The sequence below is a fragment of the Seriola dumerili genome, unplaced genomic scaffold (genome assembly GCF_002260705.1).
Source record: "Seriola dumerili isolate Sdu_G_001 unplaced genomic scaffold, Sdu_1.0 BDQW01000853.1, whole genome shotgun sequence".
Lineage (NCBI taxonomy): Eukaryota > Metazoa > Chordata > Actinopteri > Carangiformes > Carangidae > Seriola > Seriola dumerili.
The window spans coordinates 1-72089 of NW_019175108.1; the positions used below are offsets into that span (position 1 = coordinate 1).

Below are 72089 nucleotides of genomic sequence, written 5' to 3' on the forward strand. Positions count from 1 at the left end.
GTCGTTTAAACCCTTACCATACTATGAAGTTTTTATCGCAAATTATGACATAATATACCATGACGTTTTTTTGACATTTTTATGCCATACTATACTATGACAGTTTTTGAAATGTTTATGCCATAATATACTATGACGTTTTTTGACATTTTTATGCCATACTATACTATGAGATTTTTGACATTTTTATGCCTTACTATACTATGTAGTGTAAACCCTTACCATACATGACGTTTTTGTCACCTTTTATGCCATAATATACCATGATGTTTTTTTGACATTTTTATGCCATACTATACTATGACGTTTTTTGACATTTTTATGCCTTTCTATATTATGTTGTTTTATTCCTTACCATACTATGACATTTTTATCGCCTTTTATGCCTTAATATACCATGATGTTTTTTTGATGTTTTATGCTATACTATACTATGACGTTTTTTGACATTTTTATGCCTTACTATACTATGTCGTTTAAACTCTTACCATACTACGAAGTTTCTATCGCCTTTTATGCCATAATATACCATGATGTTTTTTTGACATTTTTATGCCATACTATACTATGACGTTTTTTGACATTTTTATGCCTTTCTATATTATGTCATTTTATCCCTTACCATACTATTACGTTTAATGAACTTTTATGACTCAATATTTTTTTTGACATTTTCATCCTTTACCATACAATGACGTTTACTACCACTACTATAACCGTTTTTTTTTTTTTTTAACTTTTTATGCCATACCATACTATGAATTTTCTTGGCAAATTTATGTCTTACTATCCTATTACGTTTTTTGACTTTTTTTATGACATAGTAAAATATGATGTTTTTTTACATCTATAATCTGACGGTTTTTTGAAACTTACTATACTATGACTTTGTTTGACACTTTCATGCCTTACTCTATTATGATGTATGTTCACATTTCCATGCCTCCCTATACTATGACATTTTAATGTCTTACAACACTACGATGTTGTGGTACATTTTTATGCCTGACATTTTTAAACATTTTTATGATGATGAAGACGAAATACTCATAGTGAAATGCAACTTTATTAAAGGAACATCCTTATCAAACGTTTGTATATGATTTTCTTAAAAGTTCCTTATTAAATTCAAACATACAATGTTTTACTTTTGCATATATAATATGAACAAATACTGACAGGCTTTGGGATATATATAAATTACATATTAAGTAACAAATGTTTACAACATAAAAAGACGTACTAAAATGCATATTTCTATTAGCTAGACATTTATGTCAATACATGATATTGTTCCAAAATTCTGAAACAGGTTTCATATGTAATTTTCACACATTTAGGCTATACCTTAAAAACATATATGATTTTACTTCAAATGAACATATATTTCATATATAGAAATTCAACACATTATTACATTTGCGTATGGGTATTCCTTAATGTTAATTCAGATCTCATATGTTCATGAACCGGTTGGTGGATGGCAGTAAAAAGGTAATCTCTTAGTTTTGGAGGGGTGGCTTGGTTGTTGAGTTGTTGAGACCAAACTTACGCCCTTGATATGTAGTGATTTATCCTATTTTTCCTCACGAAACGGTCCTGTGTTGATACCATGGTTGATACTTCCGATTGAGACAACGTTCGGTCTCGCGAGAACAGCGCGTTGTTATTGCTAACAGATAGCATAGCTAGCATTAATCGAAGCTATCTATATTTCTGCTGTCTTTCGTTCCTGTTGGACTCCAATGGATGCTCTCGTGTCCCTGGACGACGCAGAGAGGCCACGGCATCGTCCTTTCTTAATCGGCGTCAGCGGAGGAACTGCAAGCGGCAAGGTCAGTCATTTTGAGCCGGAGGATCTCTGCGACAACGAAAATTAGCATCACGAGTAGCTTAGCTTAGTTTGCTAGTCAAACCAACCGTCAAACCAACTGGCACGCCCCTTTGCTTCGTGAATATTTTCTTTATATTATTTCATGAAAATTCTAGAACAGTCATTCTTTGACCGCTCTAATCTTACTGCCTCTTCCATCCCTTCTTTGCGACAGCAAAAGCCTCTAGCTAACTAGCCGCTGTAATAAGTGTGTCAGTTACTTGGCAGTGATAAACACTACAATAAAAAAGGTCACTGGGGCCACACTACAGTTCAAACTTCAGGACTTCTGGTTCCCAGGACACTTCCACAAATTGCAGTTTAATTCATCCGTGCTAGTTTAACCTAACAAAACATTGTACGTGATCATAAATAATGGAGAGTTTTCTGCCACAGTCAACAGTTTGCGCCAAGATCATGGAGCTCCTGGGCCAGAACAAAGTGGACCACCGCCAGAGGAAGGTAGCAATTATAAGCCAGGACAGCTTTTACAGAGTCCTGACTCCAGAGCAGAAGGCAAAGGCGCTGAAGGGCCAGTACAACTTTGATCACCCAGGTAGGCCCACGCTACAGACCGGTGTTTTTACAGTCAACTTTGTTTACAACAGCACACATGCCCAGCTGTGTTTATTCTAGAGTTGCAACGATTATTCGTTTTATTTATTCAATTTCCTCATCATCTGAAATAAGCCTGTATTGCATTATATTGACCCTCTTATTTTTATTACATGCTGCTTTCACTGCTGTATCTATTTTTCATGTCTTGCAGAGGCATTCGACAACGAGTTAATGTACAAAACCTTGAAGGACATTGTGGAGGGAAAGGTGGTTGAAGTGCCAACATATGACTTTGTCACCCATTCCAGGTTGGTAGGAGGCATAGTGATTGAGCCCTGATGAGAAATCCTCAGACCTCCTTTCTCAATATCTTTGTGTGTGTGTGTGTGTGTGTGTTTATAGGTTGGAAGACAGGATCACAGTTTACCCAGCAGATGTGGTCCTCTTTGAGGGGATCCTGGTTTTCTACCCCCAGAAAGTGCGAGATATGTTTCACATGAAGCTCTTTGTGGACACAGATTCAGACGTCAGACTGTCTCGCAGAGGTATGAAGGTCTCTGTCAAACACACAATATTCCAGTTGTTGTCACAGTTGATCAATGGTTTGACCTAATTTCTCTGTAGTTCTGCGAGACATGAACAGAGGGAGAGACCTGGAGCAGATTCTCACACAGTACACAACGTTTGTTAAACCTGCTTTTGAGGAATTTTGTTTGCCTGTAAGTATGACAACTTATTATCAGCCATTTTCTAGTGTCATTCAGTCAACAAACCTCTCTTTGAGCACTGTGTGACTATTTTGTTCTCTCCCAGACTAAGAAGTATGCAGATGTCATCATTCCAAGGGGAGTTGACAATATGGGTACGTTTTTTTTCCTGATAATAATTTCTCAAACATCATGAATGCTAGACAAATTCTTCATCTGTCTCTCATCAGTGGCCATCAACCTCATTGTGCAGCACATCCAGGACATTCTGAATGGAGACATCTGCAAATGGCAGCGTGGGTCCATCAACGGTCAGGGGCCAGGCTTCAAACGGGCCATTTCTGAGCCGGGTGACCTGCAGAGCGGAGCCACCAATCCTCCAGGAAAGAGGGTCCTGCTGGAGCCCAGTAGTCGGNTGCCATACTATACTATGACGTTTTTTGACATTTTTATGCCATACTATACTATGACGTTTTTTGACATTTTTATGCCTTACTATACTATGTCGTTTAAACTCTTACCATACTACGAAGTTTCTATCGCCTTTTATGCCATAATATACCATGATGTTTTTTTGACATTTTTATGCCATACTATACTATGACGTTTTTTGACATTTTTATGCCTTACTATACTATGTCGTTTAAACTCTTACCATACTACGAAGTTTCTATCGCCTTTTATGCCATAATATACCATGATGTTTTTTTGACATTTTTATGCCATACTATACTATGATGTTTTTTTACATCTATAATCTGACGGTTTTTTGAAACTTACTATACTATGACTTTGTTTGACACTTTCATGCCTTACTCTATTATGATGTATGTTCACATTTCCATGCCTCCCTATACTATGACATTTTAATGTCTTACAACACTACGATGTTGTGGTACATTTTTATGCCTGACATTTTTAAACATTTTTGTGATGATGAAGACGAAATACTCATAGTGAAATGCAACTTTATTAAAGGAACATCCTTATCAAACGTTTGTATATGATTTTCTTAAAAGTTCCTTATTAAATTCAAACATACAATGTTTTACTTTTGCATATATAATATGAACAAATACTGACAGGCTTTGGGATATATATAAATTACATATTAAGTAACAAATGTTTACAACATAAAAAGACGTACTAAAATGCATATTTCTATTAGCTAGACATTTATGTCAATACATGATATTGTTCCAAAATTCTGAAACAGGTTTCATATGTAATTTTCACACATTTAGGCTATACCTTAAAAACATATATGATTTTACTTCAAATGAACATATATTTCATATATAGAAATTCAACACATTATTACATTTGCGTATGGGTATTCCTTAATGTTAATTCAGATCTCATATGTTCATGAACCGGTTGGTGGATGGCAGTAAAAAGGTAATCTCTTAGTTTTGGAGGGGTGGCTTGGTTGTTGAGTTGTTGAGACCAAACTTACGCCCTTGATATGTAGTGATTTATCCTATTTTTCCTCACGAAACGGTCCTGTGTTGATACCATGGTTGATACTTCCGATTGAGACAACGTTCGGTCTCGCGAGAACAGCGCGTTGTTATTGCTAACAGATAGCATAGCTAGCATTAATCGAAGCTATCTATATTTCTGCTGTCTTTCGTTCCTGTTGGACTCCAATGGATGCTCTCGTGTCCCTGGACGACGCAGAGAGGCCACGGCATCGTCCTTTCTTAATCGGCGTCAGCGGAGGAACTGCAAGCGGCAAGGTCAGTCATTTTGAGCCGGAGGATCTCTGCGACAACGAAAATTAGCATCACGAGTAGCTTAGCTTAGTTTGCTAGTCAAACCAACCGTCAAACCAACTGGCACGCCCCTTTGCTTCGTGAATATTTTCTTTATATTATTTCATGAAAATTCTAGAACAGTCATTCTTTGACCGCTCTAATCTTACTGCCTCTTCCATCCCTTCTTTGCGACAGCAAAAGCCTCTAGCTAACTAGCCGCTGTAATAAGTGTGTCAGTTACTTGGCAGTGATAAACACTACAATAAAAAAGGTCACTGGGGCCACACTACAGTTCAAACTTCAGGACTTCTGGTTCCCAGGACACTTCCACAAATTGCAGTTTAATTCATCCGTGCTAGTTTAACCTAACAAAACATTGTACGTGATCATAAATAATGGAGAGTTTTCTGCCACAGTCAACAGTTTGCGCCAAGATCATGGAGCTCCTGGGCCAGAACAAAGTGGACCACCGCCAGAGGAAGGTAGCAATTATAAGCCAGGACAGCTTTTACAGAGTCCTGACTCCAGAGCAGAAGGCAAAGGCGCTGAAGGGCCAGTACAACTTTGATCACCCAGGTAGGCCCACGCTACAGACCGGTGTTTTTACAGTCAACTTTGTTTACAACAGCACACATGCCCAGCTGTGTTTATTCTAGAGTTGCAACGATTATTCGTTTTATTTATTCAATTTCCTCATCATCTGAAATAAGCCTGTATTGCATTATATTGACCCTCTTATTTTTATTACATGCTGCTTTCACTGCTGTATCTATTTTTCATGTCTTGCAGAGGCATTCGACAACGAGTTAATGTACAAAACCTTGAAGGACATTGTGGAGGGAAAGGTGGTTGAAGTGCCAACATATGACTTTGTCACCCATTCCAGGTTGGTAGGAGGCATAGTGATTGAGCCCTGATGAGAAATCCTCAGACCTCCTTTCTCAATATCTTTGTGTGTGTGTGTGTGTGTGTGTTTATAGGTTGGAAGACAGGATCACAGTTTACCCAGCAGATGTGGTCCTCTTTGAGGGGATCCTGGTTTTCTACCCCCAGAAAGTGCGAGATATGTTTCACATGAAGCTCTTTGTGGACACAGATTCAGACGTCAGACTGTCTCGCAGAGGTATGAAGGTCTCTGTCAAACACACAATATTCCAGTTGTTGTCACAGTTGATCAATGGTTTGACCTAATTTCTCTGTAGTTCTGCGAGACATGAACAGAGGGAGAGACCTGGAGCAGATTCTCACACAGTACACAACGTTTGTTAAACCTGCTTTTGAGGAATTTTGTTTGCCTGTAAGTATGACAACTTATTATCAGCCATTTTCTAGTGTCATTCAGTCAACAAACCTCTCTTTGAGCACTGTGTGACTATTTTGTTCTCTCCCAGACTAAGAAGTATGCAGATGTCATCATTCCAAGGGGAGTTGACAATATGGGTACGTTTTTTTTCCTGATAATAATTTCTCAAACATCATGAATGCTAGACAAATTCTTCATCTGTCTCTCATCAGTGGCCATCAACCTCATTGTGCAGCACATCCAGGACATTCTGAATGGAGACATCTGCAAATGGCAGCGTGGGTCCATCAACGGTCAGGGGCCAGGCTTCAAACGGGCCATTTCTGAGCCGGGTGACCTGCAGAGCGGAGCCACCAATCCTCCAGGAAAGAGGGTCCTGCTGGAGCCCAGTAGTCGGCCTCACTGAGACTGTGTGGATGCATGGACGTGGCTGTGAAGATGAGTGTGCTGCTACTGATTTGTGCAGCGGGGGTCAGCAACTGTGATGCCAGTCTCACTCTCTGCATCCTTTTTTAAATTGATATCCAAAATAACAATGTTGCAAGGATTTAGTGCTGCAACCTCTTTGTAACTCTACTGTAATTATTGGTACATAACAAACATGCTAATAGTTTGCTTTTCACATGTGAAAGTCTTCCATGATACTGTTTGATTTTTTTCAGTGTTTCACCTTGGTCAGACAAGCTGTTACTGAAATGGAAGGTCATGTGGTCGAAGGTAGGAGGCGTTATTTAATTGTTTAAATCCAGTCACGCTTTTGCACTTTGAATTTGACCTCATAATTACACAGTTTCGCTTTTTTGATGTTTTAGTGGAGATTAATATATTCAAATTATATTAACAATAATGTGATGTGGTTACCTCATTACTTTTCCTGTTTTTAATAACTTATTAAAATTAGGTCCATATGTTTCTGTAGCGTCTTGATACTGAGTGCTTCCTTTTGATTATTTAATGCTGATTACATGCCTTAACTTTTTTAAGTTAATTTTCCATGCACTATTATTCAACAATAAATGGAAGTTCCGTTATTAAGGTTTAAAAGGTCAGTCTGTTTTTTTTTTTTTTTGTCCAAAAAAAGAAATTTATGACTGACAAAGTGTGTATAGAAACAGAGCTGTTTGTTTTATTGGAGTTTGAGAACACAGTGTGATGTGTTGTTTTTGACCATTATCCCAAAAAGGAATCAAAATGATTTTACTACAGCACATTTTGGAATGACACACACACGTCACTGAGGACTTCAGTCACACACAAACACTTTCACACAGCGACATGACTGGGACATGATTGTGATTGCCTTATGGTTCTCTACACTTGAACACGGCACACAATGATTCAGTATGACATACATAGATCACAGCATCTTGAGTAATTTATCTTTTTGTGTTTTTGCTTTGCTTTTTTTAGTGCACATATGTATGGCACTTGGGAGAAGCTAAGCTCTTCTCATAAGCATAAACATCCTTTTTAAGAACAAAAGGAGCACTGTATATAATACATTTCATAACCATACATGATTCTTACACAAAATGTTTCAAAACAAACTCATAGGTTCCAGTCTCTAATGGTCATCCTCTCTTCAAGTTCAAATCCCCTCACATCCCCCTCCAGTGGACTCTCGGTCTGCAGCCTGCATGTTGACGTCACAGTTCACGGCAGGTCGCTCTCGAGGTTCTGCTGTTTGAGGGGAACTCATGAGTCGGGGAGAGGGTCGCAGGAAGATGACCAACAAATGGCACATACATAAAGGAAGAGGAAGGAGCAACTTGGAGAGTAATGGATCATTCAGCTCAATCTCACACACGCAACAGCTCCACTCTAAAACAGAGAGCCCAGGGAGCAGACTTTGGTTATTTCCTTAGCGTCTCCCTGCCCGCTCTGTGTGATTCTTCTCTCCTTCTTGGCACCAGGCTTCCTCCTGTTTCACCATAGTCACAATCTCTCCCCGTCTCTACGCCACAGCCACAGTAATCCCAATTATAATCTCCCAGAGCAGCAGAGCTCTTTGTAAACCTCAGCCACGCTTCAGTCTGTAGTTTGTTCTGCATTCCACACAATGAGTCTCCCATTTGCTCCAGCGGCTAGCTTCCATTCGTCCTTCTCTCAGTCTGTAGTAAAGTGGAGTTAGTGTCATGAAGCACAGTTGGAGGTCAGTCTCAGAAGGCCCATGGGCCCTAGGTCTTCTCCTCGCGGTCCGTCTTGCGCCTGGCGATGTTCCTGGGTTTGATCTTGAGCGACAGCTCCCACAGGGCCTCCTCTGCGAGGTGGTCACTGAAGTCGTTGAAGAAAGAGACGATGTCTTCGTTGCGCTTCAGCTCATAATGCCTGACATGAGAAGAGGTCGATGTTTGAATGCAGTAATTCATTAGCGAGAAAACAAACAGCCCATGTGGAGTTGACAGAAATGTTTTATGATATTAGAATTTAATTATAAACAAAGCAGGCGCATTATATTTCCTGCCAGTTGCAAACAAATGATGACATTTATTACTGTGTTTGATGTTTACCAAGCTTTTACATTAATATATCTTTTCATCATAAATTTATCCCCGTGGACTTACACTTGCTGGAAGCGTCGCATGCTGTCCAGGATGTTGAACTGCTGCCAGCGTTTGGAGAAATTGACCTTTCCGTCAATGAGGTCAGGGTTCCCCAGGTGGACGAAAGTCAAGTCCTGGAGGATTAGACCCCTGGAGGATGGACAAGTCATGTCAAATTGTGGCCCTCAGCAAAAATATGTACGAGTTCAAACACGCATGTAAACATTCATTCACTTACAGGTACGGGATACATGGAGGCTCCACTTCAGCCAGAGCAGCTCTGTATGCTCTGAAGGAGGAAGAGCTGTCGATCAACGTGCAATATTCCTCCAATCCCTGAGAGAATAAGGGGGAAGTGGCATATGAGGGAAAAGTGATAATCAAGATACTTAACAATGAGAAAAGATGCGAAGATTCAAGGAGATCTTGACAATACACCATCAAATGACATGACACATTGCTTTTATATGCTGACTTGCAACTCCTCCCTCACCTCTGAGGTCTGTTTCTGCCACTCCAATCTCCTGATGGGGGCAGAGTCCAGGGCGGACAGTATTGCCAGGTAGGAGTTGAAATTATTCAACTTTCTTAAGTGCTGTAATAATAAATGTGCATAGATGTTATTGCATTAAACAAAAAGAAAATGACACAAACATTAAGATATTTTAAAGTTGACTAACCTTCATTATCTTGATGAACTTGAGGAGCAGTTTCTCTCTGTCTTGGGCTTTCTCCTGCTGAATAATCAAAGAGCGGACCCTATAGGATAAAGAGAAATAAACACAATGGTGTCAACATTTATGCAGACAAGCTGGTATAAAAGAGAGGCCAAAAACAGCAATGACAGACAGTGAGATGTTTGAAGTTTTGTGGTTTTGGTCTTACCAATAGCTCATGTTGTTAAAGTGCTCTGTGAACTGAGTCAGGTTCGGACTCTTCTCCTCATTCTGCTCCTTGGCCCAAAGCAGCACCTCGGGAATCTGAAGGAAAACGAGAGGAGTTCAAATTGGGATCGACAATGTTGAAACAAAGTAAATGTCAACTAATACTGACATAAGCAACTAACTTGGACACAAAGAATCCATCCTACCTCTATTTTATAGAAGAGTTCAGCATCAAGAAGAGTGAGCTGATCTGCAATCTCATGACTGCGGAAGTCATGAAGAGTTCCAGGCCTGTTAGGACACAAAATTATGAGGTGATGACTCCAGCTTTAAGTTTTACGTTGTAGACTGGGAAGAGTCATTTCGATCCATTCCAGTTCTGTAGCTACAGCCAGTCTGTCTTGGTAATTACTTGCTGTTAAGCAAAATTGGTTTATAGAAAGTCTGGTCATAAATGTACAAAATGTAAAACGAAAATGAACTAAGAGTCTGAATCTCATGTTTTTATGTGTGTTGACATATTGACTCATTTAAACAATTTGAAACAGAATGAGTTAGGGTTATCCATACATATTAAAAGATCTGAATATACTTACCTTTGTAAAATAAGGTTAAAAGAGAACAGAATGAGCTGCCTTGTATTGAAATAATGGTGAGTCATTTTAAAAAGGCACCTTTAGACTGCATCAGCGATGACTATGCAAGTTTACTGCATGTCACACACAATCTGCATCACACATCGGTTTGAGGCACAACAGATTGTGCGATGGATGAATGGTTGATCTATCGTATCGCACAACATCAGCTCGCCACATCCATCTGTGCTGCTGTTTTGAAAATACTGCTCGGCAAGGTTTTACTCTTTAAGACCCACAGATTTTTTTGTTGTGTGTTTCCAGGCTGTCTTTGGCCACCACACAGTGCGATCCAGGAGCACAGTTTTGTATTGATTTTACCACGTATCTTTTTAAGATTTTCTAGTATGTTCATATCAAAGAGCTATAATATTGTATGTTTTGTATTTATGGACATATATATATATATTTCTTGTAAATGTCTGTATTCACTAGGAGTACATATGGTATTTTATATTACTGTTAAATGATAATGTATAAAGTATAGAGTCAAATGTACTTGAGGACACAGGGAAACAACCTCAGTGATGAAAGAAAGATGAATCATGAATAAAGCATGGTGTACAAGAGAGAAGTTTTTTCAATGTGTTTCAATAATGGATTCCATGGAAACATTATCAAACCATTATAAAAGCATTATCTGCGGATGACTGTTAGTTTAAGTAGTCTTGTGTGGTCTTATGGTGTCTGATGGCCAGTCTACCAGGCAATAAACAAAACACTGTTTGCTATCCCCAAGGACACTGAGCCACAGGAATAGCAAAAGAGTGTCGTTCCACTTGTAGCATCAACACACTCCATACAAGTTTCAGAAAGAGCTGACCCTTGACCCCCACAGTACCTTGCAGAGACCCCTCGGGCGGCCAGGGGCTTGAGGGAGTTAGTGTAGCGCAGCAGCTTCTTCTGCTCGACCTTATCCAGGATGTTCTTGCGGAGCACACGGGCAAGGCTGAGCTCGCCATTGCACACCAGCGTGAACACCAGGTCCATCAGCTGTTTCAAGATGTCCTCTGTCAGCTCCACCAGGCTGGAGGACGGAGGAAGAGGAGAGGGAAATGATTTAATGATTAAAATTTGTGATGGGGAAAACAGATCCCCTCCACACTCCACATCTACTTGGACACATGACCTTGAGGACGTGCACCACACAAAATGAAATGGTAATTTTCTCAGAATTAAGGACAAAATCACTGAGATCTACTCACCACAGCTCGTCCACCACACGAACCAGCACAAAAAACGTGTTCTTGCTGACTCGCTTCTTGAAGGTGTCCGGACTGTGGCAGAACCTGGTATATGTGCTTTGTGGTCAAGGACAATGAAAATAAAACTATATATGGATTACAAAGTACAATAACATTCTTAAGTAAGATTATAAGATTACATTTTATGAGGTAAGACAAGATGTGTAAAGTTTTGCTCTCTGTGCATCCCTCCACTGTTAGGACAGTTTGTGGTTCTACAAATCAATAATTATATGGCTTTTATCCCACACAGTAACTTCTGTCATAATCAAGTTAAAACAGCAACTTTACCTACTTTTAATACATATCAAGATATAAAATGGATGCAACAAACATGTTCATGACATAAAAACTGTAGTTTTCTCTCAGCAACATACATCATTACATAGTAATGTCAGTGTTATACATTATTTCTTGCAGTAAAAACAATGGGGCTGTAGCTAAATGTTAATTTAATTAACAATTAAACTGCTGATTAATTACTCAACAACTCTTTGACTGTTGGGTTTAAAAAATGTCAGAAAATGGTGAAATTGGCCGTCATAATTTCCTAAATCCCATGGTGATGTCTTCAAATTATAAAAAGTCCAAAACCCATATATTTTCAGTTTACCATCAAGTGAGACAAGAGAAAATGACAAAGGATTAATTAATTATCAAAGTTGCTGCTGATTAATTTTCTGCTTATCATATAATCCATTAATCAACTAATAATTCCAGCTCGATGCAACAATGAAAAAGCCAGTCATTTGCGTCAAAGCTTGAAAAACCTTTGGGGGGGGACTTCATGGCACTCTTGTTTTCCTTTCAGTTTCAGAAGTATTTTCGTCTCAAGTATCCATCAGCAGAGCAGTATGGTGTTACTGTGGGTTTCTATTTATGACTGCTTTCAAATGAAAGATGTGAATAAGAGCATATAAGATAAACAAGTCTTTCCTTGGTAAATAAATCACTAGGCAAGAAAAACAGGCGTCTACCAACAAAACAACGATTACGCTCACAGTGACACGTTGAGTGATTTGAAAAGGATATCTGTAGTGTAGCTTCTTAATGAGGTCCTCTGGGGTTATAAAAGTCCTATATGTAGTCAGAAAGGCTTCACAGTACAAAACGAGATCTGTCAAGCAAAAACAGAGGAAAAAAAACAGCATATTTCAGTTTGATGTGCAGCCAGAGAGTTCCCAATTAACTACCTAAAGATGAAAACACATCATCAAATGTGAAGACTAAATAACCGGGACTGACACATTGCAAATAATTGAACCAGAGAGAGACTGAGACTATTTAACATGCTACTCAGATGTGGAGATCAGAAAAGTAGTACCACGTCAGTCAAAATAAAGAATCACACTTAACAAATAAAAGTAAATCTGTCTTTGACTATAAAACAGCTGCTGTCGAGCTAGCAAAATCAAGCTGTACCAGTGACCCTGAAGCACAGTAACATACTCTACTCTGCATAACAAATATGTGGGGTAAGTATGAGTCTTAACGTGTTCTGTAATCTCTACTGTACCTTTGCGGTCTGTTTCTGTAGCGTGGACTAATAGAATATCTCCTGATCCAGCACGAACATCAGGGCCATCGTCATTCTGGGAAAGATTAAGGAGAGTGAGCAAGGTGTGGAGAAAATGATCGACAGATAGATAGGAGAGAAGGGAGTGAGATTGAAAGCAGAGGAGGAAAAGAGTGGTTAGAGCAGATGTGGAGTGATGCAGTCTAGCCTAAAATGTAGCTTGCACCTTTCCTCTTTCTGCCTGTTTTTTTTTTTTTTGTCCTGCACCAGCTCCTCTGATGACGAAGAAAAAGTCAGACTTGTGTAAGATAAAAGCACCACCACTGCAATATGTCTCCTGTAACACCTTTAAATGTCATCACAGGCCATGAATCTTTCCTCCTTGCAATCCTGATCTCTCCCTATCTCCTTTTATAAATCATTGCTGTCACATTGCCCCTAACCTTGCAGAGTGGCGAGCAGCATTTACACACATCTGTCTATCAGACTGCACCACACAGGACAAAGGAGGAGGAGGCGTTGGAAAAGGAGGAGGGCGGTTTGGCAGTTTCAGCTCTGCAGTTTCAGAAGCTCAACTCCAGAGGGCAGCAACAGCCATCAGGATCTCAGGATCTGATTTCACATCTGAGTGACTTGCGGTGACCTTTAGTCTGTGCTAGACTAACAGGATAAAATGTGCTTTGTATGCTGGAGCTGCACAGTTCTGTCACAGCACATTTTTCTAAAAACAGCACACAGCATCAACAGTGACGTTTGTCTTACCTCTTGTTTTAGTGTTATCCTATTCATAATCTCCTTGTGGTCTATGAGGGAGAGTTCGTCAACATCTTCCTCATCGCTCCCGGCAGACTCTGTTGACTTCTGCCTCCTACAACACACACACATCAGAACATAAAATCTCACAAGTCTTTTTTTTTTTTTTTTTGTGGCACACCTGGTGCACTTGTAGCACACTTGGAAACAGTGTGGGATCACAAACAATACATCATCGTACATTATATGTGGGTATGTTAGATGTTGTGACAGTCATGGCCAATCATATTCGTCTACTTTCAGTTGGGAAAACTTACGGTTGTCTGGGATGTTGAGAGTTTCAAATATGAATACAGCAGCTTGAATATTCTGGAGCAAACAATGGGGTAAACTATGTCTCCCGAATTCACTTTTGAACTCACTTCGGAGATGTTGGAGATCTTACGATCATCATGTTTTCGGTGCGTACTAATGCACCATTTTATTTGTCATACAATGATCCATTTCTACATCTGCTTGACAACTTGTGTTTTACATAGAACAATGATTCTGACAATCTGATGATGAAATAGTCGACCTAATCATCTTCTTGCGACATAAACATGATCCACAGAAGAAGTGTGTTTTTTTCGAAATAAACACTCTTTTGTTTTTGGAAACACCACTATAAAATGTAAGTCACATCACATCATGTTGGTGATTGCAGCAACATGTCTGTATTGTAATTAAAATGCAGAGCTCCGGATGTTACTTTGGCCAAACTTGTTAAAAAGATGGAGCATGCTGCTGTTGCCCTGAGGAGACAGGAACAGACCTGACGGTCCTCAGGGAGTTATTACAGAAGGACTAACTGATCTAAGTTTTTTCATGAGACTGTGTGAACTGTTTTCAATGTGCCAGGCTGAGGTTATTTTGCAACAGTCTGGTGCTGGTTGCACAAAATATAACCAATACATGCTGTGCATTATTATGGCTTAATAGCATGCATCTCCAGTCCTGCTGGACTACTAAAAAAACTCTTGATTTTTCGAGAGTGCTGTTGAGGTACACTCTTCTCCCACAACACACTGCACAAAGGGAGTGGAGGAGCTATTCACAGCTGGAAAAAATGAAATTAATTATGAATAGTTGTGAAATAGCTCCAGGAACACCTCAGAAAACACTAGAAAAACAGAGTTTATTTGGCACTTACATTCTAAAGTTGCCGTTTAATTGATGTCTGATGGTATATTTTTTGAATCATTTCCAGTATGTTGATTTCTTGTTTACTAACTGTAAAAACATTGCAATATAAAGACATATACATGCTGTATACAGCGTATATCACTTACAGGATGTAAACATTAAGACCCTTACCTGTCCTTGTCCAAAGCCTCTTTGCTATTGGTGGATGGCATCTGAGGGGTGGGGTCTTGAAGTACGTCGTCAGCTGCAATTGTCTCCTAATCAATGAATGGAAAAACAATAATCAACATCTGCACAGCAGAACATGGAACATCAACGGTGAATGGTTCCATGCAGTGACAGGAGCCTGGTTATTGATGAGATAGTAGAGACCACCAGGATCTCATGCAACATGTTTGGTGGAGAGGAGGATGGATACTACACATGTCTCAGGATGTTATCCCTATTAGTGTTAACTTACATGAGGTGTAAAGGGTTGATGGGTAAAATGCAGCTTTTCCTCAGTATGAGCCAGGAAAAACCCAACAGATGAAACTCACTCGGACTGAAACTGCACCAAATGTGAAACTACAAATACAATCACACATCTGTACGTCTCTATCACTCTCGCTTACATTTCCACAAACCACAACCCAAGCACACCTAAAATACACCCCGAATGCACACGCTGACCCAGAGGAATACAAATACAACCACGCACGCACACAGTCACACATGCACAGGAGCACATAAGCTGTTATGGGGAATGTTATTGGAAAATTGAAAACCAGTGAACCATTGAGAATCCCTTTTGGAGCAGCGACATGTCAGGTGTTAGATCGGAACAAGGTTAAATGCTCATTATAGTTGAAGCGCAGCCAGAGAGACAGCAATCACCAGCCAGGCAGTCAGAACAACATACAGATGGACATCTTTTCCACAGACACCACCCACAGCACATGAGTCCCTAGCAGGCAAACCCGTGAACCTGAAGTCATGCTCAGTCAGGTTTGGTTACATTGATATTCCATTTCAGCGCCGTCAGTTCAAGAGATGAATCAATAAGAGCTGCTCAGTGCAACAGACGAGCGGTGAGAGTCATATCTGCCAGTTAAACAAGCCTTGATTCATATCCTGAAGTGACGGGACGTGCAAATGGAATTGACCTTTCACCTGTGGCGGTCAGCTACTTACTCTGAGGGAGAGAGGCAGCTCCCCATTGGCCTGGCTGGATGAGTACAAGTTGACGTACTCCCCCTCCCCGCCCTCGTCATTCGCGCTCTCGCTCTATGGGAAAAGAGGAGGGACACAAACCGAGGCGTAAGGCAGCGGAGAGGGGCACAGAGTTGTTTTCTAAGGGTGGGACAGACGTCAAGTGTGAATTTGTGGCTAAGGAAGAGAGATAGCGGCTAGCCGAGGTCTGGTATCGTACAGTGAGCGGTGCGTTTTCCAGCTCAGAGTCATCATGACCACCAGGTGGCACTGGAGTGCATCATTTATAAAAGGTAACAATATTTACTGGCAAAAAGAACATGCAGTGCAACATGCTCTACTGGGATTCTTTTAAGACCAATAATCAGACAGCAGACAGTTTGTGGGCAGTGATAACAACAACAAGATGCCACTAAGTAAATGAGTCATTTTATTATCATCTGAGCAACAATACTGAATACCAAACAGCTGGAATGTAACACCAGTCTGCCAAAGGAAGGGGTATCACATTATCTGTCTTAGAGAGCTGGTTCATATAAGTATCCTGCTTGTGCTTCCACCATCTATCCCTTGTAAGCTCACCGCTGAGGTGTGGAGAGAGTCAGTGAGAGAAGACTCAGAAGGAAGACAGACAGCCACAGAGCCCATTGAGCCAGCCAGGGAACCGTTGGGCCCGCCCCCGCTGCCATCCAGAATGGTGGCATTGGTCAAGGCAACCTGGTCCAAGCTCTGCGATTGGTGGAAAGAACGAAAGCAGGAAAGAAAAAAAAATAAAAATAAATAAAAAGACAGGACTAAGGGATTAGAGAGGTGAAGACAGAGCAGACAGAAAAAGAATCTGAACAATAGGAGGCAGAGGGGGGAAAAAGTGTTCACCTCGTTCTCCAACACCTCTATTAAGCCTGGACTATGGGAGGGATGTGCCTGAACATGAAATGCACTGCACACTCACATACATCTAAGAATGCAAAACTGGAACCAGTGGCAAAAGAAACATCTCCAGTGAGATAACATGGAAGATGAGAAGACAGAGATGTTTAACAGAGAAACACTTAGATTAGCTAACATCAACTCTGCGTATGTAAATGTCTTTAGATGAGAGATGTCTTCACAGCGTGCCTGTGTGTTTGTGTGGGTGGGTGTGTGTGGCCAGCTGAGGAGATGCCTGCCAGCAGGGAGGTAGCGGTAACCTGTTTTAACACGTTGTGCATACCAGCCCTGTTGCAGCATTCCAGCATAAAGCGGTGCATACACAGATCACTGATAAACACTGCACACGCACAAACACTTGCACTGACTCACATAGACACATCCAAAGGCATGCACGTGTTCACGCACAGACACGCAGGATCAGCCGGTAATTAAGGCCACTCATTCTTGTTTCTCAACACAAGTCTTAAAAATACTGATCAAATTAGGAAATCTGCAACTAATGAATATTTTCTTCAGTTTCCACTCGACATATGCAAAGCAGCTTTCCTAGCATGGCTTACCTCCCCCCTGACATCCGCCAAAAAACATCATGCCCCAAGGAGTTGAGGAATGCAAACATTCCACAGAAACAGACAAATGGGAGGTGTGGAAGTGTGTGTTTTGGGGGGAAGGAGGTCACAGCATGGCGGTGAAGAGGAGACTAGGCAGATACGAGAAAGTATAAGGAGTGTGTGGACAGTCGATCAAGAAGATGAGGAGGAGAGAAGAGAGGAAGGAAGAAGAGCAGAAACAGGAGGAATGTGTTTTCCATCAGGTCCATCTGGTGCCGCATTCCTCTGGAGATTCCCTGAGGGAGATCCACACCGTGTCTTCGCATGACTCGCACACCATGGGGTCAGCATGGGTCGACCCCTCTCCCCTCCCAGAAATACTGACCAAACCACTGTAAGATATAGCCAGGTCTGCTTTGGGGTCAGGGTCAGGCCCTAACTAACTGGAATATAGCACTGATTGACCACAAGCTAATTCATTAACAAGAACCCGTTGATGTTTGAGACATTTCAGTTAGACCAACAAAGGGCTATTTGTAAGCCCCGAACTAAGGCGTGACAGTCTCTTGTGATATTTGACTGACTGTGTCTGTGAGGCAAACTGAAAAGCTAGAAAGGGTCAAATAATTACCTGTCGGAAAGAGGAATGCCTCAGTGCAACACACAAACACACAAACTTGGCAAGCCAGAGGCTACACAGAACCACAACAAATAACTGCACACACTCGTGAACACACAAAGCACACATTAATCACGCCACAGCTTAAAAAAAAAAAACAACTAAAAACTAAAAACCCCACAACAAAGCAACAAATGCACACATGGATGGGTGGATGAACAAAATTAAGGACCACACAGCAACCAAACCACTGACCCTCGAGGGATGGCCCAGTCAGAAACCCCAAAGGGCAGCAGGGGTAGATGAACAGACTGAATCACATATGGAGAACGCACAGGTCAAGCCACCCCTGGACCAGTCCAGGACCACACAGCACCCACGCTAGAGTGGAGGATGGGAGGGATGGGGTTTTTAGGGGGCGGTGGGGGGAACTCACCGTGGGTGTGGTCAAGGATGCTTGGCCAATCAGGTAGGAGTTAGAGACGGACATGCTGAGGCCCAGCCCAGAGCCCGCCTCCTCCATGGCCGCTACAGACGGCTGGAGGTGGCAGGAGAGAGAAGAGGAGGAGGAGGAAGAGGGGGAGGAAGAGTGGGAGGCCTGAGAGAGAGAGAGAGAAAGAAAGAAAGAAAGAAAGAAAGAAAGAAAGAAAGAAAGAAAGAAAGAAATGGAGGTTAAAGAAAGGCAAAGAGGGAAACAGGGTGTTAAGGGAGAAAAAAGAAGAAAAAAGGGGACAGTTGATTATACTAGTAAGCAAGACTGAATTAGAGCAGATTTAATCAAAGTCCAGCAGCGGAGTAGTGAGGTCAAAGTGGTGAAAGCTGAGGAGGATTCTGGGAGTTCAGCTGAAAAGCATCAGCTCATTGGCTGTAGATATAAATACAGCAGAGGAGTGAATGACTAATGCTGTTGAGGTGTTACAGAATATGAGTCTAGCGCTGTGTTTAAGTTAGAGCTATTCCTAGAAAGCCCTAATTACAACAGGGTTATGTGACGTGTACCGGTCACACACATTCACGTCTACTGTGACAGTCCAATAAACCTTCTTTAACGTCCCGAGCTTTAAGGGCTTTACAGAAACCAGGCCATCTACAACAACATGCTCTAAACAGAGCCAATATGCTATACTGGTGTTTTCAGAGTAGCTGAAATTACTTTTTTTTTCTTTTTTTTTTTTCCCAAAGCTGTGTAAAGTCGCCAAAGCGTGTAAGCCTGGAACATGGGTTTATGGAGGAGGCAAACAGGCTTATTCCACTGGGCCACGAGCTCATCAAGTCCAAAACATGAGGCCAGATTAGGCATTGCAGCAGGAGCAGAGATGAGCGTAGTTCGACTGTAAGCTCAGACAAAAGAATGATAAAAATAAGAGCTGGGCACAGGGCTCCAAATACACAATGGTGGCAGAAACAGGACAATGGACAAAGAAAACGAAGAAAAACTCTCTGAGGTGGCCTGTGTAGACTGCCACTCAGCCGCAAAGTCTGTTTTCTTTCCTGAGCTATGATACTGTACATCTACAGTAGCTGCACCATGTGTTTACTGTCCACAAATGTACTGTTTCTTCATCACTACAGAAAGTTTAGGCCAACCACAGATCAATTTGTTACCCAACATATACAGATGGCAGGTGTTAGCAAGGAAAAACAGGCACATCTGGTTCTTTGAGGGAACACGATGCCTCATATATGACAATATTACCTTTGTATGAGTTCTCATTTCCCCAACAGAGGTGGTGTTTCCCACATCTAACCCAAATTGTTCAAACATAAAATAGTGTTCATTTAGGAACCCACTTCTCATTGTAAGAAGCTGATTAAGAAAATTAGTTTTTTTGGGCCTTTAAAGGTTTAATTTCAAACTCACATGGCTCATCACAGTGTCCCCTCTCCTGCTATGACTTATCGTATCGTCTCTCTTCATCTCTCTCCAAAGTGACTCACTGTCAGACAGTTGTCTCAATTAACCCAGACGCCGACCCAGATTAAGATAAGTGAACTGAATCTGATGTGGGCCTGATAAAAGCTGTTCTTATCTCCCACTAACGACCAAACACCTCTGTGTATGCACAGATGTCTGCTTTGGCTACAAAAATGGCAAGGATGGAGATAGAGAGTAAGGAGGAGGGGCTGAATAGGTGACAGAGATAACAAGATAGGAAGATGCTCGAGAGAAAATTGATGAGGATTACCAAGGGAAGGTACTTTAGCCATAGAATACGATCTGCATTCTTTCCCATTTGTTCATTCCCAGCCTGAAGACGTTTGGACCAGCACCGGGCTCGACCGCAGAGGGATGTTTATATCGTGTCCTCATGACATTCTTTGTTATGTTATTCTGGGTGTAATCTCATAAATTGATATAGTGATCAATGAAGGCTCCGCAGCCTAAAATTTTTTGAATTTAATCAAGTTGAACTGAACAAATTCAGCAATTTAAATGACAGCTTTGCTCACACAATCCAAATTAGTGAACCTTGCTATTCTACTGTCTTGTGAAAGACACTCATTTACTTAAACCCCTTGTTTCTGATAAATGGTACAATATCAAAGTAACTAGTTTTTTGTCCTTCAGAAAGATTACTGTCATTACCAGCACACACATGGAGGGCTTACTTACCAGTTGCCTTTGTTTTGGGGGCAATGCTGGGGGCTGCAGCGGCTCATGGACTGAGTCGGTGCTGCTGAAGGAGTCGTTGAAGCCATAGACCTCCTGGAAGCGCTTGTTACGCTGCTCATAGATGCTCTCGCTCTGTGGCATCTGGTAGAACATGGAGGGCTGCGGCTCAGAGTAGTCTTCCACAAACTGCATGTACTGGAGGACTGGGGGAGGCAGATGGGGCAGATTACATAATATTTATTGTTTATACAGCTCAGAATTATGACTCTGGACTCAACCAAGTCAAGAACAGACTGTTATATATATAAGTGAACACTTTTCTTTGATCTGTAGAATCTATGGAGAGTCGCTTTATACTGAGGTCAAGACAGTTGTAAACTTGAAATTACCCATGCACATATTCACTCTGTGGAAAGTGTTTCAGCTTGCAGGAAGGGCTGACTGTATGGAATGACATAATACAGTAGCTTGAGAGGAAGTGATGTAGCAGGTGTGTCAGGAAATGACCAAATGTTGCCCTCTGTGCCCCTGGAGCCAGACCCATTGTAGCACATCCTGGTATTCACTTCCTGCCTCTATTCACAGTGTAATACTTCCTTGACATAAGCTATGCTTCAATGAACTGATGATGAAGTGCGGCCAATGTCCTGCTGTCCCTTACTCAATCAACCTCATCCCTTCCTTTATTCCTTCCTTCATTAGACTCTTTGTCCTTTCCTTTGCTTCTGTGCCCTCTATTCAGGCATCTCATTTAAAGGCCTTTTTTCTTCCCTGCCTTCTCATTACGTCCCCATCCCCTCCTTTCCTCTCACTTACTGTGTCTGCTTTTCTTTTCTGGGAGCGGCGGTGGGCTGGCAGGGACATCTGCATTCTCGCTGGCAATGTACTGGGCAACGAACACACCCCCATTTGTCTGGGGCATGGGTGAGATGGGTGTGAAAAGGGGGAATGGAGGTGTAGGGTGTAGCTCCTCTTCTGACAAGTTGTCATACTGGGAAGGATATCGCTCATACAGCACTCTGGACCCTCCGTCAGGGAAGGGCGACGTCTGGGTGCTGCGCCGCTTCTTCTGTGGCAGCGCAGGTGGTGCGCTGATGCGAGAGGACTGTAAGGGATTGGCTTGATTGGGCTGCGGGGTCCAGTACTCTGGTGGTTGCTGCGGTGGAGGAGCACTAAAGCGGGGATGTGAGGGGTGCTGTCCAGGGACTGGGGAAGAGGACTCGCTATGAGATTCAGGTAAGGGGCTCAAGCACCCTCCCACCGGTATTGGGGGCAGGTTTTCCCCAGCTGACAAATCCTGGTGGAGGAAGTCATAATCCGGGTCGTAATTCTCTGTGTTGTCTGGAAAGGTGAGGAAGAGGTAAAAATTACATGTCTGTCATCATACTCTCACAATGAACACATAGGTGTAACTTTTAACTCCACAATATATAAAATGCACATGAGCAACGGTTTGTCAAGGGCTGGGTCCCGATAGCTGATTCCATTTTGGATCTGGTTCCCGATCTGTTTAACTCTGAAGCCGACAAATCTCTTATCAAACCTTTTATCTCTGCTCCCTCATATAACGTCTGTAATATACGTTTACAGTTTAATGTAAACTGTGTATTCTTACCAAGCGTCTCACAGCTGGTGTTACGAGAACACTGACCACTGTCCTGCTCCATGGAGGACAGCTGTTCATCAGACTTGCTGAGTTTACCCATGCTGCTGCAGGGAGACAGGCGCGGAGAGTCGCCCCCGTATGACTGGCTCCCCCCAGAGAAACGCCTCTGCAGGAACTCCTGCTCGTAGTCCTGCTGCTGCACAGACAGAGACATTTTTTAATTATGTATTGCAAAAATGTATTTACTTCCCGTATGTTGTGTTGATATGTTCTTAGACTGAAAATGAAGGTCAGCTATAATGGATCAAAAAGTCTAAAATCTTATCATGAGATGGAGTTACACCCTCACCTGTCTGTGGACACTGCAGGGCAGGCTGGAGCCACGGCTCATAGGGGCAACCACTGCCACCCGAGTAGGCGAAGGGGCAGACTGGCGCTTCTTAGGAGGAAGAGCTGGTGGAGGACTATTGACAGATAAACAGACACAGCAGAATTAAATAACAGGAATGTTGGATGTCATTGTCCCTGCAGCAAAGTCAAAACAGATACATCAGGCAAGCACGCAAAACACACTTTCTCAGACATGTATGCACACACAAATCCATGTATGAATACATGAACACACTCATTGTTATCCCTCCTGGAGTATAGTGAGATGAAAGTGAGGGTGTTTCATGTTAGCCACTCTCAGCTATGACATGAAGCTTTCCTGCTTGTCAAACCTAAATTCTCTGACAGAGTTAATACCAGGTCAAAATGCGGCAAAGAGCTTGACATAAGGCGCCATGATATGGAGGCCAGTGAGAAGACACTGCACAGGTCAGTCACACACTCTCATGCACTGGACGGTCTTCTGATTGGATGATGAGTTCTTCAAGGAATACCGAGGAAGACACAAACGTTGGGAGAATGCAACCATGCAAGTCAAAAACACTTTCATCCAATCCAGAAGCTTTATGGAGGGGGGGGAGGGGTCTAGGGTGGGATGTTATAATGGAGACAGATGATCCTATAGGCTAACATACTTCTCCTTCTGAGAGGGTCTCCTTTGGCCAGCGTCAGCACTCAACTGTGCTCTGTTCCCAGAATCCAAAGGGAAACCAAAGATAAAAGAAATTGAGAGAAACAGCAGAAAGAGTAAGAAAGGAAGAGATAGACCAACAAACAAACAAACGTATGCCTAAAGTGGGAAATAGTCAAAGATTTAAGGGAGTCTGGTATTTTTTGCATTGATGGATTGGCAGCTGGGTCGCATGGGAAAAGACATCAGAATAGACACTAAAATGTTTCTGATTTTCAAACTCAAAAAGGTCTAAATCAGTGAAAATGAAAGAAATATGGGGAATTTGCCCTTCCCATACTCGTATCCTAAAAGCTCTCCTTATTCCTCATTTGATGTGTGCGAAACATTTTCAAAAAATATTTTTAAAATAAATTCAGCGTAAACTGAAACAGCTGTTATGAAGAAATGCAGAACGGGCTCTTCTGCTTTTGTGACTATGGTGCAAAAGGTCACACAATTTCTGTGGGCACACAACCGCTAAACCTCATCTCTGCATTTAATTGAATGGAAACAAAACAGAAAAAAAAGGAAACCTTGAACAGAGGAAAAGAAATTTCACACTCAGTCTTACAAAGATCTGATGAAAACTTTCAGACCCAATGATGTCAACAAACCACATGAAGAACCAGCCTCGCTTTGTACCAGAAAACATCCTCCAGAATTAATATTCTCTATTATTAAATTTCAATTTGACATAACCGAAATCTGAATATCAGAGTTGGATCCATTAACCGCTCCTTATAGAGAGGTTGCAGTATACCACAGCTGCAGTTTGAGAGTGTGTCGTCCTCACCTGAGCTCTGCCATCTTTGCTTCGGGAAGGGGGGGTTTGGGAGGGGCTACGTCCTCATCGGGTATCTCAGTGGCAGCCTCTGCAGGAGCGGCTGCCGGAGCAGTCTTAATCGAGACCTCTGGCTCCCGATCTATCGAGGGCATCTCCGATGACACGCTGCTACAAACATTCAAGCTGTGTGAATGAGTGAAAGAACTACTATGAGTAGTGTCTGAATGTTTGTGTTCCAGAGAGCTTTTTCTACTCACCTCTCTGCTGTTGTAGCAGGTGGTGCCGGTTTGTTAGGGGTAGTGGGTGACGGCTGTTCCTGTTTCTCTATGGTCAGCTTCACCAATTCCTGTTCATAGAAAGACACAGCCAGCTTCAGCCTCCTCTATAAAATACACCACGGGAGGATGTAGCTGACACAACATCACAATATTCCTCCATCAGTGAATAGCTTACCTTTACTCCATCCAGCACTGCTTTGATGACACTTGTGACGGATGCCACATTTTCCTTGTCCTCCAAGTCGATGCCATCCAGCATCACCTGGTCTGCCCAACGGATGAGATTGGCCAGACTCTGGTACACACGGTTATGGCAGGAAGACAGTGCCGAACTGTTGAAAGGGTGTGAGAATAGGATTGGGCGAGGGTAAAGAGTAGAACAAAGCAACGGAGAACAGGCAAGACGAATTTCAGAAAGGAGAAAAAGAAAAGTGGCATATGGATCAGATAAAAAAAAAAAAAAAGAGAGATAATGTACAGGAGGTGAGTGAAGGTACAGAAACCAGAGGTGGAGAAAGAGGAATGATTCAAGACAACACAACAGGGGCAGGTGTGAAAAGAGCAATGGGACAAGCATATGTTAGACAGAAGGTGAGAGAAATCACATAGAAACAAGAACACATGACACACATCCATCTATCTACCATCTATTAAACTACATATTTAGGGGCCATTTGTTGGGGAACTGCAGGTATGCCGGACTACAAGTTTGGAGGCTGGAATAAGCTAGCTAGCGCTAACAGAGGAATGTATAACCACACAGGGAGGCAGGGTGTTGTTCCTGCCTGTAGTGAATGGTGTGTTCAGACCCAGCACTAAGGTGTGGCACAGGCCTGTACCAACATGCTGCAGCTGATTCACAGCGCTGGAATATCCATCCACTGTCTCTACACAGCTTAGTCCTATAGTGAGTGGGAGACGACTGTAGCTGCGGGGGTTAGCAGAAGGATTTAAGGGATGGTGGAGCAGTTGGAAGGGTGGAGAGGTTTGACCCAGAAAGACTACACGAGCTAAGGGCTGTAGGTTACACCGCAGATAAGTGGGAATGGTGGAATTATAACAAAGTCTACAGCTTTGAGTGCCCAGTCTGTTTGTAGATTTTGATAAATAAGCACTTTAATCGACTTAACACTGTGTGCCAGAGAGTGGGTAGGAGTTACACCCACTGTTGACCTAGTTATTTGATCAATATTGATTTAAATAACTGCAAACAATCTAACTCTGTAGTACACTTTGCATGTTAACAGATGGCAAACCAAACTGAAAGAAATATTAACACACATGAGTAAAATTCTTCCTTCAACAGCAACTTATTTACCAAAAAAAACAAACATCTGGGCTGCTCTTTAGGAGAGGTTGTGAAATAACTAGCTTGTGGCAGTGGTGTTTAACTTTCTGCATGTAGTCTAAGGCTAAAGCAAAACACTACACTTCTACAGTGATCTAGTGGGGTTTGTCTCCATTAGACTGGGGTCAAGTCCCCAGAGACGGGTGCCTCTCAACGTTGCAGCAACAATCCATCAGTCGCTTCTAAACACAGAGCTGTGAGATACAAAATCTGTCACCTCTGGCCTCCGTACCTTCATCTGCACTGATGGATGGGGAAAGGCACAAAGACAGAGACAGAGAAGTTCTAACATGTCTTGACAGTCAGAGCAAAACTGCAGCTAATGTTGCTTTCACAGAGGGCGTTTACGTCACCCAGAGAGGAGGTGAAGAGAAACTCATTCTATCAGTTAATATATCTGAGAGGTGAAATTAATTTCTTTTCCTTAGAGGTAACATTCCTGATAACATCACATCAACAATGATTAACATGTGAATGGAATTTTGAAGACTCCAGGCAACAAGTCCAGGAAACCCTGTGATGAGGGATGCCGCCTGTCGCAATGTGTGATCAATCTTCACAAGGTAGTCAACATCATGCTAGTTCTAACACGTCTTGCGTGCCTACCAGCTATGTTTTAAGTTACATAGAGAGGCCAGAATGATAAGAATGAATCGACAAATGGTCCATTGTGAATCATTATATCTATAGCAGGAAGATGACGGCACAACAAAGATGCATAAATGTTTATATCTGGTGCTTTAAATCAAAGGGACAGGTAGGAATGAAACCTTTCAAATTTAAATAAAGTGTTAGGGCTCACCTGTGTTGTACCCGGGCCTCCACCTGAACCAGGGGCAGGATGGCTTCGAGCACCTTGCTGGCCGAGCCTGGAAGCATCTCCAGCACCTTCTTCTCCACCACCATTTTGTCCACGATTGTCTTGAAGTAGCGCAGGGCACTGACCACCTCTTTCTCATGTTCCTCCAGCCGACTCACCTTCTAGAAAAAGCAATAACACAAAATAGTACCTTAGAATTGTAGTTCAAAACTACATCTGATTATCATGATGATGACGGACGGACGACTTTTACAAGCTCTTTAACAGCATAAACTGAGGACACAGTGAAATAGTTGCACTGAACAAACTATCTAGTTTTTGGAGTATCGCAGCAGTCTGAGCTCTCTGCCATAGTTCAGTTTAGTTTAGAGCAACATCTATCAAGTGATGTGGCTTGGAGCCATCTTGGTTCTACAGCAACAGGCTCTTTCAGCCTTTCTAGTCTTTCACAGCATGACTGCTGGGGAATATACTCATTACACCAAAAGCCTTAAGAGGGAGCGGAGGAGTTCATTCAGGAAGCGGCCCAATTCCATTCATGTCTTCATAGGTTTAGACACCTGCTGTAGCACAGCCAGCCACCACAGCGACTGGGAAGCTGTGGGAACCAGCAGGGATACTCGCACACACACTGACACAATGGAATATGAGAGCACAAAACATTAGACAGGAAAACAATCGCCTAACAAATAGGCAAACAAACACAGGGGATAGGGGGGAAAGAGATGAATTTCCCACAATACACACATATTTTCTGCACACACACCTTGTTAGCAGGTTTCTCTGTGCTCTTGGCTGCTGGCTCGGGCTGCAGTTGCTTGCCCTTCTTGGATGGTGTCCTCTTGATCTTGGGAGAATGGAACTTGTCCATCAGTTTCATGGTGAAAGAGGACAGATGGGACCGTTGCGAGTCTGTAAACAAAGGGAAAACAGAGAAAGTTGAGCGGTCAGTCAAGGAGGAAAGATTCTCAGGGGGGAATAGAAATTAGATAAAAAAAAACAGATGGCACATGTGTTGATATCACACATTGCAACTCAGCTAAAATTATGCTCAAGTGAAGAGCTCAACACTAGAGAGATACACGAACAGGGCTTGAATTTAAGGAAAGGGGAACACCAGAGATTTTATCAAGTATTTGTAACATCCGCATTTCATCTGCTCTTTTTGTTTCCAACATAAATCTGCTGCGCAGGATCCTCCAGCAGTCCAGGATGTGCACAGATGTGTGTGCACACATTTGAGTGCACACAAAAAGAGACAAGGACATAGCAGAAGACTATGGTTATAATAAAATACTCTACTTAGTGCTGAAATGAAAATTGCTTTATGGTACATAATTGAGAGGGGCTTCATAATAGCAGTGTAATTTAGCAGAATTCCACTTGTTCACTGTAGAGAGTACTGATTGTATCAAGGCAGAGAAGAGTTCCCTACTCCATTAATCCCTGGAGAATGGACAGCTTACTCACTGTCCCCCTTCACCTCTCTCCCCCCTTCGCTTTATCTCCACACCAAACTGAATCAAGGGATAAATACTAATAACAGCGGTGGGAGTCGGCAGGAAGCGTGGGTTTTATCAGGGACAAAATTACACCTCTATCTGCAGTAATCTCCCCTCAGCTCGATGACAGCGGGATCTGGCATTCCACGGCCATCAGCGTAAAAACACTGAATGCTGAATAGCAATCAACAGCAGGAAAACACCACAAACTAGACTTCCAGCCGGGCAGGGCTTTCATCTGCACCATCGATCCACATGCCGCGCACATATCCACCCTACTGTTCTTTCTCTCCACCCCTAATCCTCATCATCCCTTACTCCGAGCAAAAGCCAAAGTTCGCTGAGGCAGCCAAGGACGGCTGTGTGTCTCATTAAAAATGTTGATGTGAACGCTTCCAGTGGAGTTTCCTACCAATACAAATAATGAGACATGCATGACCCTTTAGAATCGTGTTCTTAATACTGCATTTTCAAATAGAATCTTATCTCAGTGTTGTGAAAGATAAATCAACAACTGCTGATCTGCATTTTACTCACGTTGCATGGCTGATTTAATAAAACACTGAGTTACTGGAAATATATCTCATGACTGTTTGTTCCACTTTTAACCTGCATTTGACCTAGTTCCCAACATCTAAACATGTCAAATCACTCACATGTACATGACAGGCAAATTTATTTTTCTACATAAATACATTAACTTTGCTAAAATACACCATAGCTCTACTGCTGGAAGACATGCAAGACACAAACAGAATTTCATTAGTAGACAAAATTATCAGTCTCTTCATGAGGGTGTTACAGATTGTGTGTGTGTTCTGCCTCTTCAATTCCCACCATCAGTGGAGTAAAGAGACAAAACATCAGCTAGTTAGCTGGGCAGTATTTAGGAGAAAAGAGGAAAGAGGAAGACAAAGAGCTTGAGTTTATCTGAGTCAGACGAGGGACCAGACACAGTGAAGACCCTGCAGAGGGGGCAACCTGCTCATCTAAACAGCTGTCTGTATCAATACTCTGTAGCATAGCCACAGGGGATGCAGTGCTTGCTTCAGTGCACCTAAATAGAGTCTGAACAGCATAGCTAGGGGCTGACAGTGTGTGAGGATTTTTTTGTACCCTGAGGCTATACATACCTGTGTTAGCCAGTTTTGTCGCAAGCCAGGCTGCTATTCTGGCAAGTTTTTACATTATGGCAATGTGTGGAGTGAATCATATGCTTTTGATTGCACAGCAGCCAACATATGAATTTAGTCTAACATAATCCTTGACCCTGTTGCCCCCTTATTCCCGGCATGAGTGCAGAGAATGTGGCCTAACATCGCAATATGCAGGTCCCTATCACTTCATCCCCGCTTGAACAGGCCCATAAGGACTATGAACGAGTTTACAGCTGCAACTCAGCGTCCCAGCCCAGTGTTGAGAAGCAGTGACATCAGCACAGTGAGTCACCGGCATGATCGATACAGCTGGTCCCTCAGACACCATCACAGCCCCCCTGGCTCAGCTGTTTATCATGCACACTGGGCTGGATCCCTGACTCCTCTGCTCCCTATTCGTTTTTCTACCACTTCCCTCCTTCTCCCTCTCTCTCTCTCTCACACTTCACTTCTGAGAACAGAAAACCCCCCCTTCCTCCTGAGTTCGCTGGAAGTCTGGCTCAGCATGGAAATGACATCATCAACAGAAAGAAATGATGAGGGTGAAAAAGAGAAAGTCAGTGAGGGAAAGAGGGAAAGAGGGAAAGAGAGACAGAGAGAGGGAGAGAGAGAGAGAATACAGTGAATACAGTGAAGTGCTCTGTTATAGTCATGTAGGCCACTCAGCGTCCACCCTCCACCCCTCCACCAGAGACGAGCCAACCATCCCTCCTGCTCTCCCCAGATGCCTGCCTGCTGCTGTTATGAGGTGGTGATGTCATTGGTTGTAATGTCTCTCACACTGAATCTGACTAGTCATGGACAGAGTAAAAGACTGAAAGAAACCTCACAGTGAAAACATTTTCTTTAGTTTATTTTTTTTTCAGCTGCCCAGGCCACAACACGCCTTTATACTGGTGTGCCTGCTCCTCTGTGTACTCTAACACACCTGCAAAACATTTTCATGCCCAAGTTTAATGTCTTTTATGGCCAATATTTGGATTTTTACCACTTTTAAGACAATGAACAGTGAACAGAGACGGGTTGGAAATGGACACCCCAATACTCCCAGAATGGACCACATCATTAATAAGTCCTTGTGGAGTCCTGCTAGTGGCTCCCAAATTCATTCCCTGCTACTTTTAAGATACAGTAAAATACAGCAGCAAAGCCAGCCTGATAAACAGTAAAGTGTGGTTACACTTCCATAAAGGGTTAGGTTTGTCTCCTCTGTTATAAACTGCTACAGTCCCACAGAGAACTGAACACACACAGTTCCCCGGAGCCTCACTGCGTGACTCTGTAACCTCACAGCCACTTGTAGAGTACAGTGTGATGAGTTTACATTTCAGCAATTAAAAAGTCCCTGTGAATATCATATAATGTTTTATTATTATGGTAAACAGTTCATGTTTGTTATTCTTTCTGATTTGGTCTGGGTAGCAAAAGTAAATCAAGTGGCCTGTTTTTTTTATGATGTTATGGAGAACAAAAGAAAATCAGGAAATCACTCAAATCTGATTGTTAAGAATAAATATTGAAGGATTCAGGATGTAAACATCGTTTGGAGGCATTTAAATTGCTTAAACACTTTGAAATGCTCTGAAAGGCCCTGGGGATATTTAAAACAAACACTCAAGTCTGAACGACTCCTGAACAAAGCCTGGGAGAGTTCTCACACAAGTCTGTGGTATAGTAAAGTCCCCAGGAGCCTTCCAGTTGCTGAATTGTCTCAAAGCTTCACTACACAATAAGCAAACACAAATACACACAACACACACACACACACACGGTCTGGATTTATGGGTGCCTCTGGCAAGAACATGCCGTTAAGTGTACGCAATACACCTTAAATAGTTTTTTTTTGGGGTATATTTCACAAGGTTCACATATTTTCCCATTTGCCATATTAACTGTGAACAGGCCTCCACATTTAATTTTGTTGCTTAAATGTTATACATAGATACAAGTCCTCCGCATCTAGTATCCTCCCTGGAAACCTGACGGGTCCATGGTTTCAACACAGACCCATCTGAGCAGACCCACCGGCCCAAGTACAATCCTTCCAGGATGTGTGTGTTTTAACATGTCTAAAGAAAATCTTCTTAACTTGTGTTACTGTCAGGGATTTCCCTGCTTACCTATCATTTAGGTGGGCTGTCACATTTGTTTCTACCACTGTCAAAATCCTTATTTCAACAATTAAGCACAAAATGCACCGCAAAGCAAAAAGGCAAACATGATTATGTTCACATAATGGAATAATGAATAAATGAAGCTGAAGGTGTCAGACAGAGAAGCTCATTGAAACACTGCTCTCTAATAAACTAAACCTCATTAGTGTAAACCGTGTGTGTTTTTTCTATTCATTGGACAGGGTCTGTGAGCAGGAAGAGGTTGATTTCTCTGTTGATATAAATTGTGTTCAATTGTTTACCACCAGGACAGACTACACAAGTCCAGTTACTATCAACACCTTCTATTTATGTGCAACTGGTTGGTCCAACTTTTTAGATATGAAGTTATATGATTTGTTTCAGAATGCAGTGAAATAAATTAATGACACATACATACAACATACAGCAGAATACTTAAGTCCCAGGATCCCAGTTGCTGGTAATGATCCCTACAACACAACTGATGACTGGTGACATATGAGCTTGTCCAGATCTGACTGAAGAACTGACAGCCTGGCAGATTGATCTGGTTCTTGTTCAGTACAGGTGTGATCTATAGAGGACAGCTGGTCATGCTTGCAACCCTCCCCTCCTCCTCAGAATAGGATAAAGATGGGGTATAGGGATACAGGAGAGGATTTGCTTAAAGTTACACACACAGCTGTCACCTCCTGCTGAACTCAGTGAAAGTGTGCGCAAACCCCACGTATATGGACCTGTTGAGCCTGCTAAAAGACTGCAACAAGGGTCACAAAGGTTACTGGACCAGCTGTTGAGGAGGGAAGAAGGCAAGGAGGGGAAAAAAGACTCATCTGACAGAGCAAGTACAGGAGATAGTTAAAATGATGTCTGCAAGAATCTGCTCAATAAATCAGGGCAGAACAGCAAACATTAGTTGAATTGATGTCTGTTCCCGTTCTCCACTAACTGCCTGGAAAACTAAAACTGTGACAATGTGAACACACATAGTGCACACTAGATTTAATTTCATAAATGCATTCTAGGTAACATATTCCGGCATGAATGTTTTTATTTTATAACAGTTAAGCACTCTCTGCCCTAAATGGGGGATAAGCATAAACGAGAATTAAGAATCTACAGCTATTCTAATGAAGATAATATTTAGATATAATAATAAGATAATAACCCAAAATGTAATTTTTATATCCATTCTTGATACAAACTTCTGCTATTAATGAATGCAAATGCATTTCACCTCACTTTGAAGCACTGGCTAGAATTGGTTTAACACTATTTACCATACTTTTAAAACAACAGATACATTCATTCTTGGCACATTTAAGCAGAACTTATGAAAATGGCAGAAACTCCGCTCTGGGATACATGTAAATAGACAGCGCATTGTTTACAAGTGCCTCTGCCTGCAATGAGGTCTTATATGTCCATAAAAACGACAACATAGTGAGTGAATTACTGTCAGCTACACTGTAAAACAAAAACCGCAGAGAAACAGCGCCAAGTATCATATCTCCACAGGCAAGACCTGCTGTGGTGCAAAAGAGAGGAATGCAAGCCTGAGGCATGTGAGATGAACAGTGGAGAGAAAAAATGGAGAGGAAAGAGAAAAATTCAACAGGAAATAGTTAAGTGCTTAGTGAATTATTTATTCACTCCATTGTAGTGGTTGGCTTCCTGCTGGCTATGTTCAATTTTCAATAGGAATCCTCTTTATGCCCTCAGTTATCAACAAGCAGCACTATAGGATACAACAGGCTGTGTGTGTGTGTGTGTGTGTGTGTTTGTGTGTGTGTGTTTTGCAGGCCAAGCTACAGACCAAGGATGGCGGCGAGGGGAGGAAGTCCTGGTATAGAACGTGAGTCCGGGTTAATGGTTGATTTGAAAAGTAATGGAGGAAAAAATCCAGTGGTGGGTTTTACAGTTTTCCAGCTGTGCTCTTTAAGTATGCCGTTCAACAACGAGCCACAGGGACACTGTCAGCATCCAGTCCACTTACAGAGTGAGTAAATGAGACACAGTGGATGCTAAGTGCTCAACCCACTTACAATCTATTGTATTTCACTTATCAAATGAGTAAAGGAGACACAGAAGATGGTTTCAATGTGGACAATCAAATTATCAATGCGAGCTAACACATCCAAATACTGGATTTCTTTAGCCACTCACTTCCGATTGACTTCTCAATGCCTAAAATAAATACAACGGATGAATGATTTTTACTTGGCACGAGTGCAATTATATCAGGGATTACAATCAACTATTACATACTTAACGAAAGAATGATGAGCCACTTTAATAAAGTGGTCCTACACTTACTCTGAGCTCATTTATAAAATGCAAGTACTTTTCAAGATTGGAGACTCAAAACCCAAATTTTGATGCATGTTTTATTTCATTATTTATATTATTAAAATCACATATTTAAACCATTTGAGTCATTTCGATTCTTTTCAGAAAGAGAATGCAAATCTTCAATATTTTAAGCTATTAACAGCTTACACAAACATGGCCTTTACTGTGTCAATGACTAGCCAACCAGCCCCACCAACCATGGGTCAATGATCAGGAGCAAATATCAATGAGATGATGGAGGTGTTCTGCGTGCTGGGTTGCATGGGAACAGACAGCTTGGTCAACCATGGCTAACAGAGCGTAGCTACACAACACATCACACACATCAGTGATGCAGATCCAGAGCAGCAAACCAGATCCATAACTGCCTGGAGAGGTTGTGTTTGCTCATCTGTTTTGAGTCTTTGTGTGACATGAATATGAGAAAGTGAATGAGAGTCAGAGAGATGTAAAAAAAAAAAAAAGAAAAAAGAAAAAAAAGTCTATTTCCCTGAGAGTGTCAGTGCCATCTGCTCTCAAATCTAACCACAGACATGTCACAGTAGACCGATGATTGAGAATAAGTCTTTTCGGGGGAACTCCTGCTGCGTGAAACAGACATCATTACCTCTATGAGTCATGAGATCGCACTCCGAGATAACAAATAACAAAAGTACCCTCACCCACTTTCTCTTGGTTTTGCCACTTTTGAGGGCTTAATTTAGCATAGAAAGCTCAGAGAATGGGAAAGTAACCTTCAAAATGCAAATATGATCCGATTTGGAATTTAACAAACCATTGCATTAAAATACTCGCTCTCAACACTGTGTGACACATCTAAAAAGGGAACTATAACTAGATTTATCAGTGGGAATGAAAATATGTTGCATTAAGCCATAATGAGCGACACACAGCATGTAGAGGCACATAAAAATAAATCCAGCCTAATCTCTTGGCGACACACCTTGCATTCTTGAGTCTGTTTATTTGTATGATTTCGTCTTCTTATTACACAGGATAAATGGCTGAAGTCAGACAACATGACAACACATCCAAATATTTCTATTGTATCCACAGCAGAGTTTAATAGGACAAATCCATCATTCATTTACATCAAAACAAACATTTTACTCATGCAGCTATCTATGAAACCAACTACACTGCCCTGCATTTCTGCTGTGATGAACGCTTGAACCATTTCGTTTCTATACTAGATGGCAATTGCAATGTATACAATAGGTGGGTCACCAAGATCTGAGGTCATATGTTTTTTTCATGGCACTTTGAGAAACATACATTGACCTGACAATGCATAATCTAAAATATGAATCTTCTGTCATTTACTGAAATAAAACAGTAGCCTGAAGCAGTGTTATACAACAGTATTTTGCACGCACAAAGTCACAAGGTTAGACTGCTGTAGCACCATGACAGAAAAATAGGGTCTGAGACAGTGAAGAGAAACAAACATCATGTTTTATAGTCATAACACAGCCTAGAATACACTACTAAATTTGACCTCAAAGATACTGAGGTTAAAACAGACTATGCACAGTTCCGTAATTACACATCTTGCAGATGAGATGTGGTGGATGATGTGCAGATATTTAGGGTAGTGGGTCGATGGGAAACTCTGAAAGTGAGGTTGTCTGATATTTTAACTTTTTTTTGTTTAAATATTGTCTATATTATATAGCACATGCCTTACACTCTCATCAGAGAGCACCTATGCCTACATTTAATTAATTAAGCACAAGCTACGCTGTGTTGATATATACATGTTATTTGTACAGTAAGGGGGTGGGTTTCAGTGCTGTAAAATAGTGGACAGGTTAACTACTGATGCATGATTACAGAAATAAACACTGGCAGGGACTTTCTTCAACAACACACAACAACCACAATATACCACTGAAGCTGGCCTTATCTGCTGTGGTTACTATCTAAAGCTCACAAAGAGAAGCTTTATCATTTTAGCAAAGAGTATTATTACCTCAGTTTTAATTAGAAGTGAGTCATTTCACAACTTCCTTATGAGAAATTTCTTGTTGAAATTTGAGATTTCTCTGGAATAAAAGCCACCAGATCCGATCAGATAGATAGATAGATGGATGGATGGGAAGGTAGGTAGGTACTTCATTGTCAAATCATATAAGGATACAATCCAGCTTAGTTTGGCAGCACTCCACTCCTTATAGTAGTATAAAAAAGGAGATAAATAATAAAACTCATACAATTTTCATAATAAATAGACATTACATAAAAATAAATTGTCTTATAAAGACTTTAAACATCATCCATTAGATCAGTAAATGCCCCCCAATTTCCTCCACGGGGATCAATAGAGCGTTATCTTAACTCTTATCTTATTTTCAGTTCACTATTGTATGAGGCAGGGCTCTATATTATGTCAAATATATGCCAGTGGCCTGGAAGGTGGTGTTTTGGAAGAGGGTGGGACCATTAGGCTTGTGTATTGTGTGGTGGCATAAACATTTACGAGTCTGTAGCCTCAATACCTCCTCTGTTTAACTATGAAGCCAACAAAACTCCTTCTTCCAAGGCTCTATGTGTCCAGAGTTATAATCATCTTTTCTCCCATCTGTATTTCTTTTTGCCACTCTTGTGTCTTCCTCCAATGCTGTGGCACACACTGGTGGATCACTCTGACAAGTGTCACTGCTGGTAGGTAGCCCACACATTTCCTCTTTTCTAGAAAGTGTATGATGTTGCTGAAGACCACATTGTTTGTCCACATTTGCACATCACTGCAGGTGTTAGAAAAAAACAAAAAATGTTGGGACTCCTGGTGGTTCAAATGTCATATTGACTCCCACCCCCAAGCTACTTTTATTATTTTTGCTCATTCATTCATTCTTCCGCTCCACTGCTTTCGATGGCCACTCTTTCATATCCTCCCTTTTATATTAGTATGTCTGTGTGTAATTGCAACTAAATTAACAGCAATTTATTAGTGATCCTGCAGCTCTACTATTAAGATGAGCACAAACAGTACTGCTTATACCACACTGCACTGGCTGTGGGCTGTGACTGACCTTTAAGTTATTATGAATATTCAAATAATCCTCATTCTCTGCCAGTAGTTGTAATTGTAGTTGGATGGATTCAATATGGGTCGAGGTCTCATACTGGACACTGGGCGAGCTAATGGAACTAGTTAATGGGAGCACTTGGCACAGCAGTTCAGTTAGGTTGTATTGAAAGCTATAGATGGAGCCCTGAGGTCTAGGTCACTCAATTGTCGAATGCACAACAGACACACACATACACACAATGCACGAGCGTGCACACAAGCATCTACATCCCCAGACAGAAACAAATGAGCACACAAAAGAGTCCCTCTAAACTATTCAACCACAAACAAATGGTTGCAGAGGGGATGCCTGGTTTTCAACAGCATTGACAACAAGCAGAACATATTCTATAGCACATGAGCAGGAAGCTTTGCCCCATTAAAATAAAAAACAAGAAAGCTGCGCGTGTTGTTTGGCATAGTGACAAATGGGTACCAGAAAAAGTGAAGGAGGTAAGGTTCAGAGGTGAACTGGTATCACAATAGTTATCGGCAATAAATCTATACCTTGTCATTGGGATCATAATAAAATGTAGACTGTATGAAAACTGGAGCAGATAAGTGCATTATACAGCCCAATATAGAGTTCTCTTTCAAACATTTGTTTTTGTTGTTTCACCATAGCATTCCTCGTAGCGAGACACCTCTGTCATATTATCAAAGTATATGGGTTACAGGATAAATATCCTCAAGTTTTTAAAGTTTTTTTTTTTTCTTTGTCAATTTACTGTTATTGATGCAAAATGATTAAATAACTGTGATTAGAGCTGAAGCAATTAGTTAATTAATCAAATCGACAGAAAAATAATCCACGATAACAGATGAACAGTTAGTATTTCTTTGAATAAATTAGCAAAACATTCACTAGTTGCAGCTTCTCAGTAGTGATGATTTGTTGCTTTTCTTTGTGTTATGTGTCACTAAACTGCATATCCTTAGGCTCTGGATTGAAATTGGACAAAACATGTAATGATTCAATCATTCAATAATCAATAATGAAAATAATCATTAGTTGTAGCTGTAATTGTGATATTGATTTTTGGCTGTACTAGAAATCTAAAGTGCTGATAGCTTCCACTGATGCGACATGAGGTATGAGTGAGGCTACTGACAGTGACACACATTTAAAATGTTTGACTGGAGGGCAGAGCGAGCACATGTGAAGTATGGCTGAAAGTGGGAAATCACACAACACACACATGTACACACCATCCTGGGTACCCCTCCTGTTCCTTCCCCCCTGACGCCGAGGCCACTGGCACGATTTCCTGTCCCTTGTCTCCCTCATTGAGAGCCACTCCCTCTTTTCTGGACAAACTTCAGAGTCCACAGCAGCCTGGACTCAGTACATCTGCTTCTATACACGTCCTTTTTTATAACAAATTTCCTCACCTAAACAGGCCAGGCCTAGCACAGTGCACATATACAGTACACACACCCAGGAGAAACTCACATAGGACAAAAGCTCACTACTCCACACAGCCACTCAACACAAACACCCTCAAAGCAGTCTGATCCTTCAAGTGACCTTCTGGCTACAGCGGTTTACTGCATTTTTTAGCATTCCATTTAAAGCTTGCTTTCTAAACCCAACGTTTCAGCACAGTGCGAGCAGACCGACAGCAGGGAACAGGTTCACCTTGGGTGAAACCAATAGACTAAAGAACCACAAAGTGCTATAAATACCCAGCTTGTCAGTATCTCTAACATCAAGCAGCACCAGAACAGAGACACTGCGACAGCTAAAAACCCTGTGATCTACTGAGATGAATTCAGAGTTCTCAGTGAACGGCAGCTGTTTGGCAAGAGAGCACGAGGCAAACAGGGACTATAAAGCACTTCAGATAGGAGACTGATCCTACACGCAGACAAACAGCCACAAGAGAACCAATCACTTCACTGCCTGAGTACAAGACAGAGACAGATACAGAGAGACAGAGAAGCATAAGCAACAGCGTTCTTGTGAGTAAATGGCCTCAAGCAGCGGGGAGTGGTACCACTCTCCCCGTGTTAGAGTGCTGTACAAAGCTGATCTTGTCTGTACAGCTGGCTACTTGTCATCCTCTTGACACTTTGTGCAAACACACAGCATTGGACAAGACTGACAGACAGATGCCACATAATACATCACATCTTGCAGTTCAAATGCACTGTGGCAAACCAAACTCTTGGTGTTTGAATTGTTTCACAGCTTCTTAAAAATAGGCTCGGGTGACAGATGTGTCTGTCACAAAGAACAAGGCTCGCCCTCGCACAGTCACTTATAATTAGGCAAAGGTTGTTAAACTATGTCGGCAATAGATAATCAACCACACACTAAAATAACTTTCTTTCTTTCTTTTAAGTATCAGGCACACAAACAAAACAACAAATGTATTGAACATGTATGTATCAATATTCTCATATGCTTTCCATTTACCCATTTTGGGCTTTAGAATTCATATGGTAATTTTCTTTCATTAAAACACTGATATATCACTTCTGAGCTGAGTATATTGCTGTGTCATATATATGTTTTTTAAAAGGCCATATAAAATTGCTTCGACATTGTAGTTTTCTTTTTTGGTTGGTCAATTCTCAACATGAAACAGCATGTCAGGGCAAGACATAAAGTTGGGAGGAGGAGGGACAAAGACGAGAATCACTTGGGATCAGATCATAAGTCTTTGTCTTTATTTTTACAACTGCATTTATCAGTGGCAGCAGTTTTATCAACAATTATCTGGACAGGCTGCACATATGACATTATGCAGCAGCCTTACTGTTAAAAAAAAAATGAATGCAAAAGTAGTGTCAACTACCTATCATCTTCCAGCAATTTATTGATCGACTGGTGTTTTGTCCTCTAGCTTCCCTCTGAATGCAAACACACTGCAGCAGACGTACTGAACAACAACCCTGAAATGTTATTTTTTGCTCAGCACAAAGTCTACACTAAAAAAAAGTCTACTACACAAAGCGATCCGGAAATAGTATGGTGGGCCCTTTAAAACACATCTGGTACAATAAAACAATCCATTCAGTGCATTCAATTTGCCTCACTTCTATTTTAATGAAGAAAAAGTCAGATTGTGTGTGATATGAATGAAAATGATGACGCATTCTTCACTGCCACAGAAAGAATAAGTCTATAAAGAAAAACATTTTGCATTATGAAGCAATTGCAAATGTCCTGTTCACATCTTTTGCTCTAGCTCCAAGAACAAATGATGCTGCTGGAGAACTTCTCAAACAACCATGGAGCACAAGAATCTGTTTGCATTAACAGAGTGAATAATGAAAGATTTGTGGTGTTGCTCAAAATGTGTATGTGAATCTGCTTGCTCAATCTAACTTCAGATACCTTTGGTACAATCAAGCCAAGATTTAACAGCAAATTTCTTCAATTCATTAATTTCAACTGGAATAGAAGATATATAAAGGTCAAAGAATCACTATTTGTTCTGTATTAAGGATATGCTTTCTGTTTGACCTCCTCAGACCCAAGTTCACTGATTGCGAGAGCCAACTTAATCCATTCTGGCAAAGTATTTTAGAACCTCATAAATCCACAGCGTTGCATATTTTATTACTATTTTAAAAACATTCTCTCACTCAGGTTGTGTGAGGAGGAACATCCAAGAGGAAGTGGGTCAGTGAAGGCTGACGCACTCAACAGAAAGTCCACATTCTGCCCACAGGGCTATAGGCTCAACCACAGTCACTGACAGAACAAACATTGTCTACATGAAGGTATTTCACATACTGTTAGTGTATGTTCAAAAGATATCAAACCAAACATTTAGAATCATCCATGTTACCAAGCCAGAACCCACACAAACACACAGATACACAGCCACATCTACAACAACGATGACTTGTTTGCAAGCAATGTCAACTTCTCTCTTCATTCCTGATTTAGACTGGAATCGGAAACTGGCAGCAACTGTGGGACATCCCCTTCATTGTATGCCAGCTCCCTGACCCAGCCATGCCACCCGGGGGTCTGAATGATTTGACACACTCAACACAGGCGCGCACACATGGGCACAACTTGACATAAAAGGCTTTTTTTCTGGTTCCCCACACTTTACCTCAGACATTGAAACTATTGCTTTCAGTTACCAAGGCCACTCACCATTTCTGCTTCCTCCCCTGCTGCTCATTTTACTTTGGCTGCTTAAAAAACTGCATGCAGACAGGTATTTATTTTCTTCATTCTTAGTGATGGTCAATACTGTATCTGTCATATGGGCACTCTAGTCTGCTAGTGCATTAAGTAATGTAATATATTGGGTTTCATTTGACTAATACATTGTCAATCACTGTCTCTGATTTCAAACTGACATATAAAAACACAAATCTGAGCATGTTGAAATAGGACTGCAATCAAAAACACTGCAAAACAAGAACTGAAAGAAAACATCATCATGACACATAGATAGTAGTAGGTTTCATTTGTGTTTCTCAGTCATGTTACTTTTAGTTCTACCATCTAATCAAGACCTCATTTACAGTCATCCCCCCAGGTGCATTCAATTGATCTAATGTAGTCTCGGCATGTCCTGGACTTAGAGTCACTGATTTACAGTATTCATCCCTTAGATTGATTTAACTTCATACTGTATCAGAGTGAATTTATACTGTGGAGACTTTGGGCTTGATAAAGCTTTATTCAATCTTGATGCCTAAGGAGTGTGTATGAAGATTAGGACACACAGGAGAAGGTGTAATTTGTTAACACAGCTGCATCCTAAGATTCTTGTTTTGATTAACAAGTTGCGATTCGTCATGCCTGTACATTTTACAACCACGAGCCTGCACTTCAAAACAATGCAAGCTTAACGATAGAGAATCTTTCCTATCTGTCTGCATCAGTCCCACCCCCACATGTTCTATGAATGTGCTCAGCTAAGAGGTTGTGTCCCACTGAGTACAGAACAGAAATTTGTCATCAGTGTTTATAAATATTAGCAAAATAATTGATGGAAAAAAAAACACACTGAGAATTGCACAGATTGCATTGATTGCAGAGACAGAGGACAACCTCATCAGATGGACTACTTCAGAAACCACCAGTGACAGACACTAGACACTCACTATTGTGCAGTAAGCATTAAAAATATCCACTGAAAGCACTGCGTTTTCCATATATGTCACACAGACCTTTATAGTCTTCATGAACAAATGAATTATCTTCATTCACATACACACTTTTTACAGCAAAGCCATTGCTTAGATGCATTGCGAACACACACTCAAACAGGCAATGTTGTCAAAGTAACAGGCCTATGTCATATGAGGAAAATGTGGGCGATGCCTCGGCCTCACACTTGTAATTTTACACTTTGAAATGTCCTGGAAATAAAGTTTAAAAAAAGTATTCTTGTGAAGAATATTTCAATTTCGAACTGATGCCATGTTAAATGGAAATGTGTGACATTGTCAGTTATTTTACTAATGCAGCATATGATTTAGTTAATTTTCTACAAGAATCAGACAAACGTATGTTTTGTTTTATAGAGCGGGTGGAGGAACCAGACAGGGCAACATCAGAACCTTGAATGAATGTTCTGATCAGTCAGGAGAGACAGTGGTTTTAAGTGTCATTGTGCTGAAATGCACAAGAAGCCGAATTCTCCTTAACACTCACTACATATTTACAATTGGGTAGAGAAACTTGTTGAAAAATGCAATAATTAAGTGGCCCCCCAACCCCCCGGGCTGGCTACTCCATATCCTTGTGAAAAGCCCTGATGGACAACTCATCTGTACCACCTGTCCATGTCTTTGAAACACATGACTCACTCTACCCGTACTTAATGAGGGACATCACAGCTACTGAGACTGGGGAGGACAGGGTAGACAGACAAGATACAAACACACCCATATAAACACTGTACTTAGTGCCTGCTGGGCAAAAATGCACTGATTTATTAGGCAGCGCACACCACCGATTGTGTGTTTTCAAAACAAAGTATTATGGCATTTAGCTCTGTGTAATTACACAATGATGGACTCAACTAATTTAACTATAGAGCCTCTATGTGCTACTGGCTCACCAGGGTGGATGTGTTCACACAGCTTAACAGGAGAAGCACAAGCTCACTACAAACATTAATAAATTAAATAGTGTTAACCCCAACATGTGGGTCAACAAACAAGCTCAGCTACCACGGTGAAGCAAGGCAGGCAGCATGGACTTAAGATACCAAGATTACAGTCGCACAGTGTAACCAATACCAGTTTTTTGTATTGTGTAACTGGATTGAGAACACAGCATGTGGGCACACTGGCAGGCCCTCACCTGATGACGTAAGATTAGACTAGCTATGGCATCTGTCTACAAACTTCAGAGATGATAAGGCAGACAGGCAGCCTGTGATGGAAGCCTGCGGCCCTGCGGAGCAGCCTCCTCGGGCTGGGTCCACCCAAGATTTCAGTGGAGCAAATGAGCACCTTCCATAAAGCCACACGACACAAAAAGCACAGCGAGGAATGTCCCCTACATTTCATTCTGCCAGCGAGCCTATTTTACATTAAAGCTCCGAAACTGGAAACAGCTTGCAACAGCAGCATTAAACAAAGAAGTACACCTCCCCAAAAAACAATGCAAGTTTGCATGTATTTAACAAAAAAGTGTTGAATAAATGCATAGTGTGCACACAATGAAACTTCTGTAACCAGCTACTCTTTCAGCTGTGCAAGTCAAACAGAACCCTGTGCTTTAGAATAATTTCTAGCAGCAAGTAGAGTCTGTGTTCTGTTCATTTACATTTAAAATCACTGCCTGTTCTTCTGACTTGTTTGGAATCAGAGCTGTTTGAATGGTGGAGAAAATGCAGAATATCAAATAGCTATATCCACTTACTTCATTGTTTGTATTACCATATTAAATACCCAAATCAAGTATCCCGTTTCTCCAGAGCCCAGACCTTGTTTACTTAATAGCAATGGACTGATGTCAGCATTAATAACAAAGCAGGAAGCATTGGAACAACAGCTAGCATTGATATTACAGTCTAGCACAAACGCATCAGGAGTGCTGTATATATTAGCGTGTCTTTACCTGTGTCCTCATCTAGATCCCCCTGCAGAGAGGAATCTGTGTCCTCCGAGGAGGCCTGGCTCCTCCAGCTTATGTTGCCCATCCAAGAGGCCTGAATCCAGACAGCCACTAGTCCGAGTGTGAATGTAATTGTTACACTTTTTGTATAATGAACACTTGTTGGTCAAGCGGGCATTTTCATAGCTATCACTCAATAGCACTGCTGAGAGTTAGTCACAAACAAACCAGTCCTCATGATCATCCTCGCTTGACTCAGCCACGTTACACAGCAGGTCTGAGGAAAGATCCACAAATAGCACTGAGAGAAGGAAAGAGGAATTGACAAGCTTAAAAGTTTTTTTTTTAAAAATGATCCCTCTTGTGAATGTCTTTTAAATACAGCTAGAATCACATAATCCTGGACAGAAGATCTGAGTGAAGCTGTCTAAACTGGCATCAGTGGTCCTGGAGACGGTCCAACCCACAGTTATCTGGAGTGGGGATGCACTGAACAGTCACAAGTAACTGAGCAGGCCACCTGCGAGAATAAATGACCTGCTCTGTGGCATGTGAGCCAACACACAGCAGTGAAATCAAGTGAAGCATCATCTTATAAGACAAACCCCTCTGAGAAAAAAAGGTCTCAAGAGCACAGATGGAAGCGGAGAGACGAATACGACCTGTAAATGGAAGTTGGATTGAATTACGCGTGAGATCTCTGAAAACATTCTCTGGTGAGGATGTTAATGGTGGAACAGCCTTGAAAATCTTCATGTTACCAAGACCTGATTGCCGTCATAGACAGCCATCCATTTCTCATCGATAGCCTCGGTCCAGCAATTACCCAACATGTAATCCCTCCATTTCTCTCCCTGATTTTCCCTCTGTGTGGAGACTCGATTCCCATCAGCTTGCTACCTTTCTCCACCCTCTTTCTTTTCCTCCCTAAGCTATTCCCTGCCTCTTTTTGCTTTCCCATACACAGCACACACAAAAAAACTAATTACAACACAACTAAACCTATATGGGAACAGCAAGCCTCTCATTCTGTGGGAGAGGGAGGGTGAAATGCTTGCTGCCATCAAACCTCAAAATTGCAGCATGTCAAACCTAGACCATAGCTCGCCCTGTGCAACAGTGGGATCACTCATCAGCAATGTGCACAGACCTAATCGTCCGGGGAACCCTTTTGTAATCATGACTACTTTAGCTATTGCTCAGACTTCTGATGACTAAGGCATGTGGGGCTAGCTATTTCTGTACATCAGACAAGAAGATATTTCAGTCTAAGGCGATGCAGTAACCACTTAGCAAACACAAAGCCATGAAATTGACTTACACTTGTTAACTCTAGGAATGCTTGATACACAGATACGCACTCCGTCACTGTGCAGGGGGTGAAGGGAATCTAAAATAAGGAACCGATGGATCAGTTCTGCTGTAGCTGGCTACTACCATTGACTGTCTACTAAGAGAACAGTCTACAGGCTAATTATATAACACTGTGCTACTCCCACAACTTTGTTACCAACACTGACATGCCAAAACTGTTGTGTCACAATCCTGGTCTGGCAAACAAGGACATTCGAATTTTGCAACTGCGATAATACAAATATAAAACCTTAATTAAGGCTTCTCTCTTTTACTGATGGAATTGTGTGTTTATGTGTTTCTTACTGTAAAGTTGATGAGAGAGAGATACAAAAACAGCACCCAAACACTTATTTAACTTATTTCATCCTACAAGGTTACAAATGAGAGCCCAAAATCCATGCATCAGCACTAACACATGCTTTCATAAATATGCCATGACAGTACAGTGCTTTTTCAACACCAAGTGGAAAAGGGCATCAGAAACCTAAGATTTAAAACTTCTACTTATCCTCAGAATGAAACAAATTTCCCAGTCTGTAAAATGAACACAGCACACATAATCTGGTAACGAGGAACAGCTATGTTACAGTAGGAGTCAAGATACTCGATTTCACAATTATTTGTGTAAATAAAGATGTTATACGTAGAATGATACCTTTGACTCACTACTTCATCTACAGAAATGTCTTCCTGCAAAGTGGGTGCAGGATTTATTCTGCAAAGTAAGGTAAAGGTAAAGGTATTTGCTTTACTTCTGTGTCTACTTTTCCAAATAAAGATCTGACCATGTCACCAATGATTAAGCCTGTTTTTTAAAGGGTGTGGCGTTACATTGCCAACTGTATGTGCAACACTTGAATCATTCCAGATTGTCTAATTAGGTCATCTTTATTTTTTATAGCCTACAACATAAGTACAGTCAAATTGGTTTTACACATATGATATGCAGCGAACAAGACCTCCAATCATCTGCTGTTAATATGTGCTGACATGGACCTAAATAGATAATTATTTAACACATATAATACATGTTAAGGCACGGCTGCTTAAAACATGTTCAGGTTCTGCATATCCTTTTCATTTTGCAGTCTAATTACTCTGACACACACAGTACATCACAGTACACTAAGTGTGAACTGAAGTGACAAATAAAAACACACACTCCCATATTTTAGTCTTCTCCACCCTGTTCATTTTCTTTGAGGAAAGCAATGAGATGCAAGTTTGGCTGTTGCTGCTGTTAGCTTTTTGGGCAACACCAGCACAGACACTGAATCTGTTTATGGATTTCAGTTTGAGCTGCCTGAGTGATGAAGTCATGTGGGTGCGTATACACAGAATGGGGTTCAGTGTTGAAACAGACACAAGAACCACCCACTTGATTCCCCTGGGAGGTGACATCCTAACTAAGCTCTACACATTGGGGTGCAGAGGCAACTCGAAACAGGTAACACTGCGTCAATGTTTACCCCCTAAGAGAGGACAAGTCAGCGACAGCAGGACACAGTATCCATGGTGATTAGGGAGTATGTTGATGCAGCTAGTGACTCTGGAAGACACACTATCAATAATTCTCCTGCTGAAGCTTGGTGTTTATGTGTGCGCTAATAGACCTACTTCGTCTGTGTGCTTTTGTATCCATTTGAATGGTACATCCTGGCAGCATCATATCACTATTTAAACTTTAACCCTCAACTATATCCATGTGCAGGAATTCCTACATACAGACATGAACTTAATTTCACTTTTTCCAAACCTTTTGTTTTAATTTGCTCCTTGAGGCACCAGTGAATTAATCTCCTTCTGCCAAAGTCTAAAACTGGTCCCCTTTCTGTGGAGTCTCGACAGCCTAAACCCACTTCGACAACAGGCTCCTCTTAAACCATCTATTTCCACCAATCCTTACACACACACTCTCTCTCTCTCTAAGGAAAAGGCTTAACAGGCTGACACTGAAGTTATGCCTGCTGCACGGTTTTTCAGGGCTACAATGAGTCCCCAGTGTTGCCCCCTCTTTCCATTTCACTGACAGCCAACATAGAGTGTCCTCTGGGGACATATCTGGGATCAATGGGTACATGTGGACGAGAGCAGAGACAACAGGCCAACAAGTGACCCAGTAAACACAACTAGGAGCCATGGGGAAGCAGGTCCACATGAGAGAGTGGATGCAGGAGAAAAACTGATGGATTGGGTCCATAGTGACTGTTGTCCAAATACACTGTATTTAACTTATCATTGAACCAGGATCTACAAAAAAAAAAAAAAAAACTACACAGTCTCTGAGATTTCATTTAGCTGTGACCATATGTAGTCATCTGTCTGCAAGACACGAAAGGAATCGGAAACTTTTACGCCTATGAAGAATGACTGAGCTAGTGGTGGATGACACTCCCTCCCCGCCTGTTACTGGGAGCTGTGTGTCCTTGTGTGTGTGTGTGTGTGTGTGTGTGTGTGTGTGTGTGTGTCCGTTTACTGCAGACATCACCGGACAGGACTGTATGTGGGAGACAGCTGGTGGAATGGGATGCAAGTGTAGCTGGCGGGTATAAAGTTTCCTTCCAAAGGCATACCGGAGACCACCCTGTTTCCCCTCACACTCAGTGCGCTCTCCCTGCGGTGCTTTATTTCTCTTTTATTACAGCTGCATGCAAAATGAACGGCGCCGGTAGACGTAACGAAAAATGCCACGTGCACAACGTTGAAAGCAACACAACACAAATACACACCACAGTCCTGGGCGTGAACGCATTACAACTCCAGTGTACTGCTAGGTAACAACGCAGCTAGCGCTAGCTATGAAAAGCTAACCTTTAGCTGCTGCTAGCCACCGTTACAAACCCATCTTCTAACGGCCAAATAAAAAACAGGAAAATAATCCCAAGCACCATATGTTCATTTGTTTATTTGTTTAATTTTTTTTCTTTCCGAGTGAAAAGCTGGTATTTTTTCTTGAACATTTGTTGTTTGTGGTTTGAAACAATCAAATCACAGTATATTTACGCTGGGAGTGAACGGTGAAATACCGGTGAGGTGAAGTGCCATGTAAGCTATATAATGGTAGCACATTTAAATGGTATATTGTAGGCTAGCTAGCCAACGACATCTATCTCTCCAAATTACTGGAGAAGTAACAACGTTATTCCTTTATTGGTCAGTTAAGCAGCTATTTCTAGTCAGCATGAGGTTGAAATGGCACAGAAAAGCCATTTGCTCCAGCTAATACCAGCTAGCTGATACGGCGACGCTTTATTTTAACTGGATAGCCGAGAAAAGAACAATCCATAAGGCCCAATTAAACCACCATTTACACCGAACACGTTCGTTTTCTGGAACCCCATTTAGCGTATGTATCAGTCCACGGACCCCAAATTTGAACCGTCCATGCCCCGTGTGAGGAATACCGTTATACAGTATCCAGAGCTGAGGCAGTGTGGTTGAGTCTAGCCGGGCAGGACTTACCTTGCTTGCTCTCTATTTTTCCCGACATTTTCGTAGCCAGCAGCTGTGATCCCACTCGCAGTTCAACAAAACGTTAGCCACAGACGAGCCTCGCCGTATGTCTCCTCCGATTATTCCCTCATTTTCGATATACTGTTGTGTCCATGAGATGATTCCGCTGGGGTAAACGTGATATATTTATAGGCCACACACATTGGTACGGTCAAAAACTGTCTCAGTCCGTCTCCGGGTAATTTTCACTGGATACACACACAGTCGCACGCCACACACACACGTTAGTGTCTTGAACCTAGACTCGGGCAGGGAGCGTTCATTCAGTATAACAGCGCCCCCTTGTGTGAGGAATGAGTCATACCAATCTGTCAACAAGGGGATGGGCGTGTTTCAATTTTAATTCAAAGAGTTGTAACTAACCCGAGTGTTTGTCTGTTTGCGGTGCATTTGAGGGGGGCATAGATTCACATAGAGCCTGTTATTACCAAGTGTATATTTGTGTAAACTATTGTTTATATGATTATACAGTAAATTCAGTGTGCAGTTAACTCTGTTAAACATCCAAAGACAACCCTAAACCTTAATGGGCAGTTTTTAGGAATATCATACTGAGTTGCACTAATTTATTATAGTATATTACTATCATTGTGCTATTCTACTTATTACTACGTTATTTTCTTCTATTTTTATTAATATATATAGTTATTGTATATAATTTTGTGTTTAATTGTATTTTATTTATTTATTTTTATTTATATATTTCATTATTTATTGTTTTTGTGATGTAAATGAAGTAGTTGCTGTAATAGCTATTTATATAAACACATGCATTGATGCAAAGATGGCACCAGTAAGCAAAATCAAATCTGTCAAAAAAGTATGCACAGATTGTATACACAGATATACACAGTTTAAAAAAAAACAAAAACAAACAAAAACCACTGTAGGGCAGCTTGAAGGGATGTTATATAATCTAGTTCATGTCACACGCATTTCTGACCTTATCATGTGTATCTCTTCTTCTTCGTTTGCCCGATAGTGTATTAGGCTACTCTTATTAGAGACTGGTTTTAAAATTGTGGTCATTGATATTTTCCTTAAGTCATAAGGTTGTCATTTTTTATGTTTATTTTCATTCTTGAGAAAAAGAACACTAAGAATGATTTAAATGAGGACTTTGAACATACTGCTGAGTGTTGGACCCTCTTTTATGAGACTCTTGTTCATCTTCACATGTAGAGGTCTACAGTAGGAGGATATCAGACAGTCACATGTTGAGGTTCTTGGCTGTCAACATTCTCTATCTTCAGTCATTTCTCTATAGTCCAACATTTTTCCAACTGAAAGGTTTTCTTTCTGTCTACGCACACCAAGTTAAACTATCCATCCTCAGAAAATACCTTGGCACACTGTGTAGTTTCTTCCTGGCAGTGTAATCGCTCTACTACATCTTCTTTCTAACAATATTGTTTTAGTCAATACAGTTGTTCTTGAGCCAGGTCCAAGCCCTTCACAACTTTCCCGTGCCCTCTACAGATTAGCATCAAGGCTAGTCTACTTTTGTGCATCCACATTCCAAGGTCAAGGTATTTCCTCATGCACTGCTTACACTGGTAAGACAGCATGACACTTTTGAGCCATTTGCTTTAAACATTAGCTCATCACTTTGTGCATCTTCATTTCTAGTATGTGCAGGGTGTCCCCCACGAAAGTGAAAGCCAACCAGATCTTGGATCACATCTCATCTCTTGCTCAATGACACAAACAAAGCAGCAAATTTCATGAACTTAAATGTGAGTGACTTAATTGTGATTGAAAAAGCTGAAAATAAAATCCTTTTGATGAAAAATATATATTATCTGGGAATATGTAGGTTAATTTTGAAGTTTAGTTTGACTTTGACAACTCATTACAAAGTATTTCAAGCCATATGCAACAAATGGAAGCACAGAGCCCCCTGTTGGAAATACTGAAACCTTCACTGGATGCATAAGAAGCCAGCTGTGTTTTCTGTTTCCTCCTATCTACCATTCCCCCACTACTCCTCATTCTTCTGACAGAAAAATTTAAGGAATGAGGCAGAAGAGAGGGAGAAGGATGACTTCTGATTTAACCCTGATTTCAGTAAAATGCTGACTATGGCTTTTGCCTACTTAGTACTGCACATTATCCCAGCCATTAAGGAGCAACCATCTAGATTATGTCTCTGGCATATCAAGACAAAGCAAGCATGCCCTGTCATCTTTTTATGAATAATTGATCTGACTGACAGAATGATCTATATTCCCTGAGTGATCTGGGTCAGCTTGTTCGCTTGCATTGCACTCATGAAAGGAGAAGCATGTATTAAAATACTGAGATAAGGAGTTCGTTATATGTTGTCGGAAGCTTCTTTCATGCCTTGTGCATGTGCATGCCTACCTCATCATCAACTCTATTTAATCAGTTATCAAACGGAGGCCTTCAGAGTCAAGGGTTCATATTTACACTGGCTGTCATTATGCCTGCTCCCTTGTGCTCTTGCTTGCACAGCAGAAACCACACCCATATAACAAATGCAAAGTGCTTGCTGTGTGTGTGTGTGTGTGTGCTCCAGTTAGAGTGTGTGGGTGTGTGTGGTGAAGGAGAAGGAGTGGAAGGAGTGGAATACCTTCCCTGAGGCTATGATAAAGTCACAGAAGGAAGACAATGAACTTAAGCAGTGGCAGACTTGTCAGGACAGGACAGGCCTCACAGCACAATCAGACGAGGTCGGTTGTGCCTGTCTTGGCTTTCCTTGACAGGCTACATTCAACTGTAATTTGAATCAGCCTTGCAGTTGTCTAACTCAAAGGTCATTTACACGGTTTGGCTTCAAAATATTGGCTTCACAAGGCAGTGTGAACCTCTCTGTCATTAAAGGCAAAGGCTTGTTAGTTCTTATAATGGAGTGGGATGGAAAATATACACAGTTCATAAGGAGACATTTTATACCAGCATTCAGTCTGACAAATGATTGACATCTATCATGTTAATTTGGATTCTGTCATTCACATCAAACATGTATCATGGTCATGCAGTGCAGCTCTTTGCTGCTATCTGTTGGCTACACACCACAATACAAACCAAACACTGCCATTCTACTCTGTGCCACACAGTGGTGCTCATGAACTACTGATCATCTCTGTGTCCTGAAGCTCAGCTTTATGCACCCTGTGGTGGTTTATACATATCAATGTATGGGCAGGTAGAGGGAGTGCTGATGAAATGTAATTTGAGAAGGATTAGCCTAATGTAACAGAGTCTGGCTTTGCAATGATGAAACTGCTGTTTTTTTGATGAGAAATGATAAAGTTGAGCTGATAGCAGGAATTTAGATTAGACAATGACAATGCCAACAAGAAAAGTCAATACAAACACATGAACCACATCTTTATATGAATAAAAAGTTGTCATTTACTTTATAACAATGTCATACTGCGGCTGCAGTACTACTCTCTTAAACTGAAACAGATCATCAAAACAACAATCAGACATCAATCAATCACCATGCTCAAATATTCAGGATCGAAATGTATAATGAATGTGGGAAGGTACATACTGGTTCACACTGGGAAGTTTCACATTGGGCTTAGAGACTGATCAGGTCTGCTGTGGGCTGGATACAGTTCACGGCAGACAGGGCAAAGAGAGAAGCGAGACAGTTTAGTTAGCTGAGAGTTGTCAGTGGGAGCTGGGAGAAGAACAGCGTTTGATCTCTGCGGTGGTGGGCGTGTGATGCAGAGCTCAAACACAGTTTAAGGCTCTGTTAACCTTGGCCAGCGGTCAGGCCCCTCTGTCTGTCTCACATCTGAGAGTTGGAGAAAGAGGGAGGGGATCAGCGTGGCTTAAACGACTGAATACATTTAACTGAGAAGGAGGGAAAAAATACCTCCACCACAATCGGGGTCCTCTTTGTTAACATACAATGGGGTGATTTTTCAAGTAAGCTTTTCATGGTGGAATTAAAATGGACAGCTAGAGGTATCAGTGTGGGGGTTAGACACAAGTCAGTGGAGACTGAAGATAGGGGAGTGTTAGACGAAGAGGACAAGATGTCTAGGTCATAACCTACTCAATACTGCATGAGAATAGATCACTCTGTCACTGCCACAGACAAACACATGGAGACACATGTTGACAAGGTCAGGAGAATTAGATGAGGGTCGTTGACAGGAACCACGCAGAAACAAACAGAGCTCCAATATACACAAAAATGAAAAGTGTACAAACACAATTCAAACACATTTAAACCAACCAAAAGTTTTCCCACGGCGCAGATGGTATATATGCAGTAGGCTTTACGTAAGAAAGGGCACACGTGTATTGTAAATGTGTGTGCACACTCATGGATGCATACACACTCCAACACGTAGGAATTATTTATGTGCTGAGACAGGCATTGTTGCGCTGCTCTTTGGAGCGCTACAGGGCGGCGGCCCCGGCTTTTGGAAAGCACAGCTGCTTGCCTTTCAAGATCGCTCCATCCTTTCACCATGACAGTGAAGGTCTCACTCCCTAAACTCTCCCTCCTCTCTATTGCTCTCTCCCTCCTCTCTCTATTTCTAGTGGTGCTTTCAAACGGCGGGGTCGACCTGTCTTCATGGTGGGACCCTCCACTCCGCTGTGCCAGTCCCTCCAGTGCTCCTGATTGACATTTAACTCGGAGGCCAGGGTAAAGGGGGCCAAAGAGCATGAAATGAGCCTGGCCACAGGGGGGCTCAGTGAGCCTGACCACTCCCTTTCTCACACCTCCACCTCCATTAGCCGCTGGAGTCCCAAGGGTCTGCAGGCGCCCCCTCAGCCTGAGAGGTGAGCCCACGGCTCTGGGTGTAAAAGCACAAAGAGCACGGGAGTGTATAGGCCAACGCTGTGATGTAGTGACACAGAGAACAATTGCACTTCATTAGATTATCATCTTAGCAGTAAGCCTCGGCTTCCTTTCGACTCTCCACTTTACAGGGCTAAATGTCAATGTTCATCCTTTCCTTTATTCTGCTCAGCAGGTCGCAGGCATTTAATCTGTTTTTGAGGGTCTTGCTTCAGTGACACTGCAACTTTCTATTGCACAAATCTTGTCTAATATCACCTTTGTGTTTATCCTTCTTTAGGTACTTCCCTGTAATGCTCATCATGCTTAAGATTTACTGTTTCAGTCACATTTAATTCTTATCACGCACCCATTTCTTGTGTTCTAAATCCCACTCAGAAAAAAATCTACCCTCTGGGCAACTGCCTCTTCACACAACTCACCGCACTATTTCAGTGTGTAATACTGGTCAGTTGTACTGGTAGGTGTTAACAGTGAATATGGCAGTTGACCAGGATGCGTCACTGTCTATTCACACTGGTTCAGCCCAGTTTTGACAGGAGCATGTTATTATGAACTAGGTGCGGAATGAGACAGTCTGGTCCGGGGGTGTCAAACTTAAGTTCACGCCAGCTCCTGGGTGAGGGGGTTACGGTTCTGCTGGCCTGAAGAGTCCTGCAACATGGCTCGGCTGCATAGCTATCCAACTTACAATCCACATAAGGGTCATTTAACAGGATCAGTGATTAAGGCTGTGAGTAATTGAATTAGGATTGCACAGCCCGAAGCTAAAGCTGCCTAACAGAGACTTGGACAGACTAAGATGAGGAAGTTTGTGGGTAGGGTAAAAGAGGTCAGAGCCCACACATTATTTAACCCATATGTAATGATTACAGATTTGAGTCAGTGGATAAACAGTCATACAGGATTAAGTAATATAAACTTTTTAAAAGAGTATATATACATTTAAAACCATATTTACATTTCTGTGATGATATTTTGACTGCAGTTTGTCTGTGCACATGTAAAAAAAATGTGGTGGTCCAGAGGGTGTGCTCATTCATAAATACATGAGGTTCTACCATGGAAAATAAAAAGACAACTTTTCTTTGCATTTTTCCATGAGCAGCATAGCTGGTCACATGCTGAGAGCAAAGCTGTGTCCCAATTCCATGATACATATTATTATTTCTAACTGGGATTTGAGTATTGAGTGTAGTGCATTCTCACTGATAAAATGATAGAAAAAATATACTCAGAGATGTCAGTATGAATGCTAAATTCACTTGATCATAGAGTGCTGCAGGAATCTTTTTGGTTAGGGTTTTTGGTTATCTGCCTGAAATAAGCTCAAGACATTTTCATATTTTATTCTACAACATAAAATACATCAGTAAATGCCCCAGTCATTTCTTTTTTTTTTAAAGCTTTTTCACATCTCTTAGAAAAGGCTGGTTGCTAACAAGTGGCTCAGTGAGACTACAGAGGTTGGTGGGGACATTAAACGTCAACACGACAAACACGAAAACCAATCTACTCACCAGTCCGCCTTTACGGCCTCGTTGTGTTTATACTTGTGCTTTTGCAAACTATTATTAACTGTGTAAGAGGAAAGGCTTTTGTAGAAGATGTAAGCACACTAAATCTAACTACAAGTTAGCATTTTACTTCTGGTGATTGTATTTAGGCTTCAAAAATCATGAAAGTGGTGTAATTTTTTAAGATTATCTTGCTGAACAAATTGTGCAAGTATCATAAACTTTTGTTTGTCACAGAGTTTATTTTCTGCAATAATCCAAAAGCCAATGGAAAAATCCCACTGGCTTTTTGTCAAGGGAACCAAGGTGATGCTAACTTCCAGGTTGGCCTACAAAGGTACATCATCCCTGCAGAACTCTATTGAGTTGACGGCGGAGCTACTCACAGCTGGATAATGGTGAGACAGCCCCATGAGTATTAAATACATATTAAACGTTTGGAAAAACTTGCTTTCTGTTTGTTAAATTTCCAAAATTGAAATTGGCAGCAGTGTTTCAAAATGTGACATAGTGAAAATTGTTGTAGTATATAGTATGGGAGAGGGACACAGTTTAAGTTGGGTCTAATCGCTCGCTTTTCCTTGAAAAAATACATTGTGACAGGCCATTATTAATGTAGGACTGCCCTACTTATCTACGCACACACACAGAGACACATACACATGCACGCACCTATTGCTCGTGGTGTACCACTCACATTTCACTCAATAACTTAGACACAAATTTCGTTTCTCAGGATAAAAGGGAGAGCTGTCTTTCCTCACTTATTTGCTTCCAGGCTAATAATGGGGAAGGAGCGGATCCTATAGCAGCGCACACTCTGCAGAAGGCAGGGAAAGCCCAGGACATGTTGCCAGTCTATCACAGAGCTAACACAGACTGACAGATAAACACACACACACACACACTCCCATTTGTTCCTGTGGGAAATTTAGAATCTCTAATCCACCTGATTGTATGTCTGTGGGCTGTGGGAAGAAGCCAGGGTATCTAGAAGAAACCCATATGAACAGAGGGAGAACAAACACAGAATGCACCAGTGACTGTGGATCAAACCTGTGAGGTCAAAGAGTCTCCCTCTCTGCCATTGATTTCTAGAGGTTAAATCACCTTTTCACTTGACCTTCTTTAACCTCTAGCTCAACCTTGTCACTCTGAGTAATATACAATTTCCAAGCCTGTGTTGGAGTCAGTCACCCACTAAAGGCATGTTAACATAAGATTTATTCCAATTAGAAAAGCAGGATGACAATATTGATAGTTTTTACACAGGACACCCAGATGCAAATTTCTGTACAATTTATCTATTGTTTGTAATTTGTAACATTGCACTAGTACCTGGCACTTTCATTCATCTGTTGCACTGTGGTTTGTGATATTTTTTCTACTTTAGATTCCACTTGTATGTGTATTTTTATATATTATATATATGTACACAATAACACATTAATATCATGTATGTATTTATCTTATTATGCATGCCGAGCATCCTGAGCACAAAATTTGCCTTCAGGTTGAATAAGGTTCGATCTTATTTTATCTTATCGCAATTTAAAGCTGCACTCACTAATATTTTTATATGAACAATTAGTGAAATTATTATTGTAAATATTATCAAAATCATAATATAGCCAAGTGCAATATCCAAATTGCAGAAGCTGCAGTTTTTTTTTGATAAAGGCAAAATGTAACACAACATAGAATAAGTGAAGCATTGTGGTGCTACAGAGGCGCCCTGGCCTACAAATCATGGCCACCAAACGTAAAGGAAAATGTCACTCCATCATTATTTTAATACTTTTTCAGGGAAAATGAAATGCAAAACTTATCATTCCAACTGACTCATATTGCAATAGCAACATCTGGCAAAATAATCACAATATGATTTTTTTTGCATGTGGTTCAGCCCTATTGTGACGTGTAGCTTGGAGTAAACAACCCACAGAGAAGTAACACCAATCTCTGCAGTTCCCTGCAGCTGTACTGAACCTTTGAGTATCTCTCCACTCATTGTTTTGGTTTTACGGCCCACAACTTTATTGTTCACCGCTTTCATCGACTTAGTTTCCAGCAGCAGCGGGCACCAGCTTCTAGTGAAAAAGCTTTGATAAGCCAACTGTACACTACCTGCCCAGCACCATGACAGACAAAGCTAGTGGCTGGATAGTGAACAAAGTGAAGCGTTTAGCAGCTAAAGAGCCCTAACCCATATACCCATACACACTCACACATATCCATGCACATAGACACATTCACTACACAACCATACGGTACAGTAATTCTATGAAGTATGACTTTGTGTGGCAGAGCAAAAGGAGGACATGGACGTGGGGACAAAAAGAAAGAAGACTCTCCTCATTATCTCTCCCACAGTCAGTCAGCAAACACTAAACACCGAGGCAAAGAGAAAAAAGTCAACTATAACAGACAAGAAAAAAGAAGCAGCAGTTCTGCCAGAGCTGTGTTGACAACTTTCCAGGAGCTGATTTAGCGAAGGAAGCTACATCTGTTGAGCTCCAGCGACAGCCATTGGGTTGTTCGGGCTGCTTTAGCTCTGATGTGTAGATAGAGTAACCTAGTTTGCTCTGCTCACTGCGAAGATAGCAACCTGGAACCCCAGAGCCCCTCAGCTCAGGCATTGTGATGGATATTAGTGCCTGTTTAATTGGCAAAAAACAAACCCTGCAATGAAACATCCCGCTCTCCTGCAGCAAAGCACACAAGCGGCTGATGCACACAAAACACACCAAATCAGATAGACACATACTCACTCCCCTTTCCTCTCCCTTCCCTCTCCCACTCAGTCTCAGTCTCTCTGAAGTATAAATCAGTAGTTAGAGTGTCGCTTTTAAAAGGAGCCAGGTACCATGTGAAGGCAGAAAAGACTGAGACAGGCCTTCAAAGGCAGAAATGTTTGGACAGCTTGTGAGAGCAAAAACGCTTGCTCCAGGGAACGGGTCACTGCACTGTTCTGGTATGTTTATGACACGAACGAGGGGACACGTAGGAGAAGAAAGTCTGTACACGCATGTGGAGTGCAGGTGTGTCATGTATAATGTATAATATGTGTAGAGAGGTCACTACAGCATGACGCTGTCTGTCACACACTGTCCCTTATGGCTCATCCATCATAGACTAGCTCCCCTTAGACTCCTGCTTTGTGCATTTTCTCACACTTTTACTCTTGTCTTCTGTGATATGGACACTATACGCCCAAGGAAGAGAAAGGTTTTCAAGGTTATGAATACTGCATTTCCATGTGTTCCCCAGTCTGTGCATTGAGGGAGAAAGCGAATGGGATCTACGGCTCACCTGTCTTCACCGTATTGTTTGACTTGGATGTACAATGTCATCGTTAAACAACTATAAAAGCAGACAGGCAGATGGCTTGCTCGTCCTGTTCAGGGATGTTTGAGGTCATTCATTGATGTGAGGCGGATGAGCATGTGTGTTTAAGTCCATGTGCACTTGCAGGTGTGTTTGTCTCTAGACTGTAAAAGCAGGAGAGAGACAGGAAGTGTATTATTAGGTCCTGCCCTCTTCATCCTCAGCTGATCCAGGCATCTAGTCTGAGGGGACCATCATGCACAAAGCTGCTACAGGTGAAATGAAAAGGTGAAATAGCTACGTAGTCTGCATTAACATCGAACTCCACCTTTATGTCAAACTGAATTTACTAGTTATTACTTGTGTTTTGGAGAGAACAAATTTTTAACACAAAATCTTTGCTGAAAAGTGGTTGTATGAAGTTTGAAATACATTTCCAGGCAGGGAGGAGCAAATGAAGAGAGTATCTAGTTGCATTATAGTATGGATCCAGTATTTTTGGAGCTTGATGAATAAGACTAAAACACATACGGCTGCTTCAGTTTTTTAAATCTCTTTTGCAAGTTCCCCAACTTTATGAAGTGCAATTTAAAACCATGTACTCTTTGAAGTCAAAAACAAGATGAGCTGCGATCAACTTGGCTCACTATGTTGCTCACTATGTCACTATATGCTTTCTGTCTGTTTGACTTTCCTCAAAATGCCTGTCTTTTCAGAGAATTTGCTGGTATTAAATTGTAAATGTTTCACAATCAAAGCAAGTGGGCAGGACATTAATCTAATTAATACACAGGGTGAGGAATTTTTTTTTTTAAAAAGGACAAATTGAAAACTACACTAAATGTGCATTGATTTATAAATTAGAGAATAATCCTAATGCCATTTCAACATTTAGCGATATCTGGGGCTATATATTTCTGTGTATATAACACAAAGCATTTCAGCACCTTTTTAATTGTAAAATTAGCACAGCCTCTACATTTTAGTCTAATATGGACGAGGTTAAAGCTGTTTGTTCCTCAAACTTGTGAATAAGCTTTTCATGTGCAGGCCAGCATTTGCTGGAAGGAGGCATTCGGTTTGGAGAACTCTCACTGCACGGCCACTGATGGATGTCACCAAAATGGCATGATTACAGAGGAAAGTTGTGGTGCGATCTGGATGCTGATCACCTCCAGTGAGAGCCAAAATAGCCGTGTGAGTGATAAATAGATGGAAATAGCCCACAGTGTCCAGTTCACAGGCCGGCTGCCCCACTCTTTGATCTCTGGTCCTAATGAGCTTTCAGAACAGAGCCAGAGATGAGAAGACAGGCTTTTTCAAAAGGACCCTTGATTCTGTGGGAGACCTGGAGTAAGAACTGCTATAAGCAGGCCTAAGATGTTGCCTCAACTAACATTAGTATTCCCTTAAGTATTCCCAGCTACATTAGTAAAACCTGCCCACCCACCCAACTCTCCTGAGCAAGGTCACTTTCATCATTATGAGCTAAGTTATAGCCTACAGAGGGCTTACAGGGATTGAAACCATACATTTGTTTATGATACAAAATGCTTTTTCTACTGTAAACAGATAGCTTAATAATGTCAATAATTCCCTTTGTAGAGATGGCAGCTCCCCGCCCACCCCTGGGTGAATCTAGTAGTTGGATTTGTTGGGAAGGATTAAGTACTAAACCACCGGTGGGCTGAGACATTGCCAGGGGAAAAATATTTGTTAAACTGCAAAGTGCTTGTGTACAGCACATTCAGTTAAAAGCAGAATCCCTCTGTGAGAATATGCAGCTGGATATGCAATCAAAAAGAATATTTAATGTCTTCCCCCTCGTTCAAATTCAGCATGCGGTGCACATGCTCTCCTTTACTGTTGACAGGCATATATTAGCTCTCCACATATTAACCTCATATCACTCACATAGAGACATAGATACCTGCACATCATTATAGCTGCTTCATTACTGTGATGAAGCAGCTCTGAAAGAAAAGACGGCAGCGGTAGAATTTCTAACAATGCCAAAAAGATTATAATTTGGCTAATCACAGGCAGGATATTTATGGACAAATAAATGAATTAAAGTTGACTGAAGTTCCCAGTTAAAGGAGAGGCAGAATCCTTTTTATTGATGATGAAAAACTTTAGGGATCGAGTCATCTTTCTACGTGGGACTCATTGGAAGTGCTTAATGATACCCAAGCCCCTCTCAAAGGCTACAGAAGCAGCAGGACATCAAAGAGTGGTTGACAGACAGACAGATTCTGAGTTGCATGTTAAAAGCCCATTTCTCTTTAAAATGAAAATAAAACTGAAACACAGGCATGCAGGCAGGCAGGCACACACACACACACACACACACACACATCATCATCCTATGAAAAGACCCCGCCACCCTCCCCATCTCTCTGCTGTGAAATACTATCTCCACCTGAAAACATACAAGTTGCTAGATCCATCTTTCTTCAAATCTTTTTATTTCATTTTTTTTTCATGCTCTTCAAACGGCTCGTGCTCAGGCATAGCCAGGCATGTTTTTGCATCATTAGAGCTAGTGGGTGTATTTGGAGACAGACTAATGACAGCTCGGCTTTCCGGCTCAAATGAGAGCCATTGCTCATTTACCCGAATAGATACATAGATAGATTAGGTGGGGGTTAGGGGGGTTGTAATGATGTAGCCTTATCAAATATTCTCCAGCACAAGCCAAATGACACGACATCAAACTTGAGCCATTTAAATTACAGTCACGGATTTAGTATGTGACAATTGCTAGGCATGTTAATGTGTGTTTTTTTCAGTACAGTAAATCAATTGGACATCACCATGTACATGCGTCTGTCGCGCAGGATGAATGGTCGCAATGATCAAGAGGAGCAATGAAATAGAATGAGGAGAGTTGTATACTGTGATGTGATAAATTTACTGGCAGTCCTGATTCACAATGGACGGTCTCAGAGAGATGCCGTCCTTCCAAGGCTTGAGATTCTGGCATGGTCCTTTGCGATCTATCTTCCTCTCCATTTATCTCTCCTCAATCTGCCTCCCTATCTGCCTCTGTTCTCCGTCCAAATTCCGATACAGTTTGAACACCAACGCAAACTCACTAACACACTCCATGAGAGCATTGATATGGACCGCTGCCAGGAATCAACACTTTTTCTTTATTTCTCTCTCCGCTTAGCCACTCCACACTACTTCACAGCATCTTCCTCCTACAGCTGTTTGCTACCTTCAGGTCACATCCTATTTGGGTAGCCAGTCAAGGTAGCCCAATAATGTGTCCTTTTGTTAACTGTTTGGAAGTAGACACCACAAGCTGAGTGTCTGCATTGACCCGGCCTGTTATAGAATATTAACAACCAAATGCAGTGGCCCTATTTTCCTGGGCCAGCTCCAGCTGGAATCACAACATGTTGACAACACTTCATAAAGTCCCCCAAAACCCTGCGTCTGCAGCAGCCCAAGGCGATACAGATTAGACCGTAATATGGATTGATCCCTGCTCCCTCTCCCTCCCACCTCTCATCTTCACACATAACGTATGTGTGGGTGTGCGCATGTGTGTGTGTGTGTGCGTGTACACCGTGTGCTGCAGAATTTGTGTACAATTTGTGAGTGGACCCCAGCTGCACCCACATTCAGCAAACACACAGCTTGTTTCCGCACCCTCCCCAACCTTCTTTTTTAGTTTTTTTTTTTTTTTTTTATTCTGGGTCTTTCTGTGAGATTAATTCCTCTCTTCCCATCTTTGGGCTGTCAACTCAGGGTATGGAGTCATTTTTTAAAGGCCGCCGCTCCTGAGGACGGGAGACTGATTGAGTTGTGGCCTTTTTCTGAGTGGGTAAAGAACAGGATTAATGCATAACTCTTGAAACCAACATGTTGGAAAAAAGAAAAAAAGCAGAGAAAATGTCCTGTGGGAGAGGGTTAAATAATGAAAGTTTATAAACAAGAGCATTATATACTATGTTATTAATTCTTGATGATAGACTGTTTTTGACGTGCAGTGTAGATGTTTAACAACTTTATAAAGTAAATAAATGATCGTTAGAACAATGTTTTCTTTTTTCGATGAAGAAGTGCTTAATTAAGTGAAAAAATTCCAAACTACTAATCTGTGCAATTAATCCTCAACTAAACCAGCCTCTGTCCAATCATATACAACAATAAAGCTTAGCAACTGTAACTAGGCACTGCGGGCCTGTCAAGCTTTGGATTTCTCGACACGTTGAAGGATTTTGTGTTGGCAGTGGTTAGTCCTCATGCTACAGGCCTGTTCTTGTAAGCTATAAGGAGCATTTTCAAACAATTCATGGAGCTAACATCAGCTGATTTAAGTATAACTGTTAACTGCGGATGTGTGTGGCGTAGAAAAAGTAACTAAGGGGTATAGGGCTTAGTGAAAAGTCAATAAGTGTAAACATATGCTGTAGTCTGGCTAAAGGAAGAATTGATTATTAGTCTATAATGGGAATTGGTGAAGGTAAACCTGCAATCTGCGTAAGATATCAATTCGAGGCATCTCACATGAATGCCACAGTGAGTGCCTGGTGAATTGTAGCATGTAAGTAGAAAAAAAAAAAAAGCACAGGACAGCAGAGGCACATCTCAGCAAGTCATCCATCTGTGCCACTCTTTGGTTTTGAAAATGCAGCAAAAATTGATAATAATTGTTCACGGTGGTGACACTTCTGTGCATTGAAAAGCCACAAGAGAAGAGGAGGAGAAGGGCAGTGTGGACCAGGTTGTGGGTGGGGGAAAATGTGTAGGCTGTTTTTTTTTTTTATTTTATTCTTTTCAACTTTATTCAAAAATGGCATTTACAAAATTGGCAGGTGTATTCTGCATCACTTCCTGTCGTATTCTGATTGGTTGGTTTGCAGACGTGGGTTGCAGCAGCAGTCACACTGCGACAACTTGATCCTCAATTTCTGACACTGTCTGAATTTTGAACACTGCCGATGGCTGCCAAAGCTCTGAATTGACCGGCGGCAGACGGGTCTTACCATGAATGTAAACAACACAAAGTTACGCAGTCTAAAGACGGGCAACGGCATAATTCTAATAATCACTCATCAAGACAAGAAAGCTGTGGTGTTTTTTAAGGCTGTCGTATATAAAAGTGCTTCCTTAGATATGTTAGATAATATTTCAAATGAGTGCATTGAACAAATCATAACATCTTTTACACTGCATATCATTATGTTATTTCCCAGAGAGGTGAAACAACAACTCTGCTCATTCAGAAACCCAGCGGCGCACTGGCTGCTCCACTGTCTGAAGGAGAGTGATTCTGCATTCACCGAAGAGTTCCTCAGAACTGATGTTCTCAACAAAGGGAGTGAATCAGAGGTTGGGCCTGCACTTTCTCATGAACTCCTCCCAACACCGCTCCCTCCGCTCCACTCCTCTATCCTTCCCGTGGCCACTCAGAGCTGAATAGCTGATTAAGCACACATTGATTAGCGCAGGCTCATTAGCATCCTGTTTGCGTTGACCACTCCACCATTTCCAAGAAGCAGCGCGCACACACGCGCACGCACGCGCACGCGCACGCACACACACACACACACACAGACACACACACACACACACACACACACACACACACACACAGATTCTCTGCCTCTTTCACTGAGCCCCCTTGCTGCTCTGACTCAAATGGATTAACAAGCACAATATTTCTGCCAGGGACAGGAAATCACTGAACACTTGTCAGGAAGCCTGCGATCGATGGAATTCACATCATTGACCCCTTCTCACCACATGTGGCCCCTAGCCCAACCCCCCCCGCGTCCCCGACCTTTCCACGGTACCCACAGCATCACTTTTTCTGCCGTGAGCCTGCGCCAGAATCCTATCACGGATTTTATATTTGCATTTCTTTACATATCCAATTAGGCACATGTCGAGCTTCAACATAACCTCCTCACGCAGACAGAAATACACACATGAACACCTGCTCATGCTCTTGCACACACGCATGCATATGCCAAAAAATGATCTCCCTCCTTCTCTGAAGTTAAACTCTAGTTGTTAGCAAATCTTCTTTTCCTCCAGTTCTCTCATCTTCTCATTCATTGCAGAGTTTATGGCATCGTTGGCAGCCCGAGCTAAAGCACCACAGGGTGTCTCCAAGGTTAACCTAATACATTACAAGCAGTAAAGCACAGAGCACTGAGGCTGCTTGTGTCTGTACTGTTTGTGTGTGTGTGTGTGTGTGTGTGTGTGTGTGGTGATTATGCACAGCATTTTATGCACGTTTGCATATTTTTTTGTTTACACAAAAACGAAATCTTTAAAAAAGTGTAAAGCGACTTATTCCCAAAGGCAGGCATATTCAGTTCATTGGATGATGTAAGATGAAAATATCTCCACTGGAACAGAATCAATACATACTAAAATATGTGTGTTCGGGTATTCATCCAATTATGACACATTTTAGTTAAAATAAAGGACAGAGAAAATAAACGTGTTGCTGATTTCTCCATCAGCCATCTGTTGCTGGAAGATTCACACAGAGAGAGAAAGAGGAGGGGAGGGCTGCTTTGACTACTGAGCCTAAAGCATTTTGTACCTGTTTTTGATTGTGCAAATCCCAATTAGATTCTGACTGAATAGAGGTTTTGGATGAATTTAGTACTTAGAAAAAAAACAGCTATGAAGTATGAACTAATGTGGTGTTAATCCAGAACTTTCTGCAGAAGAAAGAGAGCATTAGAGGCCTATCTCCGGCTACACAAATCATACAAAAAGAGAAGCAACAATAAAGCAACACGACTCCAATGTTCCTATTTATAAAAGGTGGTGCATTTTTTTTCTCTTTATCGGCTGAAGAGGCTGCGCTCGGCGCTGTGTAAGCTCTCGCCCTTTCATGGAGGTTTCTTCACTGGCTGCTGTGAGCTTTCTGGAGTGTGACAAATAACCCAGCAGGCCTGGAGCCCACAGCCCAGTAAGCATTCCAACAATGCCATATTACTGCATTAATATTTAAGGTCTAATGTTTCCCTAACTGGCATTCAGACAGCTGGCTAAGGGCCTCTTGCTAAAAAAAGCATGTCAGGCTCGGTGCTCACTGGAATGTCATATATGTTGTTGATGTGTTAAAAGTGTAAAGAAAAAAAAAACAAGAAGAAAGAGACATTTTTTAATGACTTTTACAGTGTTTCCTTCCTATAAATGATTACTTAAAACTGGCTTAAAATTTGTAGCTAATTGTTCATTTATTTTAAATCATTTTTTTATCAACCATAAGACAAGATTTTTGGCAGTCTGCTCTGCTTAAAGCAAGACTATGCAACTTTTAAAATAACATAACATAACAGTATCAATGTATTTGTGACTTGCCAAATATGTAAATTAACAACACATCCTCATAGAAAACGTTGTTACTGTATGTTTCCTACAAAAAGTATTTGCTGTTGCAGTTTATTTAAACCTAATTTCTAGGAGACAGGGTTGCTGTAGGAAACATGTTTGTTGTTTCTGGCTTGTGGTCTCATTCCACTCATTCTCAATTAAGTCGCCTAATGATGATGTCTTTAAAGCAACAGACTCAAGATAACCTTGAGAAATGAAGATAAATTCAATGTGCCATTATTATGTAACTGCCACAGTGGCTGCTGTTTAGCAAAACTCCCATAGTGTCACCTTAATGTCTCAGCTTCCTTTATGTCCTTAAGGAGAAAAGAGACAAGGGGGAGAGAGGAAGAGCAGATACCTGCATGAACAGAGGTGGTAAGTGGTGGCAAAGACTCAGTTCAGGTGTGGTTTGCCTCCTGTATGAGAGCTCAAATATGGAGCTTGTAATATTTGTAGTTGCATTAGTGGTGTTGGTGTCACAGCAGTGTCATTTCGCAGCAAAATTAAAATTGGATTCTTTCTGTTTGGAGTTTGTATTTTGTGTGGATTTAAATCAGCTGTTCCTGTTTCCACCCACAGCTGTGTGTTTCCCCGCTGTCCACACAGTGCAACCTGGAATAGCAAGAATCACAGGGAGACAAAAGACTACATTATGCATTTTTCATCACAGAGCGCGGATAAAAATTGTTTGAAAACAGGGTGTAACATCTGATGATCAAAAACATTGCAGGTTGCGAAAAGGAAAAAAAAGGCATCTTGCACACTGCCTCCGTCTGACCTTGACTCACCAACAGCCTTTGGACCGTGACTCTGATGTCACCTTCCCATTCTCATCATTATCGCTCTGAGTGTTGCACATGTGTTAGCACGTTTATTACCAGACTAATTATGAAAACATTTATTATCTGAGAGAAAAAAAGATTCTGTGGGGACATGCATCAGTCACAGAAACACATCATCCACCAGCATACATTACAGACTTTATGGCAACATGTTATTTACGACCTTGCCAGTTTTTTTTCCCTTCTGGCTTCTGTCTCCCAGTCTGTGGATGTGCCTGCTCTCCCCTGCACTTATACCTGAACAGGTGACAGCAGAGCAATTAAATCCCTGGTGCAGAGATTATTTTATAACAAAGGTGTGGTCATTGACAAATATGTGTGGGAGTATAGTCTAAAATTATGTAGGATTAAACAAACGGTCGAGCTGGAGAGTTTCAGCGTTTGAGTAACAGATACAGTCAGCATGACATGAAATGGGAGCGGAAGCTGGTGGGATCTAGTCAAACCTGGAGGCTAATTTTGTAGGATGGGGAGGAGGAATGTTGGGGGAAGAGCTGCTGGTGCACTGTAACTGAACCCAAAGCTGCAGATTAGCGGGGGGGGGGGGGGGGGGGGTGGGGTGTCTGACGTATGTATGTGTATGCGAACGCGCGTGTATGCTTGCCTGTGTATATTTTAGTGTGTGAGCAAGTGTGTACAGGAACGTTTGCCATAGCTGCGATGGAAGGAACAGATGGGCGGGGGAAGTGGACTCCTGTGCCTGAGGAATACTGTGGCGCTGAGGATCAGAGTGCCGCCTACGTTCCACCCTGGGCCCCAGTTACCCACTACAGCACATGGAGCCCGTCCAGCACCAGCCCATCATGGACCAGCCCCCCGCGCCATCTGTCTCCTAGGACAGACAACCCCCCCCCTCTTCCTCCTCCTTCTCAGCGCTGTGTCCTCGCCAACCCCGCTCCTCTGCCACGCCACCCCCATCCCGAAAACAAGAAAACAGGCCCAACAGTTACACGGACGTTACGTGTTGCTTTTTGGAGCTCTGGGAAGACAGAAGGAATTTGGAGAGATGACTCAAGGAGGAGATGGAGAGCCAAGTGCATTTAAACTCATACATCAAGAGGACGGAGCGATGATTTATTTATGACAAACCTGCCTCTACACCATTTTCTTTAGATAATTTGGTCTTACAGCATGTTTGGAACAGCTTGTAGGTGGTACACAAGAGGGGGAAGACAGAATTTAAACAAGTTAACATGATCTGGAACAAACTGCTTTTCATGCTCAATAACCACAGGTTATTATTGCTAAATTGAATTACATAATGTGGATGATTTCATTTCACATTTTTGTCCAGCACCCTTCACTGTTACATTACTTCCCCGTGTCACCTTAGCACCATCTGTTAATATGAAATGAATTCATTTAGTGTCATGGATGTAAAAAGCCAAAAATTATAGTTTTATGGTAAATCTGCTCCTTATGTTGGTCTGCTTTAACCATGGCTTCTTTTAACAACACAGATTTGATCAAAGCAAAGTCAAGCCACCGTTTCCTCATGTTAAAGGTCCCATATTGTATAAAGTGATACTTTCATGTCTTTTTTGACTATAAAGCAGGTCTAGGTTCTATAATAATACTGTGACAGTATCAAAGTGCTCAGTCCACAGAGAAATGCACACAGCCTGTATTCAGAAGCTGAGCCTTATAAACGAGCCGACAGGACTTCTGTTACTTTGTGATGTCACTACAAAGCAGTCACTGCTCTCAGTCGTGCCCCAAGCCCCGTCCACCTGGACCACAATCCAACCTTGCAGCATTTGGTTTCTCTGAGTGTTTACCTGAAATCTGCTATATTTTTATTTGATCACTCACCGACCTGTTGTTGCTAGAGCTCCAGAGGGAAGCCTGACAGAGGAGATGCAAAATTAAATTGAGATGATTTTTGGTACGAATATATCTTCTTATGGATATCAAAACTTCAAATAAAACACATGAGCACTTGAGCATAACCAAAGATCTAAAAGATTTAAAATATATATATATTCATTTTAACAATAAACAGATGAAGGTTGCACATGACAAATAAATGAACCAGGATTCAGCATCTAGGCCTAGTTGAGCTGCATTGATACAGGCAGATAAAACCTTTGCCCTGTCTTAATCACCTGTCAGCTCTGTCAGTAGCCCCCAGACCTCTAACCGAGGGGGAGTGTCTGATGTCCCATAATGCCCTGCCTCTCTGGTGTCTGTGGAGATAATGAGACAATACTGTACTGAAGCTATGACACCACGCTGGGTGGGAAGGTTGGTTGGGGTGCAGTAAGGACCGATAATGAGGGACAAACTCTTGCAGGCATGGGGGTAGTGGCGGTGGGTGGATGGTGTTTGGAGGCAACCGCAGCAGGAGGTTCAACATGAGCCAGGAGGGAGGTGGAGGAAGAGGAGACGGAGAGAAAGAGGAGGAACAAAGAGCAGCAACAAAATGCTGCGCACAAGTAAAAGAAAAAACACCGCTCACAACAGATTAATGAAGACACTGAGCAGCTGGACATCCAGTACATCCAGTACACTGTATACATGTGCCTGTGTGTGTGTGTGTGTGTATTTGTGGCTGTGAGTCTAAAACTTACGTGTCTAGCAAAGGAATGACAGAGCGAAAAGAAACCTCAAACTCTACCTCAATAACATCTCTATATAGTCTCATCTGCTCGTTTATTTGCAGGGAGTAAACCCAGCTCATTAAGTGGGAGGAAAAACATTGACATAAACACTCTTCAGGCTCTTCACCCCCCCCCCCTCCTGTAATGACATGACTATTATGATGGTAAGGGGGTGTTAATTTAGCCCAAGACAAACAAAGCTTCTCTAACTACCCCCTCTGTGTTATATTAATATAGCTGTGAATACTCTCCCTTAGGAGTCACCGTCTGAGCTCTGCTTTTCCCCCTTGCCTTTACCAAATCTCCCACACACTTTGCTTTAATTTGTGCTTCTGTAACTTTCTTTATTTTTTAGCTTTTTAGCTATTTTGCTTTCTTCCCTTTTTACTCAAATCCTCATTTCCCATCCATTCTTTAAATTTTCTTTTAAATTATCTTCCTCTCAGATTTGTCTTCCAGGTAAGGAAGATGAAAACATTTCCTTCTCTTTTTTTTATCCTAATCACATACACGGGCAGATTTTTTTTTTTTTTTTTAATATTGTCAGTTTTCAGGCGGTGTATTGGGAGATGTATGTGTGTAGCAATAAACATGCACACAAAGGCATGCAGGGCAGCAGAGTTACATTAATTCCCCGGCCCTCGGGAGAGTAGTGTATTGATTGGGCCTTGGTGCGGTTTGTCACAGGTGATCACAGTGATTGGGCCACTGCTCAAGCGTGTTATCCAGCTCTGCCCTGGAGGAGAGCACTGTAAGGACTTAAACAGCACAAACTGACTGGCACTAATGGAGAACACCACTCTTATTATATGAGTCACTTGTCTGCGCTGTCAAGTGGAGCGAGAAAATGACTGACACGCAGAGAAGTAGCGTATCAACTGAACGGCTTTGGGCTTGAGGACAGTGAGGAGTTGTGTCAGTTCGGGACACATAACAGGTGAAATCTGAGCCTTTCAGCGCACGACCTTGGCTTGGAGTCACAGTGAAAGTCGCAGCCTTTCACTTGCACAATAGTGGAGGGTTGCTCTCCCTCAATACTCAACCTACATCTTACGACCCTGTTCCCGCCTTCCTGACATTCTTCTCCTCTAGTCCCAGGACCTGCAGGTGTGAATCCTGCTGGGCTAACATGCACGACATCCACTCCCTGTTTCTCTGCCTCTCTTTCTCTCAAGCGCACTCACAAAATAAATCCATTCCATGTCCATTCTCACCTCTCTCAACCCTTGTCCTTATTCACACGTCACCCTGGCAGACTCCTGTTTCACTCCCTCACAAGACCATACTTCATGTTTCCATTAATTTACCTCAAATCCTTTGTACTTTATTTTGCTTGATTTTGCAAGCATAATATATTCTTAGATTGATTTCCTACCTTCTTCAGTTCACTTCACCACCCTATGAAAATCAAGCAGACCTGAAACTTGTTTAATAAACCAAACTGTGTTATGATCCTGTGATAAAGCGCCTAACAGGCCATGTCTTCTTATTCAGATTTCAGAGTGGGCTGTTGAACTGTAGTCACTGTCATGTATAAAACAATGGAGAATTTGTCTTATTCTCTTCATGACATTTATTTTGGGTTGTTGCTCATGTTTTCCTTCTTCAAGCATGTATTACCATTGAAGATACTTTTATAGTATAGGTGGGTTTTTTCCTTAGCCACAATATGTTTAAATTTGACTACTCGTAGGTTTCAAGCATCAGTTCTTGAAATTATATTTACAGAAAATATAGTTCCTTATATTTAAAAAGAATGATACGGGTATGGTACTGCATATAGTACAGCTTGATTTTCAAAGCGTCTTGAAATGAATAGAAACCATGCAGCGGCTGCCTGGAAAACAAGATATCAGTCTAAAAAGGTGTGGCATGCTTTGCAGCAATAGAGTAAAGTGTACATTTTCTGTAATTAATGGTCTAAAACAGTGATTTCCCAACCAAAGTACTTGTATCTGAGGGGGTACTTCTGCAGTAGCTTGGAAATATTGTAGAGTAGCTAAGCTAATTTGAAAAAAATAGAAAGTATCATAGAATTATGAAATGAATTATGAAAACTAGTTAGCAAGCGAGCAGGGAGGTCTTAATAATTAGCTAAAAGTAATGGGTCAACAGTTGGAATTGTTTATTAAGTTATACAAATGGTTGAAATGCACCACCTTGTCAGTAGTGAAAATATAAACTTGACCAATTAAACATTGATGGCTCCATTTAAAAGCAGTTCAAATGAGCATATTTGGAACATGATGGTTGGTGTTGACATAGTCAGGGTGCTTGAGTTCCTCTGACAGAGCTGTGGAGGGGTTTCGTCTCACAAATACTGCTGGGAACCAGGAGATTCAGAAGTGCCTGTATGGTCCCTTTAATTTTCACCTTTCTCACATTTGAAAATCAGAAAACAGCACTTTTTTAAGCATCTCCATTAAATCTAGTAATTTTTACTAATTTCTTCCTGCCTGAAACGATGATGAGAGCAGGAAAACAGTGAAAGTATCGTTGCTGGTATACCAGAGGTGGTAAGGATATTTACATGCATTACTTTAAAGAGAGGAAGAAGAGTCTTTCCTCTGGATTAATACCTAAAAATAACTCAAGATGCTCATCAGTTGCTAGAATAGGATGAGACTGCAGATTCTTTGCCCAGTGGTCACAATTAACGCTGAACCCTCAGTATTGCCAAACGGCCTCCGGAGATCTATTAGAATTACCATAAGCAAATTGGTCAACAACTAGACATATCCCACATGTGGGGTTAGC

General features: G+C 41.6%; 2 protein-coding genes across 9 annotated transcripts; one reads left to right on the plus strand and one right to left on the minus strand.

The window, feature by feature from the left end:
• Window positions 1–1630: 1630 nt before the first annotated feature.
• Window positions 1631–7234, plus strand: LOC111237354 (uridine-cytidine kinase 1-like). 3 transcript variants are annotated; one of them, XM_022766416.1, is made up of 8 exons: window positions 1631–1835; window positions 2270–2429; window positions 2643–2739; window positions 2834–2976; window positions 3056–3150; window positions 3245–3293; window positions 3369–3510; window positions 6553–7234. In XM_022766416.1, exons 1-8 carry the CDS (start codon window positions 1746–1748, stop codon window positions 6602–6604), a joined length of 828 nt encoding a protein of 275 aa, XP_022622137.1. In that variant the 5' UTR covers window positions 1631–1745; the 3' UTR covers window positions 6605–7234. The 3 variants fall into 3 exon arrangements, with proteins under 3 accessions (XP_022622137.1, XP_022622138.1, XP_022622135.1); XM_022766417.1 differs by lacking the exons at window positions 1631–1835; window positions 2270–2429; window positions 2643–2739; ... (2 more) ...; window positions 3245–3293; window positions 3369–3510 and adding exons at window positions 4673–4877; window positions 5312–5471; window positions 5685–5781; ... (1 more) ...; window positions 6098–6192; window positions 6287–6335 and having other exon boundaries at window positions 6434–7234; XM_022766414.1 differs by lacking the exons at window positions 1631–1835; window positions 2270–2429; window positions 2643–2739; ... (2 more) ...; window positions 3245–3293; window positions 3369–3510 and adding exons at window positions 4675–4877; window positions 5312–5471; window positions 5685–5781; ... (1 more) ...; window positions 6098–6192; window positions 6287–6335 and having other exon boundaries at window positions 6411–7234.
• Window positions 7235–7302: 68 nt separating this feature from the next.
• On the minus strand, window positions 7303–49080 carry rapgef1 (Rap guanine nucleotide exchange factor 1). 6 transcript variants are annotated; one of them, XM_022766419.1, is made up of 27 exons: window positions 48848–49080; window positions 27532–27677; window positions 26748–26926; window positions 24773–24929; window positions 24577–24665; window positions 24329–24487; window positions 23498–23548; window positions 22822–22936; window positions 22482–22668; window positions 21683–22207; window positions 20867–21069; window positions 18689–18850; window positions 16732–16878; window positions 16132–16224; window positions 15130–15215; window positions 13783–13888; window positions 13021–13096; window positions 12537–12621; window positions 11466–11558; window positions 11102–11287; window positions 9832–9916; window positions 9627–9721; window positions 9422–9500; window positions 9235–9336; window positions 8980–9077; window positions 8763–8891; window positions 7303–8526 (listed from the first exon to the last, which is right to left on the minus strand). In XM_022766419.1, exons 1-27 carry the CDS (start codon window positions 48873–48875, stop codon window positions 8376–8378), a joined length of 3612 nt encoding a protein of 1203 aa, XP_022622140.1. In that variant the 5' UTR covers window positions 48876–49080; the 3' UTR covers window positions 7303–8375. The 6 variants fall into 6 exon arrangements, with proteins under 6 accessions (XP_022622140.1, XP_022622139.1, XP_022622141.1 ...); XM_022766418.1 differs by having other exon boundaries at window positions 24329–24502; XM_022766420.1 differs by lacking the exon at window positions 23498–23548 and having other exon boundaries at window positions 24329–24502.
• Between the last annotated feature and the right edge of the window lie 23009 nt (window positions 49081–72089).

Excerpts from the sequence above, each read along its gene's own strand:
- LOC111237354 (XM_022766416.1), top strand. The coding sequence starts at position 1,746 with ATGGATGCTCTCGTGTCCCTGGACGACGCAGAGAGGCCACGGCATCGT. Across the intron at positions 2,430-2,642 it reads GTACAACTTTGATCACCCAG|AGGCATTCGACAACGAGTTA; the intron begins GTAGGCCCACGC and ends CATGTCTTGCAG. Across the intron at positions 2,977-3,055 it reads CGTCAGACTGTCTCGCAGAG|TTCTGCGAGACATGAACAGA; the intron begins GTATGAAGGTCT and ends ATTTCTCTGTAG.
- rapgef1 (XM_022766418.1), bottom strand. The coding sequence starts at position 48,875 with ATGTCGGGAAAAATAGAGAGCAAGCAAG. Across the intron at positions 13,889-15,129 it reads GAGGCTTTGGACAAGGACAG|GAGGCAGAAGTCAACAGAGT; the intron begins GTAAGGGTCTTA and ends TGTGTGTTGTAG. Across the intron at positions 8,527-8,762 it reads ATGCGACGCTTCCAGCAAGT|GCATTATGAGCTGAAGCGCA; the intron begins GTAAGTCCACGG and ends TTCTCATGTCAG.